Genomic DNA, 59,624 nt, shown 5'->3' with positions numbered 1-59,624 from the left:
TATTGTAAAAATTAATCTTCTATAAATTACAAGGCTGTGTTTCCCAAAAATAAGGGCCGTCACCCTTTAATGTAAGTTTACCAAGGTCCTTTGAAAAATAGAGACTCCAGTTATAAGGGCTACGGCCTAGAAAACTGCACCTCACACAATCTGATTTTTAGCCTAGTGGGGCCCAGGATGTCAGTTGGGGAAGATTTGGGTAGAATTATTAGCTCTACAAGATACTACTGAAAATACATCTTGAATGGGATTTTACATAATCACTTTGCTGCGATTAACAATCTTGGAACGCAACACTATTTTTCAGTTTTTTCTAGCTTTTGACTTCTTAAAAGGTGAACCTCTTATTTCAGTGCTTACCGTTTCAGACATAAGCCAACTACACACTTTCCATTAATAGGCATGGAGTCATAAAAATACAATGCTTTAATAATTTCACAGTGGCTTTTATTATAAAACTGCACAAAATAACGCATAATGGTACAAGACTACACAAAATAAGAGGTGCATTTGTAGCAGAGGACATACCTTAACTGCTAGCATATGGCTTAAAAAAACCACTGCAGTAACAAATTAAATTACATTGTTATCAGCCAGGTACAAAATGATAGGAGGAGAAAACATGGTCAAAATATTTTTTCTAGCACATAAGTTATTTTCGTTCTCCACAAGTCAGCAACTGCGACGAGTGAAGAGTTTCAAATTTTTAGAGAAACAAGTGTTAAAAAAAACTTGGCAACGTGCTTTCATCATTGCCAAATAGTACTAGGATAAAAGGAGAGAATTGTGTCTACAATATGTTCATCAGCCGAAACTTCAGAATTTGCATACTTCATAGCAGCATTATAATCACAGATTCCTCACTAACTTCAAAGTAAAAGGGAAATGTGTGAAGGCAGTTAATGACAAACCAATTTTTTATCAGAGGCCTTTGAAACCAGGGTATACCGGATACGGCCCGTGGTGTAATAAACAAAAACGCTGGTATGAAATACCTGTGAGATAAACACTTAACCAAAGACTGTTTAGGCTTTCTTTGCACTTGTATGGGCTTTTTAATTAGCATCTTTTTTTTTTTTTTTTTTTTTAATATTTCTCCAGTTTATACGCACATGCACAACAGAGGATCAAATGATATAAAAGGAGCAGTATTCTCTAAGCTTTCGACAGATTGAACAGAAATGTCACTATTTTGTAAACGCATAAGGAGATAATATCAAGCTAAAGTTCATAAAGGACATAACCAGTGCTGGCCAGGAAATTTATCTCCTGTATCTGCCCCTATCTCCTCTGTCCCCTCTGTCCCTATCGCGCATCCTGTCTCTGTCACGATCTCTATCACGATCACGGCCTCTGTCCCGTCGGTTGTCTCTGGGACGTTCCCTTTCTCGCTCTCTTTCACGCTCTCTGGGTCGGCTTCTTCTTCCACTCACCACAGCTTGCGTTCGTCGAAGAAAATCATCCACTCTCATATCATAGTCATGCTTTTATTTGGGGGGAAAAAAAAGGTTAGCATATCCAACATACACAGGCACAAACAGTATGCAATGCTCAAAGAACCTTAGGAAGCAGAGCTTCTGTAATGCAGTAGGGCTTTTTATCTGCAAACCAAAACGGTTTTTAGTTTTTCACGTGGTATGCAAACTTAGAACATACACTTACTGATCATCTAGGAAATTCAGTTCCTCTTCACCATAGCTCTATGCGCCCAGCCAACAGAGCATTGGCAGACAGAATTTTAAAACAGGATTGCAGGATGGTTTGTTGAAACCCAGACGCAATCACCATAAAGTTAAATGCAAAAGTGTGGGTACCTCTAGCCAAACTAAATATTACCGCAGTTACATTTTATTTCACAAAAAAAGAAAATAGTTTGTGGTATGGGCAACAATTGGGACACCTGTGTCAGACAGTATTTAGTTACACCCCCTTTGGCACAGACTCATTGTAAACATCTTTTGTATCCAGATATCAGTCTTAATTCTTTTTAATTCAGTCTGAAAATCTTCATATATTATTCATCAATTGGGAGTCCACATCTGATTTCTGCCTTAATTAAGCCTAAGGCAATCATATGCGAAAAATTCCTATATCCAAAGATAACTGTCCCAAGGCTTTTTCCTTCAGTTAAAAAAATATTTTATTTAAATTTGCATTAAAACTCGGATACATACTGACCCCACAAAGCCCATAGGATATAGGAATTTTTTGAAAATCTTCATAGTCATTGTCTTAATTCATGTAGCTATTTTAGGCATATTCCTCCTTGCAGATAAATTATAATTCCAAGATCTTGCTGGGCCAACTTGGATGCTCAATATCTACCCACAGCAGTCACATAACTATAGAAGGAAAAAAAACCCTGTGCCCCCCCAAAATTTACACCACTAACCCATAGATTTTAAATAATGTTTAAGCTAGGGGACAGTAGCTCAAGGTGGCTTTTGATGCATTGATTATAATTGTCTTGTTGTAGGAACCATCCCCATTTCTTATTCAACTTCTTGGCTGACTTTCACATTACTATTCAAAATTTGCTATACAATCCCAAAGTACAATATATCTACCCTCATTTTCTTTTTATCAAATGCTGCTCCTTTTTTCCCCCTAATCAAACCTTTGGTGTTCAAACACTTGCTTCTAAAAAGCCTCCAGGCGTGTCTAGATGCTATTTTTTCATACCTCAGATGTTGGCATTTGAGATGAGGTTGCAGGCAATTCTTTTTCCAGATGCAAGATCATGTTTGTGCAAGCAATGCTGCACTGTGGAACAGGCAGATCCTTTGCAGTCCTATGAGATTTGCCTGGCCAACCTAAGAGTTCTCTCTGCAAGTTTTCTTAGTCTTACAGATTGCTTTGACTTGCAGTTTCCCTTAATTGCCATTTAATGATGACATTACAGAAAATGGAAATTGCGAGCTGGAAGCACAATTTTCATAATAATAATAATTTTCTATAGCGGTAACCCGATTTGTTGGCATCATATTAGCCTTATTTTTGCTTATATTCAGCTGCTTAGTTGCTGCATGGTTGAGTGACAGCCCCCAAAGTTTTCGATGTCAGGATTTATAAAGCTCTCTGTTGTCAACAGGGGACAACTCCTAATGGTTATTTATGCCTAATAAGCTAATTAGGACCAGGGACATTGCAAAAACAGTGTTCTTCCTTGGAAATGTAAAAGAGTCTCTGAACAGGTGCCACAATTACTGCTTTCTTTGTTATTTCTATGTTGTGTTCATGAAATAAAATGTAACTGGGCATTAACATTTGCAAATATGTTTTTTTAACATGCAGATGTCTACAGCAGTTTATTGCTTTTCACTAACAAAATTATGTAAATATTTAATTTTGCAAATGGTTCCCAAATCATTGTATTCAACATTCCATGCCCACACGGTCAGAAAAGATGGTCAAATTGGACAAACTCTCCTTATCAACCTGCTATAAAAGTTTTGTTCCTAGCAATTATATGAAAAAAGTATACTTTTTATAATTTTGATTCTTCTTTATGTGTCTGGCAGGGCTTCTAACCCTGGCAGAGATGGGTGTTTATTATGCAATAGGCTTCTAAAAATCAAAAGCCTATCTACTTACGCTAACCGACTACCTGCCCGCTTTAAATGAAGCTACACAAATCTGTAAAATCCTTCAGAATCATTTCATTCCTTTAAAATAGTATAATTGTCAGTCTCTTAATTAGATGTGCCAACCTTTTGCCTTTTTGAGTAAAGTATAAAAATGACTAAAAAGGTATTTAAAAATCTCTCCAGCACTTAGTCTCTAGATCATTAAAAAAACATATTTATAGCGCTTGATTGAACTTACAACCCGTTTATCCCGATATCTTGCATCATGTTGAACAGGATGATGACCTGAGAACTGTGGATGTGCTTGAGGTGGCGGTGCATGATGCTGATAGTAAGGATGATGAGGAGCCTGCTCAATAGCTGGATACGGTTGCTTCAAAAAAAAATGAAAAAATAAATTCAGACAACGAATAGATCCAAAATAAACAGCATGGTTTTAAAAATATGTACACTGGTGAATATGATATGTGGGACACTCTCGCTCACACTGACACCAGATAATGTTAGCGCTTGCTAAATTAGCTTTGCTAGTCTTGCACAAACTACACAAGGAGTCATACAGCAATATTTATTTAAATTTTCTATTATACTTAGAGGCAATATACGCCTTGTTTAACATAACTGCAATGAACAAAGTTTGTGATGAGCACGCTTTTGCATATTATTCCTTCATCTAAAAAGAGCAAAAAGTATAATGGAAGCTACTCTGTTTGTAAATGGTCATGTTTTTCTTTTGCATTCTCCAATTATAACTACATTTAACCTCAAATCATTCATGTATATTGGAATTAAATTGTCAATGTGAAAAAATTGGGTTATTCATGGTATTGTGTGTGTATTTTATTCCTGCCAGGCTGTAGTCATTAATTCCTTTTCACATTAAAAGCATGATTTCCTTGCATTATAAGGATATTTTCCGTTCCAAGAAGTTTATTTTGTATACAAACTTTGTATAAATGCTCAATTCCTGTTGCCTGATAATGTCAGAGTTTCATCAATTTAACCTTTCTGTAATAAAACTAGAGGGCAAGACAAAAGTGAATTGCTGCAGAAGAATTACAACTGTAGACAAAAGCAACTGCTGATGGTAAAAAAATTGTGATGGGCAGAGTCAAAACAGAGATTTTAAAGGGCATGTTCACATTCTGAAAACTGACCAAATATGACCGGGCAATTAAAAAAAAACAACTTTCTGCAACTCGTACTTTGAAAAGATAATCAATGCTAACATTTGAAGTTGTCTCTGACCCATTTTATCCCCTCGCAGGTTATGTCAGTGAAGTCTGCCCACAACTGAGTGAAGAGGAGGCCCCATTTGGCCCAAGTTTGTTTTCAGGTCATTAATCCAACTAGCTGGCATGATTCAGACGATCAGACAATCAACATGCAAAAGAAACTAAAGAAGTGGCATGTACAGTAGTACATGCACTCCTATGCTCCTATGATTTATTCAAAACTCACAGTGTCTCCAACGTTTCGACCCTCTTTGGGGTCTTTATCCTTGATAAAGACCCCAAAGAGGGTCGAAACGTTGGAGACACTGAGTTTTGAATAAATCATTGAACTTTTTTGGAAAACGGAGTGCTGGTCCTTTCTACAATTTTTTATATACTTAAACTTGACCAAGCACCCGGCAAAAACTACATGTGAAGGAGTGCGGGTATCATCCACGATTTTGTTATATTTATATATATATATATATATATATATAAAAATGTAAATATACAAACCATTCCCTGCCATGGTGGAGGTGGGCCCATATTATGAAACTCCCTTACATAATCGTTGTAAGACTAAGAAAAGAAAAAAAAAGTGTAAATATTGTGATATTTACCGAACAGGCTTGCAATTAAAAGAGGCAAGAGGCCAGTATAGAAAAAAATAACAGGAGAAAGGTTGAGGTGGCACAGAGCCAAAGATGACAACAAAAGATGTTATCAAGGTAGTACTTTATCTTAACATACCCCATTTAAAAAAACATCTCTCCGAACACCAGTGAATCTTCTGCAAAAAAGGGAATAGTAAATAAGCAACTTGCTATACTTTAATTTCAAACAAATACAGACCACATCAGAATATTTTACCTGTCAACTTCTTGATAACGTGGATCCTTGACAAAACCTGTTTAAAATGTATTAGAAAAATATTACTACTAACAATAACAGAAATAAAACGTAAACTGTATCTTCATTTGCATTAAGACCCAGATCGCACCATTTACTACCTATTAAACAATGCACAGATCTGCCTTCAATAATGAATGCCCCTCACCCTTTGCATTTCTTTAATATATTTAAGGTGATCTTAAAGGAAAACTATACCCCCAAAATGAACACTTAAGCAACAGATAGTTTATATCAAATTGAATGACATATTAAAGAATCTTACCAAACTGGAATATATATTTGCATAAATATTGCCCTTTTACATATCTTGCCTTGAACCACCATTTCGTGACTATCTGTGCTGCCTCAGAGATCACCTGACCAGAAATACTACAACACTAACTGTAACAGGAAGAAGTGAGGAAGCAAAAGGCAGAACTCTGTCTGTTAATTGCTCATGTGACCTTACATGTGGTTTGTATGTGTGCACAGTGAATCTTACGATCTCTGGGGGCGGCCCTTATTTTTTAAAATGGCAATTTTCTATTTATGATTACCCAATGGCACATACTACTAAAAAAGTATATTATTATGATTCATTTACATGAAGCAGGGTTTTACACATGAGCTGTTTTACTCAGTATCTTTTAATAGAGACCTACATTGTGTTTTGGGGGCATAGTTTTCCTTTAAGACTGCAGATCAGACATTGCTGTATATAAAAAAATTACAATTTTGCATGGGCAGATTTCTTTACCAAGTATGTATTGTATTGTATATCTAAAAGTATCACTTGCCACATATTGTCGAAGGTAAGAACATACTTAAAACAAGTTATAGTCAGATGGACATAAGAGACTACCTATGCCACCCTCTAATGTTATGAAATGGATAGAATCCATCACCAAGAATACAATACTTTCTCTTGAGGCACAGCTAGCAATGTTGTAATGCCTCACTGACATTTAAGGGGAAGTGGCCAATGGGGAGATTTGTCACCCGTGATTATTTATGCACCACTGCGGGTGACAATCTCCCAAAAATGTGTCTCCATGGGAAAGAACTTAAATAGCTGAAGGCAAAACCAACATATTGGGAAGTCTCCCGACATTTCCTCCTGAGGCAACTTTGGTAAACAAAGAGATGCACTGGTTTTACCGCCAGCGATTTCCATTATTTCCAATGGAGACGCATTTTTGGGAGATTTGTCTTTCGCAGACGCGAATATTAAATTACGGACAACAAATCTCCCCACCGGCCACTTCCCTAGGGCTCATTAAGTGGCCAAAGAGATTCAAAGGAAATCTGCAAAACTGAGCCAAACTGTGTGGTTTCACAGTGAATACTAATCTGATTCAAGAGAGGTCTGACAGATGTAGGCGGTCTAGGCATGCACGAAGGGTAGACAATTCTGCCAAAGAAATAATTTCCACTGTAGCCAAAACAAAATATATTATGCAAACATTTGAAGAAACAAACTGGGCTCTCAATAAAAGGCAAACTGTGCAGTGGTGGTATGCCTAACTATTAAAGTACACCGTGTTTTATTTTTGCAGCCAAAATAACCCAACATTTATAAAATGGCATGTCATCTAAAAGTGGCTAATCTCTAAAAGCAACTGAAAAAGAAAGAAAGAAATTTCGCCAAGTGTTTTTGAACATGCACTGGAAACAAACACGTGCAATAGCAACATCATATTTTCTCACACTAGTACAGGTATGGGACCTCTTATCCCTTATACAGAAAACTGAATTATGGAAAAATGTTTTTAAAATATATTTTTTTCTGTAATACAACAAAACCTTGTACAACAGGAGTGCCCATACTTTACTAATGTGAGGTCTACTTTTGGTGATAATGTCCCATTATGATCTACATCCATAAAGGCATTGTTAGCATTGAATTCCATGCTTTAATACGTATTTGTTACTTAAATACAAATTAATGGGAACATTTATATTGCTATATTTAACAAACTACTGTATTTCTTATGTGACCTTAACATAATAAATAATAAAAACCATGAAATGGTAGGGTGATTTAAATACGTTGTTTGTTGACATTGTCTTGAGATCTACTGATCAGCAGCTAAAGGTCTAATGGTAGATGCCGATCTATCTTTTGGGTACCCCTGTTGTACAAGGTTTGATAGTAAGGTATGGTGCTCCAAATTACACAAAAAAACGGTGTCTGGAAAAACCCAGGTCCCAAGCATTGTGGATAAAAGATCCAATACTTGTATTTCATCAGTTAAGCTTAATAACGATTTGTGTTTAATATTGGAATAAATAGTAAGTGATATTTTCAAATCTCTTGCAATTGGTTATACTGAAAAATGATAATTTCATAAAAAAAAAAACCTGTTACAAGTACAGTAATGAAATACCCCTGCTCAATAATTTATGCTTGAATTCCTCTTTAAAAATAGATATTGACCTGGGCGCTGGTGGAACTCAGGAGGATAGTCAATCCTTGGTTTCTTTCTGTTATGAATATCATACTCTTCTGGTTGACGCCTACACAAATTAAATGTTACAAATTAAACAAAAAACTTGCAGATCATCATGTCCATACCTTTTAAGGGAAGTGTGAGGTGCACAACCTTACTCATATGTAAAAAAAACTATTTTGCTACTCTGTATTATTATGGAACAGCAAATATAAAATAAAAATAGCTAGTAGAAGTTCTATTCAAAGGCTGAACCAGTTGAATATGTCTTTTCATATATCAAAAAGTGAAGTTAAAAATGACACAAAAAACAAAACAAAAAACCATGGTAGTTATCAGCAATACTGGAGGCTATTCCCCTTGTCTGTGCACAATTCTTTAAACGGAAGTCTGTTTCAATTTATGGTAGTTGTACCATATATTAGAAATGTCAATTTTACAAAAGGGCTGATCAACGCCAGGCTTCAAAAAAAATAAATAAAAATAAAATAAAATCAAAAAACATCTATATATTTAAATGCAGATTAGTAATCTGTAGACTGCAACTAGATCTTACCAATCAACAACTTTGAGGCTAATAGCAAGTTATATTGCTTTAACTCAGGGGTACAATTTTAACATTATTAATAAATGATATTTAAGCATGTATATTAATATTAAGACGCACTAGCAATGCAAGTCATTTATAGCTCATTATGTATCCCTTTTAATGCCATGTGTCCTTGTGACTGCAAGTCTAGGTTTACTGGTATCAAATAGCAACCAGGAACCTGAGAATCTTCGGAAAATTCAAGCTCTAAAGGGCTAAAAATGGATTAAACACATATGTAAGCAAATCTTTTAAACCTTGAGTTAAAAGCAATTTTCTCATACACACTGGTAAGATGTATTTCTGGTTGCTTAGGATCTGTGTGGCTTTAGCATAACTAAGTTTAAAGCCTGGAGATGGACAGCGCTGCATTGAGGTAACAGATTCATACATGCTTCTGTGCGGACTGGCTTCATTTTGGTATATCAGTCCTAAACTTTGCATCTCGGCAAAATAAGTAGAAGCAATGCAGTCAACACAATTAAAGAAAACAAAAACCCATAGCATCTTTGAAGTACTGTACATAGGAGAAAGCAATGACAAGCAAACCTTATAACGATTGTGTCTATCTGCAGCTCTTGCAGAATTGCTATATAGCATTTTATTTGCACATACTCCACAAATTTAGTTAGTTAATTGGAATCTATATTTGTGAGGGTGATGTGCAATTACTTTTAAAGACACTCATGATCGTATCTCATTAAATGTATTTTAAGAAGATATCAATTAGCTGTGCATTTTATGACTGTTAAAAACATACAAGTGCCTTCAAAACAGATTTTTGAAAATATGTATGCTGCCTGCACCAGTTCAAGAGTTAGGCAGAGTGTATGAGTGAAAACAGACTCATTGCTGCCTGCTTTCTAACAGCTGACAAACTCATAAATGTGCTAGGGCATTGGAGTTACAGTCAGCAATCAAATCTTGCATGGTTGTGTCAACTATTCTGCTGAAGGGAAGTTCCTACCAGTTAACTCATTTAGTAAACCTGGTTTTGGAAATGCTAAGATGTCTGGGTTTCAAGGAGGCACTCATAGTTAATAAACATTCAAAAGATGCAGCGATTAAATGAATATTTATAAAACTACATTTAATTAGATAAAAACACGATGTTGGGGAAAAAAACAATTCATACAATCAGCCCATGACAGATCCTTTAAATTGAAAAAAAATCCACTTGAGGAAAATGTTGAGAGATGGCTGTACTCGTTTTACCATGGTACACAGAATAATTCACAGAAAAACAAAACCTTTCAAAAACCTTTTCAAAGTACCTTACCCGAATACTAGTCAAACTTCCCCAATTCATACTTATAGCTTAACACTCCCACACACTAGGTCTAATTTTTCCCCCACTGAGCAAGAAGCAAATCAGTTGCACATTTAGCAAAAAAAAGAAAAGCTGGTTTAAAAAGGAAACATACCGCTTTCTTGTAGTTTTGAGTGCATTAACGACCGGTATAAAATATAGCAACAGTTCATATAGTAGTCCACTAACGATTTTAAGCTGTTAGCCGCACATATACAAGGCGGACCTGAGAAGGTGTGGTGCTGTTAAAAGTATATTTTGCAGTCCATTGCAAAACTGGAGTAAAAAATCACTTGTAATACATAGTGTAAAGGAAACCTTTTAAGCTTACTTCTTTGCATTCAGTCCATTTAAAGGAATAAAAAAAAAATGAAATAAGGGGCTCATGGTTTCCTCCTACCTAGACGGTGGTGTCCTTTTTTGATGACAGAATTAAGGGCTCTGGAATTTGCTCTCTACCTACCACTGTTTTACCCAAGTTGCAAAGTATCAAACAACACAGTCTTTAGAAGAAACCTGTACAAATTATCTCAATGTAATTAGCCTACACGGGAAGGGGTGATTGGCGGAAGGGCTTTTAAACATCAGTTCTTTGAAAGCCTTCTCCAATTGTGTAACCCTCTTTTATCCTGGAATATGGTAAGGCGTATAGTTCATAAAGCTGGGAAAAAACAATATGACGATCCACTAATTTATTTATTTTTTTTATAGTCCACAGGTACTGCCAGCATCTCTGGAAGGGATGTACAGACACAGCAACAGCCCCACTGTTGCCAGATCTCCAAGCGCAACATGCTCCCCTTTGAACAGAACCTAAAGTGGTTTCAGGAGCTCAGCAAGATGTATTCACTGTGGTATTTTTATAGAGAACATTTCTGAAATATGCTTCTAAAAACATCATGGTGAAGCCATATGGAAATAGTCCCAACAAGGCTCCTCTTGAAAACAAAGCAACATTTCTAAGCTTTATCTCCTCAAGAGGAGTTGGCATCTTCTGCAACACCATTATAGATCCTTTATAAAAGTCCCATATCTGATAAAGGTTATCCAGGAATTTACCTGAAAGAAAAGGCTTTTAACAAAAAAATTAACATACTTTCCTTCTGAAAGATGGGTATATACCAAAACTTCATTCTGTCTACACATTCAGAATAGTTTTCTGCCTTGATTTGTTTTTCTTTATTACAGATACCTATTCTATGCTGTTCTAAATCTATGCCTCTCCACTGTACATGTTCCCTTTAGTAGGTAACCAATCGTGGAGCTCGATAAAAGAAAAAAAAAATAGTAGGGATGGGGGAAGGGGGGAGGAAAGGAGAGAAAAAATGGGACCAAAATGAAATCCTCAATAAAGCCACAATCTCCGCCATGCAGCTTGATATGAGGATTTTTGCTCTTCATTATGCCATGCCAAAAATGCGTGCTGTGGTGTCCATCATGTTACTCCAGCACAAGTGCCAATTATCAGTCCAAAGAACGTTTCTAACCTTCCCACTTCTCGTGTTGCCTCACGGCGAGATGGTCTTCCTCGCGATCTGGGTTGTGAATTCATTCGTCTCTTATGCCTCATTTTATGAATGACTTGATACAAGTCAATGGAATCATCCGCTGAGAATAGAAGGCAGAGCTGGGTTCCACAATCAGGTTCGATTTCCTAAAAACAGCAACCAATTTAAACCAAACAAATATACTATTTAAACAAAATAAAAAATTATATATATTATATTAAGCCAGCAAGGCAATGTACAACACAATACTTTGCACCTACCCCTTGCAGAAATACAAGAAGCCCTTAGTCAGACTTGAAAGCAGAGACAAGGTGATGCTTTTCACAAGTAGCTGATCGGTGAAACATTTTTCAAAGAATGGTTTAACTCCCCTTTATCTTGCTTTGGGTTTACTAGACATATACTTTGCTGACAAGGAGCTTTTGGGGGATCCTTCTACTATTGGTATGCAGAAGACTCTCCTGATGGAAAATGGCCATTCTGGAATGCACCCAAAGTGGATTTCAATGTCTGAGATTACTGCTCCTACTGTTCAAGAATGTATGTACAGTCATATGAAAAAGTTTGGGAACACCTCTTAATTCTTTGGAGTTTTGTTTATCATTGGCTGAGCTTTCAAAGAAGCAACTTCCTTTTAACATATAACATGCCTTATGGAAACAGTAGTATTTCAGAATTGGATTAACAGAAAATATGCAATATGCATCATAACAAAATTAGACATGTGCATAAATTTGGGCACCCCAAAAGAGAGATTACAGCAATACTTCGTTGAGCCTCCTTTTGCAAATGTAACAGCCTCTAGAAGACTCCTACAGCCTGGATTCTGGATGGCTGTATTTTTGACCATTCGTACTAACAAAATCTCTCCAGTTTTGTTAAACGTTAGGTCTGCCGAGCATGGACACCCTGCTTCAAATCATCCCATAGATTTTGGATGATATTTCCATTCCAGAATATTGTACTTCTACCTCTGCATAAAGCCTTTGTAGATTTTGAAGTGTGTTTACAGTCATTGTCTTGTTTTAATATCCAACCCCTGCATAACTTCAACTTTGTCACTGATGCTTGAACATTATCCTGAAGAATTTGTTAATATTGGGTTGAATTCATCGAATCCACAACTTTAACAAGGGCCCCAATCCCTGAACTAGCCACACATACCCACAGCATGATGGAACCTCCACATAATTTGAAAGTAGGTAGCATGCAGTATTCTTCCGCCATGCAAAACGCTTTTTGTTATGACCAAATGACAACTTTTGTCTTATCAGTCCAAAGCACTTTGTTCCAAAATGATTGTGGCTTGTCTAAATGAGCTTTTGCATACAAGTGACTGTGGCGCGATTGCAGAAAGGGCTTTTTTCTCAGCACCCTGCCATACAGATGTTATTTGTGCAAATTGTGCTGAATTGTAGAATGATGTACAGATACACAATCCACAGCAAGATCTTCTTGCAGGTCTTTGGAGGTGATCTTTGGATTGTCTGTAACCATTCTCACAATCCTCCGCATATATCGCTCCTGTATTTTACTTGGCCTGCCAGACCTAGCTTTTATAGCAACTGTGCCTGTGGCCTTCCATTTCCTGCTTACATTCCTTACAGTTGAAACTGACAGTTTAAACCTCCGATATAGCTTTTTGTAGCCTTCCGCTAAACCATTATACTGAACAATCTTTACTTTCAGATCTTTTGAGAGTTGCTTTGAGGATCCCATGCTGTCACACTTCAGAGAGTCAAACAGAAGCACAATTTGCAATTGACCACCTTAAATACCTTTTCTCATGAATGGACACACCAGCCTATGAAGTCCGAAGCTTAACGAGCGAATCTAACCAATTTGGTGTTGCCAGTAATCAGTATTGAGCAGTTACATGCATTCAAATTAGCAAAATTACAAGGGTACCCAATCTTTTGCACAGCCAGTTTTTCACATTTGATTTAATTTCATACAACTGAATAATGCATCTTTTTCAGAAAACACCGCAGTACTCAGATGTTCCTGGGAAATGAAAGACATACCACTGTTATCTTTTTTGTTGAAAGTGGAGTAAATTATAATGCAGGCTGAGAGGGGTTCCCAAACTTTTTCATATTACCATATAATATGGCACTCCGTTTTGTTTAACCAGCTACTTAGTTCGCTATTTTTATACATAGCCCCCTTTCCCCCATTCTCATGAGATCAAAATAATTGGATAGCAAGTCTAACCTGACCATCACGTCCAATCTTTACAGGTTTATGTTCATTCCAGGGGTTGGTTAGATGAACACATTTGGTGAATGATAGTTCTCTCCTGGAAAGATAAAAGCTTTTTAAGTTTCACAGAAAAAAAAAAATCTAACTAAGCTTATTTGTGTGAGAACAAACAAATGTATTGTCCTGTATTCTGATTAAAGGAACAGTTACATCAAAAAATTAGTGTTTTAAAGTAATAAAATTTCATGCAGTGTTGCCCTGCACTGGTAAAACTGCTGTGTTGACTTCAGAAACACTATAATATCAATTATATAAATAAACTGCTGTGTAGCAATGGGGGCAGTAATTCAAAGGAGAAATAAGCTCTGTAGAACATAACGGTGTTATCTGTTATACACTGTTTAACCTGTGCCTCATAGCCTTTTTTCAATTTGTGCCATTGCTACACAGCAGCTTGTTTATAAGAACTATAGTAGTGTTTCTGAAGCAGATCTGTTTTACCAGAGCAGGGCAAAAGTACATGTATGGGACCATCTCCCTTAGGCTCCATTATAATGAAATAATCCAAATTTTTTAAAAAGGATTGCCTTTTTCTCTGTAATTATAAAACATCTTGTACTTGGTCCAAACTAAGGTATAAGATATAATTAATCCTTATTCGAAGAAAATCCAGTCTTTTGGGTTTATTTTATGTTTACACTAGTAGAAGAAGGTATGAAGATTCACATTGCGAAAATATCCGTAATCCAGAAAACCCCAGGTTGCGAGCATTCTTAATAACAGGTCCCTAACCTGTACATGATATTTTCATTACTTTAAAACACTCATTTGTTGGTGTTACAGTTCCTTTAAAGGAGAAGGAAAGCTTGTAATGCATTTTATTACCAATAGTGCAAGCTGGAACACTATATTTATTCTGCAGAATGCTCTACCATACCTGAGTAAACAGGCATATAAGTTCTCTCAATGTGCTTAAAGGGGAACTCCTTACAAATATAACCTAAGCTTTTTGAAAAGTAAACAACTCCTTACAAATATAACCTAAGCTTTTTGAAAAGTAAACAATTTCAAGCAACTTTGCAATATACATCAATTAAAAAATATTCAGACTTTTCATGATTTTTTGTGGTTTGGGACAATTCCCTAAGCCTTGCCCCCTCCCTGCTCTCCTGCTGATCTGTCTAACTCCTTTGCTGAGCTGGTTGAATACTGTTACTTTGTATCAGCAGCAATCTGTCCTCAGCCTGCTTCCTCCAAATCCCACAACCTCCACACTTGATTTAAATAAGAAAGGGAACATCACAGTGCAATGCATTGTTGGTTATGTAATTCCTGCATGCTGTCTGTAAGATGTGGAGTTGTTAGAATTTAGTCCCTTCCCTGAAAGGATTTCAAATGATGCAGAAAGAGAACTGTTAACCAGCTGGATTTCAGCATAGAATATGGCATTTATTCATACTTTTTGAAGAAACGGGTAAATGTGATGGGTATATTAGGGGTTTCGGTGTTATTTGGGCCTCTTTTTGGTTTAGAAGTTGGAGTTCCCCTTTAAGATCACAGCAGCCATATCAGCTTTGTGTTACCTAAATTCCTTGCCCTGTCTAGCTGCCTGCTCCACTCAGATTACAGCAAAGGAAAGGAGGGGGAGCGAGGGAGAAGCGCCAGATTTGCTGGGTAGGCGCCCCTTGGCACCCGCCCGCATTACTCACCCAGGCGCAAGTGCACTGGCGTGCAGTGCATCCCCATAGATTGGCTGGGCGGCATGCCGCCCGAAATATGTGCCGCTCTAGGCCTGGGCCTATGTGGCCTCGCCACAAATAGGGGCCTGTAGGAGGAGCAAGGAGCTACACAGGCATGGCTGATAGAGACAGAGGGTTTGAGCTGTGAGGAGGAAATCAGATACCAATCGGATACCAAGCCCATGTGTAAAGAATAGGAAAATAGCCTCAAAGACTCTTGTTTTTCGTGGAAAAGACAACTCGACCCTCTGCCCCTTGATGTAAGTTTAACGTCATGCAGTGTGTTTTGTCACACATGCAAAATGGTCTCTTGCACAGACAACAAAACAACAGAATATAACTTTACAAATGTGCAAAAATGCTTCCTCTGGCATTTTAACGTGACTAGACTTGTTTGCAGAACAAAGATATTTTTGGATGTTTTGCCAAGCAAGCAACAAATCCCCTGTGTAAAATTGCCCTAAGAATATAACAAATAAAAGACTGGTTCTCCATGGCTGGCTCATATAGAAATAATTCAAATGATCATTAACAGTTATTTGCAGAAACCCAAAAAATAGGCTGCTACTCAAAAGGATTCGAAAATCAAAGATCACCATACATTTGCGAACAGAAACTCAACCTTTCACATGTCAAATTCAGAGGGGCAAGGATCAACAATATATTTATAGTGTCATAAAAGGGTACATTATAAAGTTCCAAACATTAGAAAATAGAAAAATAGGTTTAACACAAATACAGAGTATAAAAAAAAAACTTATACAAAGTATCACTACAAAAAAATTAATGATGCTAGAAGTTACCCATCTTCATGGATTTTAAAGATATGCTGCTCCAGAGAAATGTCTCTCTTCATTCTTAAAGGGTTATAGACATTTTGCAAGACCCTTTAGCAGAAAAACAAAGAATGCTGTATACCTGCAAATCCAATCTATTTTAAAGACTCCCCCAAGCATCTTTGCATTCATTCCGGCAGGCAGCACCCAATGAATAGGTGACCCGCCATGATGTGACTCAGAGGACAGCCTAGCGAATCCTGAAAAAACATGCAACAATGTTATAAGTATTCCTCAGACTATCCAAACAAAAATGTATACTTTTAGGAAATTTATAACATGCTACATTTTAAAGGGTCAGGATTGGGAAAAAGCAGAAAACAATGTAAAATGACACCATATTCAACCGTACTTGCCACACCGTATTCAAGTGGCAAGTTTCCAAAAAGGTATTGGATTGTCTAGTAGAGTCTAGCCTAGTTTTTTCCCCAAACACTAGTGCTGCCCCCACCCCAGAGAGGCTCAACGCAATAGAAATTCTTAGACAATGCTTCATATAAAGGAGAACTAAAGCTTAACCCAAGAAGTAGGCTAAAAATGTTATATATTATGTTTTGGGATTCCATACCAGCCCAAGGCAACTACTGCCCTTTAGCAGGGAAGATTTGTGCCTGAGCTTAGGGGCCAACTCAAAATATACAGTACACATACAATATAAAAGTCACAATATAAGGTTGATTAGTAATTAATCCAAATTACTTCATGGAAGTACTGCAACCAGTGCATCGAGTATCAGAATTTAACAATCAGCCTTGTGGCATCACCTTATATTACAGGCCAACCTTATTTTCTGCTTGATAAATTGGATTAGAGGGCCCTATAAATTAGAGTTTACAAACTAAAGGTTAGGGAGGGTACAATTGAGACATTAGGATTTTAGAAACAATTTTGAGATTTTTTTATACAGCAAAGATATATTAATTAAGATACATTAAGCTTCTTTAAACAGGTGGGTCTTTAAGCAGCGTTTTGAAAGTTTGGAAAGAAGGAGAAAGTCTGACAGCTCGAGGTACAGATTTCCAGAGAAAAGCAGAAGCTCGAGAGAAGTCCTGTAGACAAGAATGGGCAGAAGTGATGAGAGGAGAAGTGAGGCAAAGATCAGAAACAGAGCGAAGGTTGTGTAAAGGAGTGTATTTGGAGATCAGAGATGAAATATAGGGGGGGGGGGGCTTCATTAGTAAGGGCCTTGAATGTGAGTGTTAGTAATTTGAATTTGATTCTAGAGGAGATTGAGAGCCAGTGAAGGGACATGCATATGGGAGCAGAAGATGTTGAGCAGTGAGACAGATGAATGAGTCTAGCAGCAGCATTTAGAACAGATTGGAGTTGTGAAAGATATGGTCGTGTTCGGGCAATGTTGTGCAGTTGAATACGACAAGATTTTGCAAGTGTTTGGATGTGTGGTGAAAAAGACAGATGAAAGTTTAGGATAACTCCTAGGCAGCATACGTGTGTGGTGGAATGAAAGGTGGTGTTGTTTACTGTGAGTGATATCTGAAGGACAGGGGAAGATCTTGGAGGAAATATAATGTTTTTGAAAGTTTCAGTTTCAGGTGGTGCTGTGACATCCAGGAAACTGCAGAGAGAATGTCTAACTTGGGAAATGACAGAATTAGAAAGATCAGGAGTAGACAAGTAGAGTTGGGTGTAATCAGCATAAAGGTGATACTGAAGTCCAAACGGGCCTAGAACAGAGCCATGAGGAACTCAGACAGAGAGAGGGAACGTAGTAGAAGTAGAGTTAGAGCTGGCAACTTTAAAGTAACGGTCAAACAGATAAGATGTAAACCATGAAAGAGCAGTGTCACAAATGCCAGCTGAGTATAGAATGTCTAGGAGGAGTGTGTGGTCAACTGTGTCAAAGGCAAAGTATGGAATAGTGACCTTTAGACTTTGCCAGTAGAAGATCATTGTTTTTTTTTGTGAGTGCAGTTTCAGTTGAGTGTTGGGCAGAAGCCAGATTGCAGGGGGTTCGAGAAGGGAGTTGTGAGTGAGATGCTGGATCAGACGATTGTAAACAAGCCTTTCTAGTAATTGGGATTTGAATGGAAGAAGGGAAACCGGATGAGAGCTGGGTTCAAGGGAAGGTTTTTGAGGATAGGAGTGATTAGTGCTTTTTTGTATAAGGATGGAGAAAAGTTGAATAGGGGGGTAAGTGCAGGAGAGAGTGTATTAGAGATTGGATATAGGAGGCAAGAGGGTATGTGGGGTCAAGGGAGCAGGTTGTGGGTTTTGAGCAGGCTAGAAGTTTGCTAACTTCATCTAGTGTTGCAGGGGTGTAGGAGTGCAAAGTGGATGTGAGTGGACTGCACATTAGTCTGAGATTGTTGTCAGACGGTATGCTCAGCCTAACGAGATCGTTTTTTCTATTAAAGAAATGAGCAAGATCTTGGGCAGTTGCATTAATGGGTGGAGGGGGGCATAGGAGTGAGTTAAATGTTGCAAACAGTCGCGCGGTTTAGAGGACAGAGTGGATATCAAAGAAGAGAGGTACTGTTCTTTAGCTGAAGAGCTTGATTGTAGCAGGAAAGCATGAATTTGAAGTGGATGAAGTCAGGATCAGTTTGTGACTTTCTCCACCATCGTTCAGCTGATCTACTACATATTCTGAGGTACCGAGTTGCATTAGTATGCCAGGGTTGGGGTTTAGCTGGTCGGCTGTGACAAGTGGTTTAAGGAGCAAGGCAGTCAAGAGAATCGTTGTAGAGAGAAGCGGTCATATTGGGACAGGAAAGATTGTTAATATGAGAAATGGGTTGTGTTGATACTGTTGAGAATTGTTGTGGATCAAAGGCGTTTTGTACATGTGGGTAAAGAGAGATGGTTGTGATAGTGCAGGTGAAAGTTATCTGAAGGAATGACCCTCGAGGTGGGTAGGTGAGTCGGTCCACTGAGAGAGCGCAAATTAAGTTGTTAGAGAGCGGAGTTTAGAGGTGGCAGGAGAAGCAGAGTTGTCAATGGTAATGCTGAAGTCATCTAAAATGAGAGCAGGTCTCTCACTGGAGAGAAAGTATGGAAGATAAGCAGCAAAGTGATCGAAGAAAGTAGAGTTCATAAAAAAGAAAGTATTGTTTGAAGTAGGAAGTCGCATTCACAGGACTTCGCAGAAAAAAAACAATAATTATTAACAACGCCCTTGGAGGCGCAACTAACGTTTCGGCTAATTGCACAGCGTTTTCCTAAGTGCAAGAACAAACACAGTCACCATCTTAAATACACAGAATGGCGGGTTCGCACCTGTGGTCCTGGGACCTCCTTTGTTATACGGTGGGGCCTCTGACCAAAAGGTTGTTCCAACAGATGCCCCCGTTTGGTTCTGAGGATATTAATACTCAAAGGATTTTTCGGATTACCCACATTCTGCTTGATCAAGCTTAGCGATTATGACATGTGCATATATGATTTAAATTGATATTTGTGCTCTAATGTTAAGATAATAATATATATGGCTTGTCTATGCCCTATTGATTCTAAGCAGCCTTTTGTTCACCATTTCTTAATATCCTCCTCTTGGTGGTTTGTATGTTCTGCCATAGCTCTCAGACCTAAGTGTCTTAGTGCTTCGTTCCTCTAAATTCACATTCAACTGGTTGTATCGTACCGCACCTCTGATCATAGTTCTGGCTTTTTTATATTTATCTTCATATTTTTATTTTTGTCATTCTTTCATTTTTATTTACATTTTATTTTTCATTTTTATTTGTCTACATTGTTTTACACGCCCAGGCCCATAATATCTATTGCTTGACCCTTTCTTACTGGGCTCAGCAATCCTGTACCAGTACCCTTATTTAGGGTAAACTCTGACTTTAACACCCTGGTCCAGTTTGTTCTTACTATTGATACAGCGCTATATGTGCCTTGATGCATGCTTACTTATACCGCCAATATCTGACCGACATGGCGAACCCGCCATCGGGTATCCAATCTGTACATGCCAGCGGATCTATTTCCAACATATTTTTAGGTACGCGACACTCACAGTTTGTTCTCTTTATCTATACCCTGTTTCTGCTCTCTGCCTACACTCAACCTCTGCCTTCCACTTATTCACGCAGCTTTCCCTATAGACTTCACTATTTCATTGGTATACATTGTTTCATTATTTCCCTGACTTTTTTTGTTACATATGGCTACAGTGGCTACATTAAAATGGTTTCCTGTATAGCATGACATGCTCAATCACTATATCTACACGGTTTAGTGTGTGTAACATTATGATCTTCATCGCAGCTCGTATATATACTGTGATTACGACACACCCACCCTGCACGTCACGTTTTGTTCCCGCCATTGTGTGCATTCAAGATGGTGACTGTTTGTTCTTGCACTTTGAGAAAGGCTGTGGAATCAGCCGAAACGTTAGTTGCGCCTCTGAGGGAGTTGTTAATAAATAGTTTTTTCTGCTAAGTCCTGTGAGTGCGACTTCACAAACGCGCGCGCGCGCACACGCACACACACACGCACACACACACGAAAGCCTGTGTCCCATAGACTCCATTATAATAAAATAATCAAAATTTTTCAAAATGATTTCCCTTTTCTCTGTAATAATAAAACATTAGCTTGTACTTGATCCAAACACACACAAACGAATGAAACATAGAACATTTTAAACTTTTAGAACTTTACCTTGAAATTTTCCACTCTCTCGAACTGAAAACACCAGAATAACACTCCTTGCAGATCGGAAAGCTGCATTTAACTTCTTTTCGTTAACTGGTAAAGTTGACCAAACACCCTATATTTGGGGAAACCAAAAACTGATTAGCTAATTTACACACATTATAAGACAGCAAACATATCTTGCTAAAGAAAAAATAGTATAGCAATATTAGTTTAGTTTTTTACTGAAAAAAAAAGTTTGATTTATCAATTATGTTCTGGAGAATTATGAAGGTTTTTGGATTTTGCCAAAGCGTTTCATACAGTGCTGCATAAACAACTGCTTTTAAAACTAAAGCCTGTTGGGCTTAATAAGGTTTGCACATGGATAGCAATATTAATTCCACCGGCACACAGGTCTTTAGTTGCAAGCAGGGATAACCCTTGCTAAATTTTCACCCCGAAACGTTGCATCACGCAAATAAAAATTTAGCAAGGGTTATCCCTGCTTGCAACTAAAGACCTGTGTGCCGGTGGAATTATTCGTGCTGGAAGTTTGTGGGTTTCCGAAGCCCTCTCGGCCGAGCACCGGGCAATACACGTTTTGAAGAGCCAGGGTGTGCAAGCTGGTAACTATATTTGTGTCTATTGCACATGGATAGGCAACTGGCTAAAGAATTGTGTACAGAAGTTGGTATGGTACATTCTCAAATTGGTGTAGGGTTCCTAGTGGGGTGTTGCAGGGTTCTGTATGGGCAGAGACACACGGTCAGATTCGGGGAGATTAGTCGCCCGGCGACAAATCTCTTCTTCGGGGAGACTAATCTCTAACTGCCTTCTCGCTGCTAGAATGTGAATTACCAGCGGGATGGCACTCAGATCGCTTTGTTTTCTGAAGTTGCCCAAATTTGCCGTACGAGGAAACTTCGGAAAACGAAGCGCTTCGAGTGCCATTCCGCTGGCGTTTTATATTGTAGCCGGTGGGAAGGCAGTTTGGGGAGATTAGCCGCCAAAAAGAAGAGGAGATTTGTCACCGGGCGACTAATCTCCCCGAATCTGACGACGTGTCTCTGCACTAATGGGTCCAATTTGTTCAATAATGGTGTTGGCATTGTAAGACACACACAAAGCACACTTAAGAAACTTGGGTATTTGTCTAGTGTGATTGTGATAGTAAACTAAGATCATAAGATCCATTGAGGTTTGTGTCTGTAGCAAATAGTAAAAATCTCTCTAAACATGCCAGTACATATGTTGGAACTATAAACAGGATAAAAAATAAAACATTCTATGTGTATATTCACTGCAGTGATTGCTACATCAGGGAGAACCCCAAATCATAGCTCACCACCTATTTGTAAATCTAAGCCTTCATGGAATAATTTTATTAATTTAGCAAAAACTTTATATGAGCATAATGAGCTGTGCACCAACGCAACAGCTTCTGGAAAGTGTACCTCCCTTCTGCTTAAATAAATAAGAAATTTTTTTCACCTATTGAAAAAACTTCTTTGGTTAATCTGTATCTAAACAATCTTACCAGCCAACATCTGATTCTTCAAAATAAAAAACTAAAGGGAAAGGTAATCCCCTATTGGAAAGTATAACGGCATCAAATAATTATCCCATGAGCACTCAATTAGCATTTTCTCTAGGTAGTTCACTAGCTAAGACTGAACACAAAAAGCTTTTTGAAAGTTGATGCCAACATCCATGGCCATGAGAGTTCCAGTGGTTGTCACAAGCAGTGCTTTCCCATCCAAATTAATGTGATGCATTAAATAAACGTTCCAAGTAAATAATATGCATGGATTTTAAATTACCTTTGCCTTGGCCAAAGAAACATTCTCGTGGTTGTTACTCTTGATAAGAAAGAATCTGGCTTCTTGCAGTATATATCTAATTTTGTTGGTGCGTTCTGAAAAATAAAAAGGCAAACATTTTTTGTGGATACAAATCCTGCATTAATTAAAATGTATCCTTGTTAACAGATAGAAGTGTCTGCATAGAGTAAATGTGCTTGATAAAGACAAACCTTCTTAAAATGGTGATCCTGTGGGAAATAAATCACTTCCACATAGAATTAAAGGAACAGTAACATCATAATTAAAAAAAAAAAATTCGTTAGAATACAATGAAAAAAAACCACCAAGACAAATTAAAATTGAAAATTGCAAAGCCTTTATTAAAAAATAACTCTTCCGCTCCTCTTCAGAAAAGGTGACCATCCATAGTGCAGCGCTGGATTTCTCCTCCCTGGCTAGCTCCCATAGTCTACTGACAGCAGGAAAATGTTGGACGGTGTTGGAAAGCGGCCCAGCTGGATGAAGAGCTGAAGTGCCTGGTGTGCGGCTCCTTCTACAGGGAGCCCATTATCCTCCCCTGCTCCCACAGCCTGTGTCTATCTTGTGTGCCCGGAACATCATTGTGAAGACCCCGGACTCCCCGCAGAGCCGGTGCGCCTCGGGGGAGATCTTGCGGGGACTCAGCCTCCTACTTACCTGGCCCTGCGGCAGCAGGTGATGCTTATCCAGAGTGCCCCGGGGCGGGTGGCAGGGCTCACAGACATCGCTGATTGTCTCTTCATCCCCTCTGGGCGCATCTAACCGCGCAGGAGGAGTGAGTCCTATGGGTGACTGTTGCTTCCCACTGGGCCCCATGATCTTCAGTGGTAGGTCTGAAAGATCGCTGCTACTGTGTCGCAGCTACTGTATAAGCTTTTCCCATTATTATTTCAGGACATACCTGGGGCCTCTGAACATTTGATATGGGGGGGAAAACAGTTCTCTGCAGAGATTCGTTTTTTTTTTTTTTTATTTTGGGGAAACAGCTCTACGGCCAGAGATAAATGTGGAAGCCAAAGCCAGCAGTAATGGCTGAAATCATGTGTCAGTAGGGGGTTAAATGTCTTGTATGAGCTCAATAACCTGTCTGCCATCCTAATACCTATTATTGGGATGGAAGAGACCTGGTATAAGACACACATGTTCTTTGCCCAGTATCGCCCACTGATACCTACCACCGAGGATCATGGTATAAAAGCTAATTGTAGCGGGCCTGGTGGGAAGCAGCAGTCACCCACGGGACTCACTCCTCCTGCGCGGATAGACGCGCCCAGAGGGGATGAAGTGACAATCAGCGATGTCTGTGAGCCCTGCAGCCTGCGCTGCCACCCGCCCCGGGGCACTCTCGCTAAGCATCGCCTGCTGCCGCAGGGCCAGGTGAGTAGGAGGCTGAGTCCCTGCAAGATCGCCCCCGAGGCGCCGGCTCTGCAGGGAGTCCGGGGTCTGCACAAGGATGTTCTGGGCACAGGCTGTGAGAGCAGGGGAGGATAATGGGCTCCCTGTAGAAGGAGCCGCACACCGGGCACTTCAGCTCTTCATCCAGCCAGGCCGCTTTCTAGCACCCTCGGACATTTTCCTGCTGTCAGTAGACTATGGGAGCTAGCCAGGGAGGAGAAATCCAGCGCCGCACTATGGATGGTTGCCCTGTCGCCTTTTCTGAAGAGGAGCGGAAGTGGAGTTTCGGTAAGTTATTTCTTAATAAAGGCTTTGCAATTTTAAATTTTAATTGTTTTTTTTTTTGTTGTATTCGAACAAATTTTTTTGATGTTACTGTTCCTTTAACTAAAGTTTAAAATGGCCAGGGCGGAAAAGCTCTTAAGGTGGCCATACACGGGCCGATAAAAGCTGCCGACAGACCGTGTCGGCAGCTTATTGGCCCGTGTATGGGGCCCCGCGACGGGCTTCACCGATCGAGATCTGGCCGAAAGTCGGCCAGATCTCGATCGGATGGGACAGAAAATCCCGTCGGATCGCGGCCGCATCTATTCGTTGATGCGGTCCCGCGATCCGACCGCCCGTTTGGGCATCGTTAGGATCCGATCGTTGGGCCCTAGGACCCACGATCGGATCAGCCCGATATTGCCCACCTCAAGGTGGGCATATCGGAGGGAGATCCGCTCGTTTGGCGACATCGCCAAACGAGCGGATCTCTCCATGTATGGCCACCTTTACTTACTAACTCCTAGTAATTAGTAATTATATAATTATATTATAATAATCCCCTAGTAATTATAACCACTTACCTGATACCCTGGGCTGGTGCAACTGTTAGTAAAAAAAACTGCACAGACCCAGTGTGCATCTGAGCGAGTTTCTTCAAACGGGGGGTGCATGCTGGTAGAGTGAAAAGACTAAGCAAAAAACTCTGCACATATCGGCCAAGAAACAGAAAGGAAGAAGTGAAAGAAAGAGGACTGCTCAGTGATGTCTGCTCATAAGTATCCTAAACTGGTCTGCTAACAGGAGCACCATCCCAGAGTAGCAGGTAAGTGATTACAATGAATGGGGGGTGACTAACATTTGACACTCCCCAATGATTTAACTTTTCCTTCTTCTTTAAGCAGTTTTGTCTCATTTGCATATTTCTTATTTTACCCTACAAAAAAAACAGCCATGGTTGTTCTGATGAGGTAATATTATCCATAGAACTTAAAGGACAACTAAACCCCCCACAGTCAAAAGTCGCCACTGGACCCCCTCCCTGCCTCCCCCCTGCTTAGTGTTACGCCAGAATTGTGTCCACGTAGGATTACTGACAAGCAGTCAGAACAGTAGAGCCCACGAGCACCATCATCGGCAAGGGAAGGAAGATTACTTTAGCGCCAGAAGATGGCGCTCATGAGCTCCTCTGTGCTGACACTGCATGTGTGGTCAGTATTTCTACAGGGGACACAATTCTGTGGTAACACTTAGTGGGGGGAGGCAGGGAGGGGAGGCCAGTGGAGACTTCTGACCGTGGGGATTCAATTCTCCTTTAAGGCCAATGGCACGAGGCTTATCAATGGTGAATGCCTGTCACCGCTCATTCCTCCTGCCACCGACTTAAATGACTTGTCCAGGCTGATTCTTAGCCTAAAAAACACAAATTTGGGTCAAAATCTGCCTGTACACATAAACAAGGCTGTCAGTCATGAGGAAAAGACCGATGTTTACCAAAAAAAACAGCTATATACTTGTGACAGGTGATGCAGGGTTTCCATTAGATTAATAAGAGAGTAAACCAGTGGTCAAATTATCATAAAAATAAAGAATGCTTGTTTTGATTACCCATGAAAACTAACACAAAAAAAGAAAACTCTTCAACATGGGACTACAGCTTCCATAGTAAGATATGCCATATAACAACCTAATTTCTGAAATCGTGTGCTTAGCAAAAAGCCTCTTCAATTATCAGTGTACAATTTTAGAGGCAATACCCATTATCCCTTTTGACAAACACAACAGCAAAAATTAAATGTTACCAAGATTAACAAACTACTGTAAGAGTTATTTTTAAAGTATTTTTGGGTAATTATTTTTTGTTTTATTTTGTTTACAGTTTTTTGGTTTACATGGTTTGTTTTCTCCACTGTGAAGGGAAAAAAAGTTGAGAATTGTGCAAGATTACCTTAGACTTAACTCGATAACTTGAGAATTTTGAGTGGAGAAAAAAAAATGATTTCAATGAAAACACATTAACCAATTGGTTTTAATGATCTTGTCCGGTTTCAATTTGCAAAGTTGTTGGCAGAAAAATTGCCTTTGCACAATGAAAATATTTAATCAAAAGGTGAATTTTAAAAATACTTTGTTTTTAAGGAGGGTTTTAAAACCACAATTTACTATTCAAACCCACCTGACGCAACACGTTTGAATCTATAATTTTGTAAACATGTGTACATCTGAACAGACAAACATTCATTCTAATAATTTAGCAACACCTTGCAGTGAATAATCAAAATGAAAACAAAGTTTATGCGTTGGAAAGAGTTAAATAATTAGGAGATGTGCAAGGAAGTGGGGAACCTTTTTAATAGCGGTCTTATTTGTAATTATTTACTACAAAATATAAAAATCTACTTTGTTTAAATAAAAGCTAGTGACTTTTAAAATACTTATTTGTGCAAATTCTGTAACTGATCAATGTATTTTCCCCACTTTCTTTGCATTTCCATGTAGTGCCTTAGCAATGAAAACTGGGACAGCCAGTGTACAAGGAATCAAACATATTGAATGAAAATGTATTCTATTCCTGTCCTAAAATACATGGTTGCTGAATCAGTTTTCAAAGCGTAAGAGCTTTTTCAAGTCTACTATGGCTTTATTCAGTATATGCTAACCACAAAATATGGTAACTGACACATTAGCTATTCTGCAGTATTTATTCTACCACACAGTCCCTACTTATTCAATTTCTTTGATGGGATTGTGGACCAAATCACAGAAGAAAAGGGAAAATTAAAGGATACCTTTTCGAACATCACGAACAGAAGAGGGCAATTTTTCGTGCTTCTTTTCTGAACCTGTGTTTGGCCAAAGTACACGTATTCAGATTGTGATTTCAAATTGTGCTTTCAGACATAAAATACATTTTCAAAACTGCTTTGTCCCGTTTTCTTTGAAAAACCATTTTTAAAAGAAATTTATAAAAAATACATTAACATTTTTCACAATAGTTTTTTTATACTGCTTTCCATACGCATTTATTTTGTGTAGGAGGAGAAATTAGCCAGGTTTCGGATGTAAACCTGTGCCATTAGGGTTAATAGTCAATGTTTCAACACAATTCTGCAATAATATTTTTATATAAGAAATGTATTAACTGTTACAGACACCAGAATCAAATATAATACAGACAAATTGTAATTTCATTCTAAAAACTATAACCAGCCTATAAAGGGTGAAAAAAAATTTATCAGGCAAACAAAAATTCTTTCATAAGTGTTGTTGCAAATTTTGGTCTGAAGCTCTCAATCTTGTTTCATCTGAACTACATGGAAATGTAATTTCCACCAAAATCATAATTATCCTCAGTCACCTTCACTTCAAAAGCTGAGTTATTCATGCCACAATTGAGCATTACTATTTTATCTACTTTTGTGGAAGAAATAATGACAGCATCTTAAAAAAGAAATAATACCTGCATAAGAGTCTGATGCAGAACTTCCACTTCTATCAAACACAATTGGAGATATACCTCTAGCCCTTTTCCTTTCCTTCTTTTTTTGATCTAGAAAATATGTGAGAAGATAATGTAAGATTGGCAGCGGGTATAAAATCCTCCAGCCACCGATACTTGGTTTTAGGAAGCCCGCTCCATTAGGGAAATTGATGTTACTGCATGAGCTATGCTTATTACCAAAAAAGTTATGGTCCCTTAAGTACTAGTTTTTTTGTTTACTAAACAAATGCTAAAAAATAAGGGCTGAACTGACTGGTAACAGCTCAAGGGGGGGAGAAGCAGAGGAAAATTCATTCTACTTCATAGTAAAACTAGTTATATATGTATTATGTTAAGCAATGTATATTCTCCAATATATGTGGTATTGTAATACTCAGCCAACATTAAAGATATATTTCTGCAGCACTCCCTAAAATCTATTTGTGAACTGGCCAGTAAAAAAAGATGTAGAAATAAGAGACATACCCCAAAGCTACTTGTAGCAGCTAAAGTTTTATAAAGGATGAGTAACAAATGTGAACATTTTAGTTATAGAATGCACCTACAAATAAATAATTTCCTGTCAACAAATGTCCTGTTTTATATAAGAAATATTTTCAGTCTGTAGTCAGCCATGTCGTACACAAAGATCCACTTCTTGCTGGGCAAAATCCGGTTGATCGGGTTTTTTGGCAGCGAGTGGATTATAATAGAGGGCTACATGGGCTTGCTGAGAGAAAACTGCATCAACATGGTCCTTGCCTGACCTGATTTTCAATCCTGTCTGAAAGCTATATGAATAATTTTCAGCTGTATAGTCTGTTAGGGAGGCAGCCCGGAAGTTCCGATGCACAGGTAGATAAGCAGTCAGTTTGAAAGGAGTATATCGGCATTTCAAATCTGCCTGTGCATGCCCAGTTTAATAAAATTGTATTCTACACAGTTCTTTTGGGCAGGATCATCTTTAGCTCTATTATTTGTAAATGTTTTTGTATGGAATCTATGTTCAATGTACAACCGTTGCAGTAGTAATAATAATTCACAGCTGATTTGTTAGCTGCTGTGTAAACATTAGCCTTTTCTGCCTTATTCATCTTTAATGGACAACCACATGACTACACAACAGCTTACCCTATCAGCGAAGGATAACCATATTTAAACATGAACCCTTTTGCCCTATTCAGCTTGAATTTATTTTTAATCAGTGAAGAGTAACATATTATATTTACATAGATACATTTTTGGTGTTACTGTTCTTTTAAAAAACCCAATACAGTTTGTTAGATTTACAATTATTGCTACGGACTGGAGCAATTCAAAAAAAAATGCCTCAAGTGAAATTAAAAAAAAAAAACCATCTCCTAAAGACTCCTAGAACTAGATATTAAATGTTTTAGTGTCATCCCTTCAGCCATAATACATTTTCTACATCAGCTGGAATAACATGTAAACCAAAAGTGATTCAGTAACACTCCAAACAGTTATTAGGACAATGACACACTTTATTTGATGCTTGTAGTGTAGCGGCTACAAACTGCCAAAAAAAGAAAAAATAGACAATACTGAGAATTAACTGCTACAATTGTGTAATTGCTTAAAAATGCTTTAGCATGCACTTGTGTGGCTACACGATTTCAGTGTTTTAGCAGAGACAACTGTCAGTATGATCTATGGCAGAATATTTTTGGTGCCTTGTAGCTGCAACAAATTTTACCACGTACCATTGCCCTTTGAGCTAAACTACACTGATGATTTTATTACCCTTTGATCTAAAAACTACACTGGAGATTTTGTAGGATGGGGTTGGATCGATAGAACACATCCTAGAAGGCTGATGTAATTGCATGTGTCAAAATATAATGGGACAGATATAAAAATCTGATGTGTAAACTACATGGGAGATTTGAAATGACACGACTGTTGGAAGGGATTACTGCATGTTGTGTTTGCGTCCAAAAATCTGATCAAAATTGCCTGCCCATAGTGGCCAAAGTTGGTCCCCTGCAAATAACTATCTGGCCAGCTAGAGATAACAATAGACAATACAGTTTCTCTGTATGTGAAAAAAACTTGAAACTACCTCATCTGACATCACTCCTAGCAAGAATGTTTATCTGCAAGGGACCAATTTTGTTTCCTGATAAGGGACCAATTTTGTTTCCTGATATCTGTTAGGTGTGTATGTCAATGAAGACACTATAGTACAACAGCTCACACTTAACCAGGTGACATACCTGACAGTTACATTTAATATAGTATCTCAATATAAGCTTTTGAGTTGAACAAGAGGGCTAACCAGAGTATTGTCACAATAGATGCCTGCATCATTTTTAATAAGCACTGCGCTGAGCACACATCACATTTCTAATAAATATCTATATAGTGTTAATAGCTTTATTATAGTGATACTGTTCTTCTCAAAATATTAATCTACATTAAAAGTTATATAGGTCAGGATGATTTTTTTTTTTTGCAGATAGGTCTGCTTTTGTAAGTAATTGTTACTTGAAGTTCCTAAACCGGACTGTTTTGCCAACCTGGCTGTCTCTTCTCAGTCTGTCAGAGTTTCGCATGCTAACCAACTACTGTTGCACAAATATGGCAGCCCCCTTATAGAGGAACATGGTGGTAAGAAAGGTAATGTAAAAGCATCAGGCAAATACTTTAATAGCAAAATTATAAATAGCATTCAAAGATAATGTTATAATAGATATAAAAAAAAGGTTATTTTCTGGTGTCAGTATCTCTTAATAAATACTGCCTTGTGGCAAATATTTAGGAGCCACTCTGAGACTGCTATAGAGCTGATCCAGAGACAGAAATGTGTCACAAACAACAAAAACTTAAATTAAATAATGCAAAGATACAGAAAACATAAAATGCATAGAGGCTGACAGATTTCCACAACCAAATGTAGAGACTGCTACTATTTATTCCTAGAAGTACAATGCTATTTTTTCACCTATTTTCTATGAATACCTGCCACCTTCACTTAAAGGAAAACTATATCCCCCAAACAATGTAGGTCTCTATAAAAAGATATTGCATAAAACAGCTCATATGTAAAATCCTGCTTCATGTAAATAAATCATTTTCATAATAATATACTTTCTAGTAGTATGTGCCATTGGGTAATCATAAATAGAAAATTGCCATTTTAAAAAATAAGGGCCGCCCCCTGGGATCGTAGGATTCACTGTACTCACAGACATACCAACAAACCATACATGTTAGGTCACATGAGCCAATTAACAGACTGAGTTGTGTCTTTTGCTTCCACACTTCTTCCTGTTACAGTTAGAGTTGAAGTATTTCTGGTCAGGTGATCTCTGAGGCAGCACACAGACCATCACAAAATGGTGGCTCAAGGCAAGAGATGTAAAAGGGCAATATTTAATTAAATATATATTCCAGTTTGGTAAGATTCTTTAATATGCCACTTAATATGATATGAACTATTGCTTAAGTTTTCATTTTGGGGGTATAGTTTTCCTTTAACTTGCTCAACATCACTGAACAATAAAAACTGGGTGCAGCCATGTAAAAAAAAGTCTTTAAAAATATATTAGTATCAAAAAAAGCAGCAACACAGCAACAACAATTTAATTCTTACGTTTCCCAGTCTTTTGAAGGTTTTTAGCATACCACTACAATAAGATCACATCCTCAATATTTATATACATAATACAATAAACACAATAGAGTAGTGTACCTGTAAGAAATCTGATAACAAATGTTTGCTTAAAACAAAAGATATTACAAGTAATATTTATATAGGATCCTATGCGAAATATTAAAACTTTCTATTAGTGGTGTAGATATATCATAAATCAATCTGATCTTTTCTATGTTAACTGAAAGAAAAAACTTCCTCGAACAAGCAGCTTTGCTTCGCATAGTACCATAAAACGGTGGTTATTATATGCTATTTGACATGTAAATAGACTTATTACAGATTATTAAAATCATTGTGTTAAATATTGTGGGAAATAAATTAAAAAATACCTGAAATGTCAGATCCTGAACCAGATCTAACAGAATCCCCATCAGTGAAAGAGGCAGAATCTGATTCAGAGTCGCTTGCCTCGCTACGAGTATCATAATCATTTCCATCTCTCTGGTCTCGAGCATGTTCATCACGATCATACTCTTCCTCCCCTTCTTCAGCTTCCTCACCCTCATCATCTTCTTCCTCCTCCTCCATCCCTTCTTCATCATTCTCACTGTTATTGCCTTGTTCTTCATCTGATGATTCACTGCTGCCAGTTTCCCTATCAGACCCATAATCATCAGAATTGCCTTCATTTGAAGAATGGCTGGATCTGCTCTGGCGTCTGCTTGTATCAGGTCTTATTTTCTAAGAAAGCAAACAAAAGCAAAATCACATCCACAAAATGTACATTACGGTTTGTTGTGTTGCCCATTACCCTGAACATTTGCCTCCATTTGGCATGGAAGTGAAAATTAACATGAAACTAACTATTTTAATTCTCAATATAATAATATACAATGTGTCAAACTTGCAATCATTCTTATGATAATCTGACCATGGTAGACTTCAAACCTTTCAGAGAGGATATTTAAAGGGCACCTGTTGGGTAAAAATGTTATCCCCAACCAAAGGTGCAGGCTAATAAGAGCTTAAGCAACCTTTTAATATGTAACAGAATGGCCAATTCTAAGCAACTTTTCCATTGGTTTTCATTATTTATTTTTTTATAGTTTTATAATTTTGCCTTTCCAGCTTTCAAATGGGCATTGTTTGTCCCATCTAAACAGCATCAAAAAGGCTACAAATGTAGTGTTATTGCTAATTTGTATTTCTCATCTTTCTAGTAAGGTCCTCTCCTATTCATATTCCAGGCTCTTATTCAAATCAATGCATGGTTACTAGGGTAATATGGACCCTAGCAACCAGATTTTTTATAATGCAAATTGAAGAGCTGCTTAATAAAAAGCTAAACTAAAAACCTTAAAAAAGGAAAACCAATTGCATATTGTTTTATAACATAACTCTCTACATCATACAAAAAGTTAACTCAAACATGAACAACCACTTTAAGATGTGAAAAAGCTCAATATAGGAAGGGCTTCAAAGCAAACTGGTAACCAGTAAACTGGGAGGATGTTTACTTCAACCTTTGTTTAGTGCAAGAATTAGAACTATAATTCTTAAAGGGGAGCCCCAGCTTCCAAACCAAAATTTGTTAGAGGGTGCCCATAGCCTTAAAGTGATAATGTCATGTCATTTTTTTTCCCAAAACACATCAGTTATAGTGCTGCTCCAGCAGACTTCTGCACTGAAATCCATTTCTCAAAAGATCAAAGATCTCTATAAAGATTTTTTATATTTAATTTTGAAATCTGACATTGGGGCTAGACATATTGTCAGTTTCCCAGCTGCCCCCAGTCGTGTGACTTGTGCTGTGATAAACTTCAGTCACTCTATACTGCTGTATTGCAAGTTGGAGTGATATCACCCCCTCCCTGCCTAACAACAGAACAATGGGAAGGTAACCGGATAGCAGCTCCCTAACACAAGATAACAGCTGCCTGGTAGATCTAAGAACAGGACTCCATAGTAAAATCCAAGTCCTACTGTGACACATTCAGTTACATTGAGTAGGAGAAACAGCCTGCCAGAAGGCAGTTCTATCCTAAAGAGCTGGCTCCTTCTGAAAGCACGTGACCAGGCAAAATGACCCGAGTTGGCTGCCTACATTACAACTAAAAAAATACACTGGGTCAGGAATTACATTTTATATAGTAGAGTGAATTTGTTGCAATGTAAATGTAATTTAGAAATAAAAACATAAAAATAATGACAAAATCCCTTTAAGGTTAAGTTGTCAATTCTATATATAAACTCATGATCAGGATTAAATACCCTTTATCTAAATATCCCCTTTCCATATTGTCCCCTAACAATACACAATTTTGACTACATATATTCAGGGGAAATGTGTGTCTGTATATACAGTTAGGTCTTATATTTGTATTCCTTTACTTTGTCAAGTGCTGCAGGAAAGGATGGGGCTATATAAATAATATGTATGTGGCAAATACGAAAAGACAAGGCGTTTTATAGCTGCACGTAACTGCTCCGATAGGGCAAGGTCACACAGACCTTCCCCTAAGTGCAGGTACCCAAAAGCCCAAAACCACTAAGAGCAGCTCTGTATGCCTTTGCCCTTACACATTTTTATGTCATTTGATTCAAAAGCAGATGGCAATTCAGTGTTTTCAATAAAAAAGAAATTTTGAGCTGTCATCTGTTTTATTGTGCAAGCAACAAAATGTTTTTTTTTTCTACCATTACCACATTAAAGATTGGATGCTTAGCTTTGTCATCTGCACAACAGCCTCAGGCGACAAAACGCAGAGTAAAGCATTGTTGTAGCTGTGGTTCCTGGAGTACTGGCTCTGTCAGCTACCCTAGCATAGGGGAGGCCGATATTCCTATAGGTTTTAATAGTATGCTTTACCACACAGTTAAGCATGCTGCAGTGTAAAAGCCAGAGGATAGTACTGGGGAGGCGGGGACATATATACCCATATTTGGGTCTGAGATACCAGAATAATTCTTTTCATTGGCAGGTGTCAAGTTTTTTGTTTTTAAGAAAACAAGTGCAGTCTAAATTAGCACAGAGTACACTTTTCCCACCAATATTTTTACATTAAGCATATTTTTTTGTGTATTAAACTGGTATTGAGAAAATATGTCTTACCTCAGAAGCTATATCAGGTGTACTTGATTTAGGTCGCCTATCAGATCTGTCAGACTCTCTCTTTCTAAGACTGATTTTATCTTGTGGCACTTTATAATTGTCTCTTACAGTGCCGCTAGAAGATCGGATCCTTCTATCCCCATCAGACTTTCTGTTCCGGTCTTGCCTGTGAAAGTCATCACACTTGTATTCTGTAACTGGTTTCCCTTTGGTGCTGATAACCTTCTTGTTAGCCCCAGATGCTACTCTTTGAGGAGGTTGTCTGCTCATATGTGAAGATGGCTTTTGTCTCTTATTTTCAGTCATATCAATTCTGCCACTTTTTCTTTTGGAACCTTCATGTAAAAAAGGAATGCAAATTAGTTTAACAAATTTCATAGAAATTATTTTCCATTTGTGTCTGGAAAATAACATGCAGAATTGGTTACTTGGAAAATACGCATCAGTGTTTGGAGCTTGTTCATATATAGATAAGGCAGGTGTGTGCAGGTGTGTGTGTGCAGGTGCGTGTGGTCAAAATTGCGTAACTGGCCCTGTGTCCCCCAGAGACGACAGAGAAATGAACATTATTCATTATATTGAAATTAGAAACCCAGATTTTGATTGACAGCATATTTATTAGAGCCAATTTAAATAATAGATTCCAGCACAAACAAAATCTATAAAACAACGGACAGTTACAAATCTTGCATGTGGAGATTGTTACAGAGTGAGCTCTAATACATATTCTAGGCAAAAGGAGCACCCCCAAAGTCTGAACTGGATCTGTCACTCACTGCGCGATGAGAAACTGAAAGATGTTTAATTATATTTAGAACGTCTCTTATTTCAGTAAAATGCTTTTATTAGAGAATAAGTAAACCTTGTTTATGTAACGCTAAAATGACTCTAAATACCCAGCCCTCCAGATCAACATACCATAGTCCCTGAATTCAGTTTGATGTGGTTTCTGAACAGCAAGTTGAACTCTCTAGCTCATTTCAGCTACTTCCTGCTCTAGGGTGAAGCCCTGTCCCCTTTTTTCTCTCTGAGCTCTCCTTAGCTCTTCAACAATTAACTTAGTCGGAGAGGAGCCTACTGCACTTGCAAGTGACATCAGACAAGCAGGAGCCAGTGTGCACAGCAAATTTCTTTCAAAACCTATTCCTGGCTGGCTGACTCCTGGCTCGTTCCTGTTTATTCCAATGCTCAGCAAACATGGGGAGGACCTCTTTCTGCTATTGATCTGCAATGTATCAGCCCCTTCTTAGAACATTTTGATTTACCGAATAAAGTTTTTCCCCCCCTGTTCATGTTATGTGTTTGTCCACTGTGTTAAACATATTACAACTAGCAAAATAGCTGCTGTGTGTAATTCATTCTGCCCCCATTGTTACTGACCTAGCCAAAATGATTTCCAGGCAGCTCTGACTAATTTGGAATGTGCGTGGATTTGAACTTCAAGAAGCCTTTCTAGAAACTTAATTAGATCTTGATTAGGGCACTTAAAGGGCACTTGTGACGTCACATGCGTGTTATGCACATGAGTGACACAACATGGCTGCTCGCACCGGGAGCTCCCTCCCGGTGCAGCTAGTTTAGCGCAGGCAGGGGGCTTTAAAAAAAAAAAAAAAAAACTACTGTTATCCCCAACCGGAATGCTCAAGGATTTTAAAAGGCTTATAAAGAACAATTAAAAATGTACAGTCAGATCCCAAATAGAAGACATATAGTACCTTTTTTTTCATTTACATCTTGTTCACTTTCAGGGTTGTATAATTCATCATCTTGATCTGGTGCTTCAGTTAAAATATCATCCAAAACATTCACTTCACCTTCTGAAACGAATAAGTTTTAATAGGAGTATATTATACAAGGTTAAACCATGGAACAGCATTATAAATCTCATAAAACTAAATTTCATGAACACTTGTTAAAACAAAAGCATTTAAAAAATTGCTTGGCAATAAAGAAATCAGGAGTTTATGCTGGCAGAGTGGCAAGTTACTAGAAAATAGACACTGCAATGTTAAACAGCTTCAATAGGTATGGATCTTTAAAGAACAGATGAGGTCTAGGTATAAACATAGCAGCAGAGGTGCATAAATGAAAGCTCTAATTCAGCCCAACCTGTAAACTTCCCATGTTTACAGATTGGGCAGAATTAAAATGATTACATGCAATAAAAGGTGCCCCTTTAGGCCAATCACACACAACATTCATGCACCGGCAACACAACAATTCAGCTAGCTTCTGACCCGTGTGTAGTAACAGGCTTGTAAGTGAGTCAGTTGTTGCTGCACACACAGGGTTAATTCCAAGCAGAAAAGGCTAAATAAATCAGGCTGAAATCCATCTCATGTGCCAGTGACAGGTGGATTGCATCCAAGCCATACTGCTCACAATGGGCAGAAGCTGGCTGAAATAATGTATTCAGTCAGCAGAAAAATGTCATCTGTCACTGGGACCTTAGGGAGGCAACAGGTATTAATTCCTTTGGAAGACTTTCTAATAAGATAATGTTCATAAATGTTTTTAAAAAAACTTCATTCAATTAACAATTTTTCAATTTGTGTTACCAAGTGGTTCGCCATTCACTAGCATTCCATATGTTAATAGTATAAATATTAAACAATGAGTTACTTCTACTTGGCAGTGGTGTCAAGTTTGAGCCAAAATAAGAAGAAAAGTGAATCACAAAATGACCAAAAATACAGCTTGGATATAACACTACTCTCAATTCATAAATACTGTACCGTCAATCAGATATAAAAACAATAACACATATAAAAACAATAATCTGGCACTGATGAGTATAAAGCATTGGGAATCTCTCAATTTTAGTGATCAATCACTGCTTTACAACACTGATGTACAATTTCTCTAGTAAACCAATTACCAAAGCACCAAAATATTCACAAATTCTGTCATACCCAGGAGAATATTGAGTTCAACAAATTGGTGGAAAATTAAACTAGTTAATTCTGGTTAATTAAACTGGTTATTCCTTAAAGGAGTGATTCACATTTAAATTAACTACCGTAATTTTTTTTTATAGTTTTTTTTAATTGCTTGCCGTCTTTCCAGCTTTCAAATTGGGGGTCACTAAAAACAAATGCTCTATAAGGCTACAAATGTATAGTTATTGCAACTTTTTATATTCAGGCTCTCTCATATTTATATTTCAGTCCTTTCAAATCAGTGCATGGTGGATAGGGTAATTTGGACTCTAGCGACCAGAAATTGTAAAATTGGGAGAGCTGCTGAATAAAAAGCTAAATAACTCAAATAACATAAAATAGAAAAATAAAAACCAACTGCAAATTGTCCCAGAATATCACTCTCTACATCATACTAAAAATTAACTCAAAAGGTAAACGGCCCCTTTAAGAAAGCCAGGTCATGACACATTGGGATGAACCCACATTCAAACAGTCCCAAAGTATAAATTGCTGATCTGGCACCTGTCATTTTAACTGATCGACAGCAAATGCAAATACAACAGCACAGACTTGATGATGATTTTATTTGATGAAGTCTATATTTTGGGTCCCATAAGATGAATTTTGTAAACTAGATAATTTACTGAATAACTTAACTGCTATGCTACATTTATTGGAGCTTCACAGCAAAAATTATCACTGATGCTCTTGGATTTTACTTAAAGGGGTTGTTCACCTTTGAATCAACTTTTTGTATGGTGCAGAGCGTGATATTCTGAGACCATTTACAACTTTATTTGTGGTTTTTGAGTTATTTGGCTTTCTATTCAGTAGCTCTCCAGTTTGCAGTTCCAACAATTAGGCTGTTAGGGTCCAAATCACGCTAGCAACCATGCAGATTTGAATAGGAGACTGGAATATGAATAATACAGGAACCGAATAGAAAGGAGTAACAAAATGTAACAATAATAAATTAGTTGCCTTACAGAGCATTTGCTTTATGATGAGGTAACCCACATTTGAAAACAATTTATTTGAAAATAATTAAAAAACTATAAAGATAAAAAAAATTGAAGGTCAATAGAAAAGTTGCTCAGAATTAGTTATTCTGTAACATACTAATAGTTTTAAAGGTTAAAGAATGTTTGTCTGCGGGAAATCATTCTCCCTATTGGTTACAATACATTGCAAATTACCTCTGACTTGAAAAGCATTAAAGTCTCCTGCTCGAAACCACTGGGCGAATTTACAATTTTTTTTGCCAAATGCAAGAGACCCAGAGCAGGCAACTTCAATAGTTTAAAATGGGTGCTTAAAAATTACATCTGCACTTTATAAACCATGGTTAATGGGTGAAAAATGTTCTGGCGACGTTGGATTACAAACAGGGCCCTAAATGAATGAAACCAAGTCGTCACACAAGTGTACGCCAATGACGCTGCACCAAAATGGCCTATGATTCGTGCCTTCGGGCCTGTTATTGTTTGGTTATTATTCGACGCTGTCTGCGTTGGTTGGCACGGATCAGACAATGAGCTGCATTGAATGTGTGAACAGGACTGCGCCAAGCCAGATATACAAGCATGCGGCCACGTTAACCCACTGAGATTTTCCAGAATATAACATGACCTTGTGCAAAATGCAGGGCTTGGATTAAAACACACTATTCCAACATTAAAGAATGTTTATGTTAAAAAACTAGGTAGTGCGTCAATACCTTTATTCTGTTCCCCTCTCTCCGCCTCCATGCTTCTGTCGGTACTATTCCGCAACGATCTGTCGTTTCTCCTCTTCCCTCGAATGCGGCGCCTAAAACTAAAACCAACGCTGTTGGATGTCACGCTGTCCCCCCCGCCCCGCCGGGCGCCCCGCTCTCCTGCCGTGGCGAAGCAAATCCCGTGGGGACAGCCACCCAACCCAGGACCGGGGGGAGTTAAAGATGGAAATTTTACCAAAGAAAGGCTGGGTAGGAAAACTGCGGCTCAGAAAGTTCTTAAATGCCCTTCCTTCACGTCCCCTATGCCTAAAAATAAATGATACTTAAATTGAAACTGTGTTCAAATCTTCTATCAGCTCTTCCTGCTTGCTTGTGTTCCGCAAGATGGCTGCCCAAGTTTTCTGCGACAAAAACACATCCTCCCATCATGCACTGCGAACGTCTTTCCACTCTGATTGCGTCATATTAAGCTCCGCCTGTAGATGTTCCAGGGCATTGTGTTTTTAACCACGAGACTGTAGAACCAAATGTGTGGATTTAGTTCAAAGTGTGGTTAAAGTTACATGTTTTTGTTTGTAGTAAGACTTAAATTTAATCCTGTTGTTTAAATCACGGGGCCGTTTTAAACAATGGCTAAGGCTCAATGGTATTAAATGTGTGATCATTCTTTGGTACTGCTCTAAAGTAATTGTTCAGTATAAAAATAACAACTGGGTAAATGGATAGGCTGTGCAAGATAAAAAATGTAATGTATAAAGGCTGGAGTGAGTGGGTGTGTAACATAAGGCCAGAACACTACTTCCTGCTTTTCAGCTCTCTTGGTTTACACTGACTGGTTACCAGAGTTATAGAGCTGAAAAGCAGGAAGTAGTGTTCTGGCTATTATGTTTGACCTCCAGTCACTCCAGCCTTTATACATTACATCTTTGGCTAACTAACTATATTAGAAACATTTTTTATTTTGCACAGCCTATTTACCTAGTTTTTATTTTCACACTGAACTGTTACTTTAAAGTAATTGTTCAGTATAAATATAAAAACTGGGTAAATTGCTAGGCTGTGCAAAATAAAAAATGTTTCTAATATAGTTAGTTAGGCAAAAATGTATAAAGGCTGGAGTGACTGGTTGTCTAACATAACCCGAGCAGAACACTACTTCCTGCATTTCAGTTCTCTTTGTTGCCACATTTTCTGGAAAAAAATACTGGCCTTCCTATATATTTATCTTTTTTCCCTATTGATAACATTGGGATCAACCATCATTTTTACCAGTCAGGCCGGTAAAATACCGGCCAGGTGGCAGCCCTATGACCAAGCAGTAACCTATCAGTGACTTGAGGGGGAAGGGGGAAACATGGGTTATAACTGTTGCTTTTGAATCTGAGCTGCATGCTGACGATCAATTGCAAACTCACTGATCAGTTGTGTCCCATGTGGCCCCCCTTCAAGTCGCTGAATAACTCAGAGTTAGAAAGCTGAAAAGCAGGAAGTAGTGTTCTGTTCTGTTAGACATCAGTTACTCCAGCCTTTATAGATAACATTTTTAGCTAACTAACTATATTAGAAACATTTTTTATTTTGCATAGCCTATCTATTTATCCAGTTTTTATTTTCACACTGGACTGTTCCTTTAAGGTCATTTTGTAGTTCGAATATGATCTGTTATAGCTTTCTTAAAATTGATTAATGGGCTATAGAGTTCATCATTGTAGGGGCACAAACCTTTCCATGGGATAATGGTTTTGCAGGGAAAAATTGGGCCTTCCTAGCCTTATCGCTTATCTAATGTTATAATTTGTGGTACCATCACAAATTAACCATTATAGATGGCTATAGTGATTCTCCACATTATCTTATGCAGGCTGAAAGGGCACCTAGTTACCAATTACAGACTTTACACGTGCATGGTCAGTCACCCAATTGGGCTGGTATTTTTCTGGCCCGGCTGGTACAATTAAGCTTGAAACCAATGTTAATAGGGAAAAATGATAAAAATATAGGAAGAACTGAATTTTTCTGAATAAGTAGTGCTTTTTCTTGTAACCTCTGCTTTGGAAACAATGGTTTAACTGCTTGAAATATTAAGTGAACATTTATTGGTGCAACATGCTTCAAGCCATACATAACTCTGACAAGTCAACCCCTACATGGCTCTTTGACAAAGGCTCATTCATTTCTTTCATGCTCCTTTAGCTTCCTCATCTGCTGCTTCACCATGCAACCATAGAAAGGGGATCAGCAGGTTACACTTTTGAAAAGGACAGATATATTTGTCCACTCTCCTGGACTTTGTAGGAGTCATCCAGTTTTGGCTCCCTCTTTGAAACAGCAGGCAAGTCTCCCACTTCCTATAATTCATTCTAACCCCAGAACACTAGGAGGGTATTGATTCCTAAAGCCAATAGATTATAAATTGTCTGCATTTGTATTTTTATGCATGTGCCCCTTTAGTGAAGACCCCTTGTATGGGGTTGAAATGTATTGGGTTTCCTTTAAATGCTTATGATGACTTTTTTTTTTTTTTTTGCAATGCTGGTGTGCCCTGTTCTAATTTTTTGTCAAACCTCATAAATTATCATATATTTTCCAAACATGTGGGTTATTTGTGGTAGTTTTCCAGTGGTTTCCCTTCATAATAGGCAGTACTGGCATCTGTGTCTTAGTAATGGTGTAACACGTGGATACAAACTAGTATGTGAATAGGGTTACAACCTTTTCTGGAAAAAAATACCAGCCTTCCTAAATATTTATCTTTTTTATCTTTTTTATTTTAAAAATATTTATCATAATTTTTACCGCCCATGTGGCAACCCTATATGTGAAAGCTGATGTCTTACTACAAAGCAGACATTTACTTTCATTTACTTGTGTTTTAACCTGCATTTTTCTTATTTTCTTATCACTTACCAACTTGCACCGAAGGATGCTTAATAAAAGCATGACTCTATTCATAAAACACAGCAGCAATAATATCTGCAATACATAAAATATATTTGCATCATCACATTTGCTGTATAACCGCTTCTCGGGTGGTGCCAGATTCACATACCCTTGATAGTGGCATAGCTGAAAAGGAAAATAGTTTAATCACATACTGCCATAGCATTAACCAATTCCAGTCCACAAAAGGGACCCAGATATCTTTCTGAGATTACGCACTTGGAAGGGAAAGGGGGGTTGGGATTTTGGGACAAGTGTCCCTTAGATATATATATATATATATATATGTCAAATGGTGGTATTTGAAAGAGTCCTCCTCCATGGCGGGTGTACAACACCCCAGGAATGCAAATTCCACTACTTAAGTCCAACACGGGTTGCGGACCCTGTTGCAGGCCAAGACCTGAGATTTGTCAAATGTCCCTACTCCAGCGCGTTTGCCTCGCACCTGAGTGGCTCCAAACCCCCATGGGGCAACAAATCAAAAGGGGCTCCAGTCTGTGAAGTCCTTCAACAACCCAGACTCCTCTGGATAAACTTTGGTTTTGGGGTGCTAGTTACTTCACTTTCCCCCCAAACTGAAAGAACTCACCCTCCTGGGTATTTGAAACAGCAAGCGTAGAAGAAATTGTTTTTCACATCAGTGCCATTCACACCATGTAAGTGAAACGTATTTTGGAAGAAGATATCGGCACAAGAGGCATTAGCATTGCAGGGAGCACCCTGCTCGTTTATTGTGCGTAAATACAACGTTTCGGGACACGCCCCTTTGTCAAGCAGGGTGCTCCCTGCAACGCTAATGCCTCGTGTGCTGATATCTTCTTCCCAGACCTATTGTGAGGTTGCTGATCCTCTAATATTGTGCACTGTGCTGATCTCGCTAAGGTTGTGCGATTGTTCTAAATTGCTTTTGTGAGCGAAACGTATCTTTACATTTTCATATACAATGTAAATTGGGTGGGGTTTTTGCAATGTGCTCCCATCTGGGATTGTGACATCCTGACTGAAATAGCAAGGAACGGGATTCTTCTTTTCACAGCTCTGCACTGCGTGGGGCACAAAATTGCGGCCCCCACCATTAGTTTTCCAATAACTGCACAAATCTCCATGCTGCCACACTTCTGACTTGATCAGGGTAAAGCTGGCCATAGATGTTGAGATTTTTAAAAGATCCCATCGTCATCGTGAGACCACGATTATCTCAGAATGATCGTACGATCACGAATACGAATTGTCCATCAACTAAAAAGACCAATTTGCCAGGAAAACAAAGGGTAGCTGCCTGCTTGGCCCTACAAACATAGATATTTTGCACTGGGACTGATTAAGATTTTTTAACCTGGCCAATCAATTTTCTGACAGATGTCGGCCGAAAAATCATAAGATGTACGATCTCTCGGAACTTAAGAGAGATCGTTCTCAATGGTTTTCTCTTTGATGACAATCTCCTCCACTATCCACTCATCCAACTTTTCCTCCACCTTTTCATACACCCAACGGGGTGCATAGGGCAAATAGTACCCCAACTGGCGGTACACGCGGAAGTTAATGACCCGTTGTACACGGGAGACCCTGTAAAATATCGCAAAATAACACCCAAAAATGTTTCTCTTGTGAGGTTCCTTTCCTCAGCTGCCATCAGTGCGATCAGCGCCAACACTGACTGGGCCAACGTTGATCTTCTCATCAACGTAAGAGCTAATTCAGCAACCTTGCTGACATTGTTGGCACCGACCCGTAACATCGTAGAACGCGGGATAAGTTTCCTTCCCACATCTGCCACATATCGGAGGGAATACTCTCGTCCATGTGTATCTTACAGCACTCCAGGCGCGATGTGCTCTGGAGCCGAGCGGTAACTACGTGGTCACTATCAGACATACTTGAATAGTTCACAACTGGTGTCTGCAAAGTAGCTGTATTGCCCGCTGTATGTGTCTCCTCCTATGTCCAGCTACACGCATACTGGCTCTCAAAATCTGATTTCCCAGCCTCTGATTGGCTGGGACTGCACCTTCCATTATCAGGGAGGATTGGCCAAACAGGGTGGTGCTGCTGACGTTTCTAACCTTGTCACTCAGCAAAGTCTGCGCGCATTCCTTTGGCGCCAAAATGCGGTGCTCTGATTGGCCCTGTTCACTGGCCTGTAATCGTGGCTGCCAACTTTCCGGTTGGCCTCTCAGTTTAGGCAACAAGAAATTGAATGCGGTCGGAGCGCAAGTAGCAAGATGTGCTAGGCCCAAGTGCCTTTTTCCTCTCTGGTCCGGCACTGTCACACTTTTCTCTCACAGCATATGTTCAATAAAGTAATCCCGGGCGAGCCCACAAATGTAGCCCACGCTTGAGTGTGCTTTAGCTGTGTATTATTGTTATGGGTGATCAGGGCCACCTTCAGAAATCACGGGGCCCTGTACGGCAACATTTTCTGGGCCCCCTGGTCCTCGCCCACTCATATATCGACCACCTCACAGTATAAAGGCCACACAGACATCAGAGCTAAAATATTAAACCCCCCTAAGCTATTAAAAGCCATTGGTCGTCAGCCCCCCCCCCCACATGTTATAAAAAGCCATTAGTGATCAGTGGCCCCCCTGCAAGTGCAAAAAGTGATGGCCTAGGCCCCTCCCACAAGTTATAAAAAGCCATTTGTGGGCTTCTTTAAGTTAAAAAGCCATGCTTTACTTACTTGATTAGCTGCCCCCCCCCCTGCTTTCAGTGCCAGCTTCAGATAATGGGGCTCCATTATCAACACTGGGCAAATTTGCCCATGGGCAGTTACCTATAGCAACCAGTCAGTGATTAGATTTTTGAAGCCAGCTGAAAGTAGAACAATGAATGCAGCAATTTGATTGGTTGCCATGGGTTACTGCCCATGGGCAAATTTGCACAGTGTTAATAAATAACTCCCAATTGGACAGCAGCTCCGTGCACACATTTTTTCTCCTGTTCTGATTCTCTGTATCCTCATTGGTTCTTTAAGGATAAGTCCTGGTAAAGCTGCATTGGGATTGGCTAGGCTGAAGGGGAAGTTCCTACTCCACCTATCCAATCCCTGTACAGCTTTACCGGGACTTATCCTTAAAGAACCAATGAGGGTAGAGAGAAGCTGGGGTTTAAGAACACCTATTGGTAGACAATATTTTACATGCTAGGCCAATGTAATGCCTCCTGGGTATCAACTCTACCCCTATGTATAAGCCCTATACTTATTTAATTCATAGCCCTCATCCCCCTTGCTGTTGGTATGCTTTATTATTCATGCCTACTCCCCAATCACAGACCTCTTTGCATTTGTCACATTCCTCTTCTAAACAATAGTGAAGGGCTGAATTGCCGTCAAACAGATGAGTTTTGAGTTGTAGTTCAATAAAAGCTGTAGGGGAGGGAGGTATACGTTGAGGATCAGGGCAAATCTATGGCCTACCATAAAGCTAGCTAGGTATTCATGTTCTCTTATTGAAAGAATGCTTATGCATCAGGACCGGAACTAGGGGTAGGCCAAGTAGGTGCCTGCCTAGGGTGTACAGACACCGATTGGGTGCAATATGAGGGATTGGATGCTGCTGGCTCAGGTATATGGGGCAATATAGTCAGGGCCACCTTCAGAAATCATGGGGCCCTGTACGCAACATTTTCTGGGACCCATGGTCTCAGCCCACCTTCTCTACCACCCCACAGTAAAAAGGCCACACAGACATCAGAGCTGAAACATTAAACCCCCTAAACTATAAAAAGCCATTGGTGGCCACTACCCCCCCACATGTTATAAAAAGTCATTGGTGATCAGGTTACCCCCTGCAAGTATAAAATGCTATTGGCGGCCAGGACCCCCCACAAGTTATTAAAATTCACTGGTGACCGGGACCCCCTTCAAGTTACCAAAAAAAAAAAATTGGTGGCCAGCCACCCCCACAAGTTACAAAAAGTTATTGGTGGCCTCCTTTAAGTTAAAAAAAACTTGGTGACCAGGCCCCCCAAAATTTTTAAAAAATTGCTTGCCTGGGTTTTGTGTCTAAGGGGGCCGGCCATGCTTCACTTACTTGATTAGCCGGCAGCACATGGAAAGCAGAGGGGCCCAGCTAATCAAGTAAGTGAACCATGGCTGGGCCCCCCCACATAGGCTCGGGCCTAGTGCGGCAAAATTTTTGGGGCAGCACGCCGCCCAGCCGCATCTTTGAAGCACTGGGGACTTAACGCTTCTGCCTCAGCGAGCGCCACAGCCGGCGCTAGGACCCTGCGGACACAGGGCAGCGGGGTCGGAAGCAGCAGGGGTATGGATCGTGCAGCCTTGGGGCGCCGATTCATTAAATCCGGCCCTGGTCCCCCTTTGACACAAAACCCTTCGGGCCCCGGGACAACTATTCCCCCTGTACCCCCTTGATGGCGGCCCTGTGGGTGATCATGCTACAACTGCTTGTCTTGTGCCGAAACCTAAATGTACCTGGGCAACTCCCTGTACCTGGTCTAATTCAGTGCAGCAAAATAACTTGTTTATTTACAGAGACCAGTTGCAATGAAGTAATTCACAGTCACTTAGATGTCCACAGAGTAATAGTAACAGGATCCTTTCTTTTCAAGTAAAACAGCACAGTTTCAGGTTATCACACTCCTGGGGAAAATCCTCCCAGAGAGTAAAGCTTCCTGTCCAGGAATATAAGCTTGGGATCTTGGGTCTTGGCACCCTCACTGGTCCTCAGCTAACCCACTGAGTCCCTGAGCTAGTAGTGTACTTACCACGGGGTCCTAACCCCACTACTTCTCCTTGTTGGAGTAGAAACTGCTCACTACATACCCTCAGCCTCTCTATTGCTCCAAGAGCAACTATAACAAGAACTTACTATCACTATATAACACTATATATCTTTTTCACTGGCAAACCTGGACCTGTCACACCTCACAATGAGGTAAGGTCATAGGAAAGACCTTGAGCACATGGGGCTAAACCCCTGTATAGGTTTAACTGCTGCCACCTAGTGGACAAACCCTTTAACTACTATGGAATCAGGAAAAGGGACATATCTACCTAAGTATACCCTTAGGTTCCCCGATTACATAGGGGGGGCTGCCTGAGTAAACATACCCAAAACTCAGGGTCCCTACAAGTATATATGCTGTGCCTTTTGTGCTTTCATTTGTATTTCGCCTGATGAAGGGGCCCTGGTGCTCTGAAAGCTTGCAATGTATTTTTATTGTTAGCCAAAATAGGTTATCACTTATTTGTTTTTTTATTTGTTATTGGTGAAATATCTGAAACCAACTGAACTGAAAAAAAGTTTTGGAAGGTTAACAATCCCTTTTAATTAGGCAGTTAGAATAGAATATTATATTTGGAATTGGAGGCTGAAAGATCGAGAAAACATTTGTGTATATTATTGTCTGAGATTCTTTTTGGCATTACATATTTTTGTTTTTCTTTAATGATGTTTATAGTCTTCCTCTCCTAATGACTGGTTAGCCAAACATACTGTTAAAGCAGAATGTTTTTCACTGTAATTATCTTTCTCTCTCTATGTTATCTTTTAGCTTCAGCTAGTTCTATTTAGGTATTTGGTTGCTAGGAGGTTTCCATTAAATTACACTGTTATGTTTGAGCAGCACTAGGTGTAGGCCAAGGTAATTTTGCTTGACATTTACTTACTGAATAGAGCAGCTGTTCTCCTCTAGAAACCATCAAAAAGAAAAGAAGTGCAACAACCGGATACCTCCCAACTGTCCCGTTTTTATAAGGGCAGTCCCTCTTTTGACAATAATAACTAACTGAAAAAATACAGAAATATGTTCAAACTTTCATAACCTGCAAAAATCTTTTAAATGAACATGGTAATTAGGGGGTGTGGCCACAAAAATGGACGTGGCCAAAAAAGTCACCACTTTACGAGCAGCAACTTTTTTTGTCCAAAATGTTGGGATGTATGCAACCGTACAAAGAGAATAGATCCGGCTCTGAGATTTTTTTAAAAACTTATTAAATACGACAAAAATGCAGGAAAGAATTCCAGCTGCAAAAGACTTTAAAGCTGACTTGACCCTGCTCACCGTAGACATTGGTTGGTCCGGGTGCACAGAGCCCCGGACCCCACTCTTGAATATAAACAGCGGGTTCTTCAAGTCTGCTACATCAATGATTAAACAATGGAAGCTTATGCTGCGAATCTTACCCTGCAGGGATGGTGACCCGGGTGCAGCCAGCCCCGAGTCCGTCACTAGGAAGGAACGTCAAGATCAGGTAGAAGAGATGCAGATTTGTAGGCCACGCACTCCTGGGACACCAACACGAACCGCTCGTCTCCAAATGTTTAAAAGGTAAATTCTTTATTTTTAAGACATACAATCAATCAAACAGCAATAGCGTCTGAGGTCTCAGACGCTATTGCTGTTTGATTGATTGTATGTCTTAAAAATAAAGAATTTACCTTTTAAACATTTGGAGACGAGCGGTTCGTGTTGGTGTCCCAGGAGTGCGTGGCCTACAAATCTGCATCTCTTCTACATGTATGCAACCGTACCAGTATAAGGTAAATATAAATAATAATAATAATAAAAAAAAATGTCAGCTGTAATGGCAATCTTTATAGGAATATAAGTCTCTGCATGCACATGCACAGCCGGGGTCACTGTAACAAATGTTTTTAAATGCTAATACAAATGATCACTGTCAAGCAAACCAACATAATTTCAGCAATCCCCATTTTAATTTATAACATAGTATGAAAGTGACAAAAGTGCACACCATACAGTTTTTGAACTTATAATATGTATTAAAGCAAACAATGTTTGCCTCCTCTTATTTGCAGCCTGTATAGGAACTAATTTTGGACAATGAAAGTTGGTTCTGTGAAAACCTATATTTAATCCTCACAACCAAGTGCAGCTTAAGTTAAAGGAGACCTGTCACTCTAAGAAATAATTCCAATCCTATTCTACCATGTTAGCTGGGCAAAATAAACTAACTTTATTTAATAACATTATATAAATTATTTAAATATTGTTTCCTTTCTTCTTATGGAATAGACAATCATAGCATGCCACAATTTTGTGTAAAATATTATCAATGCAAGCTTTGCATCATCCAAAAATCTAATGAATGCACCACAAAGGAAGACCTCATGCAAATGCCCATACACAGGCTACACAATTATAGACAGTATATAGTATATAGTAATAAGGAGGATGGGGGTATGTGAGGGGGTCAGTGACATATAATTGACAAAAATTGGGTTTAATGTTTAATTTGAAATTAACTTTATACAATATAGGTTGGATTGGACTACATAACATTGGATTGGACTACATAAACTTTTTATATAAACAATTAAATTTGCTTAAGAATCTATTTTATTTTAACAATGTAGATTTAGTTTTGTGGGTTACTCAATACCTATACATTTTTTTTTACATTTGCTAATATATAGGTTTATTACATATTGCACATATTTATACTATATACATTATTTGTTGCTTTGGTATTATAATATAATATACATATGATGCACATTATGTACTAATTCACCAAAATTCATATGTATTCTGGACTCATTCTTTTGAAAATGTATTAACCAGAAGTGAGTCTGGAATGCCAACAGTCAATTTCTACTTGACTCAAGATTATGTTAGGTAATAATTGCTAAATACTGTATGTAACACAGTGAAACAGTCATGAACATTTGTAACACAGTGAAACATGAACAGGACAGCTTCTAGATTTAGCAGATCTTTTAGTTGAATATATTTAGATTTTTTTTTGTGGAAATATGTACTTTTACCATATCTATTACCTGTTTGTACATGGAATGTTGCTGAATTAGTTACTGACCAGGTGTTTAAGTGCCCTTTAAGATACTGTTAGATGTACTGGAGTATTTTGAGCAAGTTAAGCAGTCAAATTTATTTATCAACATTGGACAAATTTGGACAAATTTGCCCATGAGCTGTAACCTATAGCAAACAATTAGTGATTGTCTTTTTTTCAGCCAACTTCAGGTAGAACAATGAATGCAAGAATTTGATTGTTTGTCATGGGTTACTGCCCATGGGCAAATTTCCCAGTGTTGATAAATTACCCCCATTATCCATTATTTTCTATGTTCATTATATTTCTCCCAAACTACAATATGGAGTCTATTTTGTTTTCAGACTTATAGGAGAACTAAAGCTTAACTAAAGAAGTAGGGCAGAATGTTGTTGTCACTTCCGGCACCCAATACCAGAACAAGTGCCAAGCACCCTGGTCTCGGCTTCACCAGTAGTGTGAGCACCGTTGGGCTTCGGGAGGAGCCCTCAGCTTACTTGGGTGCCACCTGGACTTAACGAGGGGTGCAAGGCGAGATGTTCTGGCTGGCAAAGGGGCACGGCTGTTAGCAGAGTCTTTTTGGGCCAAAGGTCACGGTACAAAGGATTAGGCAGAATCGTAGTCAGGCAGGCTGGGTCGAGGCAGGCAGATAGCAAGGATCGTCAAACAGGCAAAAGGGTCAAAACCGGGTGATCAATCAAAGGGTTAACAGAAGAGTAGTCGTAAGCAGGCAAAGGTCAGGATCCAGAAGTCAGAATAGTCAAAATAGCCAGGCAGGGGTCACAACAGGAATCAAACAGGTTCAGAAGAAAGCATACAAATAGCACAAGGCTCAGGAGCACCCGGAATACAATCCTATCACGGGCAATGACAAACAGTAAGAATACCCCTTTAATACTTTAAATTTCGCACCACTGCGCGCTGACGTCATCATGCCAGTGTGCGCTGCGCGCGGGCGTCCCCACCGGTGGTAGACTGCCAGAGCAAGGTATTTTTATTACAGTTGTGCATTATGTTTTAGGGTTCTGTACCAGCCCAAGGTAACCACAGATCTTTAGCAGTGAAGCCTCCAAAGTTGCCCCTGTCTTCTTGTCTGCTAAATCACTGCACATGGTCTTTGCAAGCCCTGTAGCATCAACTGATATGTATGTATGTATGTATAACTTTATTTGTAAAGCACTGTTAAGGAGCTGTACAGCACACAAAAGTACAATATATATATATATATATATACACAGTCCATGGATAGTTAGCAGCGCACACTGGAATTTTTAAAAAATTTATTTATTTATTTAAATTTTTAAAAAAGAGCATAATACATGCATCCATGTATGTATATATATATATATATATATATATGTGTAAAAGTGTGCACGGGGAAGACAAATCACATAATAAATAAATACAGAATCATACCAGGACAAAGAGCTTAAGTGCTATGTGGTAAGAGACATAGTGGGAAGGAGGTCCCATAGAGCTTACAGTCTAAGTGGGTGGGAAGCTAACATACATCCACAAATTGGAGATCAAAAAGTGCACAAGGTAAGTCATAGTCAGTAGGCACAGGACTAGGCTAATGTTCCAGTGCTCCAAAAGGCTCTTAGTTTTTTCTTGAAGATATTGAGAGAGGATTCCTTACGGAGGAATTGAGGGATGGAATTCAGAGGTAAGGAGCAGCAAGAAAGAAGGGTTTGAGATGAGAGGTGGCAGTGGATGTGGATGGTGTGAAGAGAAGGTGGCTCTGAGAAGAGCGGAGAAGGTGACCAGGAACGTATAACGAGACAAGAGAAGAAATGTAGTGAGGAGCGAAGGGCTTTGAATTTTAGAAAAAGGGTTTTATATGCTATCCTTTGCTTAACAGGCAGCCATGCTAAGGATTTTAGTTGGGGTTGATCAGGTTCCCTTTTAGGAGAGAGCAGAAGGATCCTGCTAGCAGAGTTTAAGACTGATTGGAGGGGAGAGAGATGGAAGTCAGGAAGGAGGTTAGGAGGAGATTGCAATAGTCTAAACGGGATAAGATAAGTTCATGGATTAATGTTTTGGCTGTTGTTTTTGTTAACTGGGTTAATGGTCATGCCATCAATAGTAGCAGTGAAAGGAAGAGAAGGGCTTGGTTTGGGTGGAAAGACCATGAGTTCAGTCTTGGCCAAGTTGAGCTTGAGGTGGCGTTGGTTCATCCAGGAAGAGAAAGCTACGAAGCAGTCTGCTATCTGGGTTTGAACATCAGCGGTTAGTGAGGGAGTGTCTAAATATATCTGAATGTCATCAGCATACAGGTGATATTTAAGGCCAAATGAAGATATAAGGACTCTTAAAGAGAGAGTGTACAAGGAGAACAACCAGAGGACCAAGTACAGAACCGTGAGGCACCCCCACATTAAGATGAACAGGATGAGAGGATTTGTTTGCAAAAGTAACTTAGAAGGAGTGTTCAGAAACGTAGAAAGAGAACCAGAATGCAGCTTGATCATGGATACCAATAGAATGGAGAACTTGCATTAGAACATAATGGTTAACAGTATCAAAAGCAGAAGATAAGTCCAGGAGAATGAGGATAGAGTAATGCCCTTTAGCCTTAGCAGTCTGGAAATTATTTGCAACTCTACATAAGGCAGTCTTAGTTGAGTGTGCAGGTCAAAAGCCAGACTGCATAGGGTCAAGCAGATTATTGGTGCAGAGAAAGTTAGTAATACGGGAGAAGACAAGACATTCCAGAAGTTTAGAGGTTAGCGGTAAGAGAGAGAGACAGGACGGTAGTTAGGCAAACAGGATGGGTCCAGTGTAGCCTTTTTCAGGATTGGCTTGACACAGACCTAGGAAATGAGGGGAAAGTAGCAGATATTAGTTAGGAATAGGGATGTAGCGAACGGCGGAAAAAATGTTCGCGAACATATTCGCGAACTTGCGTCCAAAAATGCGAACGGTTCGCGAACGTCGCGAACCCCATAGACTTCAATGGGAAGGCGAATTTTAAAAGCTAGAAAAGACATTTCTGGCTAGAAACATGATTTTAAAGTTGTTTAAAGGGTGCAACGACCTGGACAGTGGCATGCCAGAGGGGGATCAATGTATCTGAAAAAATGTATCTGAAAAATACATTGTTGACACAGCGCTGCGTTTTGTGCTGTAAAGGGCAGAAATCACACTACGTCACTCAGGTGATGTTTCTGGACACGGAATGTGAAAAAGCTCACACAGCTAGGTGGCACTTGGTTAAAGACTGGGCAAACAATGCCTGCAAGGGCAACGTATACAGTAGTGGATACGGAATATATTATTGCTGCTGTAAAAACATCACTCAGGTGATGTTTACGGACACGGAATTATTATTGTTATTTAGACAGAATGTGAAAAAGCTCACACATCTAGGTGGCACTTGCATACCTCCCAACTGTCCCTCTTTTGACCACTCAACCCCCTGTCCCTCTTTTGTACTGGAAAGTCCCTCTTTTCTCTGCACTGAACAGCCAGAAAAAAAACAGTTTCTAACTTAATTAGCTTTTGGCAGAGAGCTCAGAAAAGCTAACAGGTGCAAATAAGATACTTTGTAACAATTTTGACTCTGGTTGGTGCTGGTGGTGGTGAACTACTAGGAGGAGCAGCACACCAGTCCCTCTTTTCTCTGCACTGAACAGCCAGAAAAAAAACAGTTTCTAACTTAATTAGCTTTTGGCAGAGAGCTCAGAACAGCTAACAGACGCAAATAAGATACTTTGTAACAATTTTGACTCTGGTTGGTGCTGGTAGTGGTGAACTACTAGGAGGAGCAGCACACCAGTCCCTCTTTTCTCTGCACTGAACAGCCAGAAAAAAACCAGTTTCTAACTTAATTAGCTTTTGGCAGAGAGCTCAGAACAGCTAACAGGTGCAAATAAGATACTTTGTAACAATTTTGACTCTGGTTGGTGCTGGTAGTGGTGTACTACTAGGAGGAGCAGCACACCAGTCCCACTCCCCAACACAGCTAGACTAATAGCACTGGGCTCTTATAGTAGCAAAGTAAAAAAACAAAAAAGAAAATAAAAGCAGTCCTTACAAGGACTATTGGGTTACAGGCAGCAGTCAGCAGATGAGATCAGAAGCAGTGCCCACAGCAGCTACATACAGAGCACTGCAGTAGAAGGTAGATTACTAGTCAGCAAAGCTAACTAACCTAAACTCACTGTCCCTCAAATCCCTGCAGAGTTCTGTCCCTACAATACAGAGCAGTATCAAGTAGATTACTAGCCAGCAAAGTTACTATCAACTGTCCCTCAAATCACTAAACAGCTCTCTCCCTACACTAGCTCTTCCAAGCACACACAGGCAGAATGAAAAAACGCTGCAGGGCTTCAGTTTATATATGGAAGGGGAGTGGTCCAGGGGGTGTGGGGTGGTCCAGGAGGGAGAGCTTCCTGATTGGCTGCCATGTATCTGCTGGTCTAGGGTGAGAGGTCAAAAATAAGCGCCAGCTAAGGCGAACCCAAATTGGCGAACGTCGCGCGACGTTCGCGAACAATCGGCGGACGCGAACAGCCGATGTTCGCGCGAATTAGTTCGCGGGCGAACAGTCCGCGACATCCCTAGTGAGGAATTAAATATATGAGTAAGTACTGGAGTAAGGACAGGAGCACACTGTTTTAGTAGAGGTGATGGGATTGGATCAAGCGAGCAAGTTGTTGATGGAGAGGATAGGAGAAGTTTAGAGACTTCAGGCTCAGATATACGATCAAAAGAGTTGAAAATGGAAATAGTATTTCTAGCCATATCCATATTTAGGGCTTAGTCCTCTTTAGTAGTCATTCTTGACTTTGGGAGGTGCAAAGTGCAAGAGCCTATGTGTCCACCCCTCTTGAATGGAGTGCTGCAGAACTCTTGTTCATGACAGTCTGCAGGTCTCTGTGTTCTAAAAAAGAATCTAAAAACCTGCTCCAAGTTGTACAATGCCCCACACAGTGGGCAAAGTGTAAAAAAATGCTTTATTTTTTTGCACTTTGCACAGTGCATAGGACTGTAAATTAACCCTTTCTGTAATCAGCAAAAACCCAAGGAGGAAAATAAAATCAACGTTGCTAAGGTAACAAAGCAATCCAATTAGGTTAGCGGAGACTGAAAGTAGGGAAAATTGTGAGGGTGTTAAGGGGTAGCCCAAAAAGTGCTTCAGAATTATAAATGATAAAAATAATTTAATAAACTAAAAGATAAAAGCACAGAAAAAAAGATATGCCAATATTACAAAAAGGGTATAGGACTGCAATCAGAAAATGATATACAGGTAAAGCTCGGTGTAGATTGTAAGATTTAGTCACTTGTCAAATGAACGAATCTCAAACTGCTGGGACAAAGCATGATGACTCATTTCGCCTAGGTTTATAGTAATGGCCTACAGATTTATTAGGTTACCAGGATTATCCATCTCTTCCCAGTCCTTTATGTCATCTCAGTAGAATTGTTGGCCAGATAGGCTTTAACCAGATCCCACAGTTAAACATTCTACATTTAGAAACACTATAGAAAGATGGACATATAGAGAGAGAGAGAGAGAGAGAGAGAGAGAGAGAGAGAGAGAGAGAGAGAGATAATTAAGCAATTGAATTCTTAATGAATCAGATGAAAATTGAGCGTAGGACTGGCCAGATATGGGATCACTTTGACGTAGTTAAAATGTATTGATAATGGGTTGAGTGCAGAGGACCTCTTGTATTTGTCTAAGTATTTTGTGGTCACAGCCTCATTGTACCCCCGCCTAATGTTTTTAAGAATTAGTGGTGAGCACAACTTTCCCTTGTTTGTTATAGTTATACAGGAGCAGTGACCAGATCCTTGTTGTAGCTCCCACCCTTCCCAGCTATAGTCAGGTGATCCCACTGGTTTCTAATAAAAGGGCAGCTAAGTTTGGGAGTTTTACTTTGAAAGCAGCTAGTAAGTTGCAGGTAAAACTTAGTCCCTTTATAAAATGTATAATTAAGCAATTGAATTCTTAATGAATCAGATGAAAATTGAGCGTAGGACTGGCCAGATATGGGATGACTTTGATGTAGTTGGCCAGCTTAAATATATTGCAATATATGGACAAGCAATCCCAGTTTTGTTTAAAGGGTAAGGCATTTTTCAGTAGCAGTATGCACAAAATGTCTCTGTCTTAAATATATTGATAATGGGTTGAGTGCAGAGGACCTCTTGTATTTGTCTAAGTATTTTGTGGTCACAGCCTTATTGCACCCCCGCCTAATGTTTTTAAGAATTAGTGGTGAGAACTTTCCCTTTACAGTGGTAATGTGGTGGCAATAAAGATAAATATATCGTAGTCTGTAGAAAATGGGTATCCAACTCACCTGCCAAACTTGGCATAAGTTCACTTATGAGTCTCAATTGGTCAGCCACCTCTTCACCCTAGTTTACACCTTCCCAGTTTCCTGGTACGAAGAGACGGGTAAGTAAAGGGGCAATTATACGAATTGGTTGCACACATCCTGCCAATCAGAGTCATAGATTAAACTACACATTCAACCATCACTTTCCAGCAGTGGTATTTCCACCACCCCTTCACCCTCAGGCGCACCCTCCCATTTCCATAGAAGGAGATAATATAACTGGGTGGTATCAAAAGTTGACCCACTGTTCAATTAATAGAACTGCATTTTAGTATTCTAAGTAGGCTCCCATCAAAGTTTGCATTAAATTCTGCCCCAGAAATAGGCTCCGTTGATCGCCCACCCCTTCACCCACAGAGCTTCCCACCCGTTTCCGCTGTGAAGCAGTGGCCTATAGAAATATATAATGGTTCGGTCCCCCTGCCTAACTAATCTAAAATGCGCCTGACGCGTTTCTCTCAATCTAGGGGTGGCGCTTCCTTATTTATCTTTTTATTTATTTAATGTTAAAGGGATACTGTCATGGGAAAAAAAACATTTTTTCAAAATGAATCAGTTAATAGTGCTGCTCCAGCAGAATTCTGCACTGAAATCCATTTCTCAAAAGAGCAAACAGATTTTTTTATATTCAATTTTGAAATCTGACATGGGGCTAGACATTTTGTCAATTTCCCAGCTGCCCCAAGTCATGTGACTTGTGCTCTGTTAAACTTCAATCACTCTTTACTGCTGTACTGCAAGTTGGTGTGATATCACCCCCCTCACTTCCCCCCCCCAGCAGCCAAACAAAAGAACAATGGGAAGGTAACCAGATAACAGCTCCCTAAGACAAGATAACAGCTGCCTGGTAGATCTAAGAACAAACCATGTAAAAACCCATGTCCCACTGAGACTCCTTCAGTTACATTGAAAAGGAAAAACAGCAGCCTGCCAGAAAGCATTTCTCTCCTAAAGTGCAGGCACAAGTCACATGACCAGGGGCAGCTGGGAAATTGACAAAATGTCTAGCCCCATGTCAGATTTCAAAATTGAATATAAAAAAATCTGTTTGCTCTTTTGAGAAATGGATTTCAGTGCAGAATTCAGCTGGAGTAGCACTATTAACTGATGCGTTTTGAAAAGAACATGTTTTCCGATGACAGGATCCCTTTAAGGACTCAGAGCCAGAGCCCTTATAAGTGTTCTTCATGCTGAGAAAAACACTGGTATTCCCATGTTTGATAGATTGTTCAAATCTAACTAGTAAACAGTTGGGGGCATATTCATTAATATTCGAGACAAACATCACCAGTGAAGTTGCCCATAGCAACCAATCAGATCTTTGCTTTTTCCTCTTAACGTGTAGGCTACTGTTTAAATCGAATTGCTAATTGGTTGCTATGATAAATTACCAGTAATGTTTGTCTCTTAATAAATATTCCTCTTAAAATGTGAGATATCACAGCAACCAGTGTGACAGATTACAAAAACACATTTAGGACTAATTCTATGTGAGTAATCCTAATCTCCTATGTGTTCTGTTTGCTGTATTTCTGTGTTTGAAAGATGTATTGATCAAATCTAACTGCATAATATAGCTTACTGTTTGCCAAATAGGTGTTAATTCACTGAAGTTTATGGGAAAACAGAAATAATGCGGCAACCAGTGTGTCAGCAGTACCCAGTACCACGACAAGTCAGTTTGAGTGCTGATGGATCTTTTTCAGCCTATGTTGCAATGTTACTTACCCAAAAAAAAAAATAGAAGACACCGGACACCACAGATCTACGCTGCAAAAGTATGCTCCTCACTTTGGAGGGGATTCAGCATGGATGACAAAACATCCTGTTTGCCAGTTCTCTAACGGTCCTCTTGTGCAGCTCCAAAGGCAGGCCAAGCTGGTCGGGCGCCCTAAGCAATCCGGCTGTCCAACTCTCCCCCTGCCTCGTGAGTGTGCCACGCATGCCTGCAATGACTCGGTAACTCTGAAAATAACTGCCAAGCAGTGAGGGCATAAGATCTGGAATGGGGTAAGCAGCAGAAGAGGTACGTGCCTGGTGCCCCCTGCCACTGTGCCCTAGGCACGTGCCTCTTCTGCCTACCTCTAGTTCTGACCCTGTGCAGCCCTATATAGCTGCAGTTACAGGCACAGCTTCTGCCTAAGTTCAGCTACAGGGAGAGGAGTGGAGACTGTCTGGAAATGCTCGGGCCATCCGTTACTCAGCTCTGCTTCATGTACCTGCACTCAGGTGAAACTGTTTCTGTCAATAAGTTATACAGAGCTACGAAAAAGAGCAGGTCTGCAAATTGCAGGTTGAAAGAAACAGAGCCAATGATCTGTGTGAACAGGCCCAAGTCTAATGTATGAATAGAACTGAAATGGGCAAAATGCAAATTGCATCTAAACTGGTTTGCATTTTTAGTGTAAAATTATATTGTATACGTATTCATGTTCTGTCAATTCAAATGCATTTAAAGGGCAACTAAAGTCTAAAATAGAATAATGTTAGAAATGCTGTATTATGTATACTAAATATAAACATGAACTTGCTGCACCAGCAGCCTAATAAGACAAATGATTTATGCTTTCAAAGTTGGCGCAGGGGGCTGTCATCTTGTAACTTTGTTAGACATTTCTGCAATATCAAGACTCGCACATGCTCAGTGTGGTCTGGGCTTCAGTTGGGAGGTTAAGCTTAGGGATCGTCATAAATTATCAAACAGCACAAGTCAAATAATATCTGCCATAGAAGCCAATACAGCAAGACTGATTAATAATCATAATATAGAGACTGCACTGCGTCTCTGGATACAAATCTCTACAGGGAATCCAACAATGCTGCTCGAGTTCTGGGAAGTAAGGTGGGGGGGCTCCCCCTGCCATTTTAAAGTATGATCGTTTACCTGCACAGCAGTTGGGGACCATCTGACAATTCCTATCCACAGCAGTAAAAGAAGGGGGAATTGCACTGCATACAGTCAGGTTTATGATAAAAACTGTAGACATCTTTTAATTAAAGTATATTGGAGATAGATTTCTTTTTCATTAAAGAAAGTAAAAATGGGATTTTATATTTTTGCCTTTACATGCCCTTTAAGTGCATACAGTGGCATAACAGATTTAGAAAAGCATTTTCTAAACTTTGAAAAGAATTAAGGGACTTGTTTGTCAATTGAGAAAATAGATATATACCTTATAGTTTGGACTGATACACAGTGTATGCTATAAAACATCTTACTGAAGAATGTGAGGTTTTCAGATGAAAAAAAGCATCATCTTTA

General features: G+C 39.2%; 1 protein-coding gene across 8 annotated transcripts; it reads right to left on the bottom strand.

The window, feature by feature from the left end:
• Window positions 1–430: 430 nt before the first annotated feature.
• On the bottom strand, window positions 431–39,730 carry ythdc1.L (YTH domain containing 1 L homeolog). 8 transcript variants are annotated; one of them, XM_041581949.1, is made up of 17 exons: window positions 39,281–39,729; window positions 36,358–36,459; window positions 34,643–34,977; window positions 31,920–32,271; window positions 27,894–27,983; window positions 27,223–27,276; window positions 22,754–22,848; window positions 20,958–21,066; window positions 16,408–16,525; window positions 13,763–13,847; window positions 11,528–11,694; window positions 8,130–8,209; window positions 5,672–5,708; window positions 5,552–5,588; window positions 5,318–5,380; window positions 3,826–3,960; window positions 1,068–1,484 (listed from the first exon to the last, which is right to left on the bottom strand). In XM_041581949.1, exons 1-17 carry the CDS (start codon window positions 39,309–39,311, stop codon window positions 1,263–1,265), a joined length of 2,112 nt encoding a protein of 703 aa, XP_041437883.1. In that variant the 5' UTR covers window positions 39,312–39,729; the 3' UTR covers window positions 1,068–1,262.
• Window positions 39,731–59,624: the final 19,894 nt, after the last annotated feature.

This window comes from Xenopus laevis, chromosome 1L, assembly GCF_017654675.1.
Source record: "Xenopus laevis strain J_2021 chromosome 1L, Xenopus_laevis_v10.1, whole genome shotgun sequence".
Classification (NCBI taxonomy): Eukaryota; Metazoa; Chordata; class Amphibia; order Anura; family Pipidae; genus Xenopus; species Xenopus laevis.
Note: the sequence above shows the minus strand (reverse complement) of the source record. Positions and strands in the feature narration are given on the sequence as shown.

What these genes read in the sequence shown, in the direction of transcription:
- ythdc1.L (XM_041581949.1), bottom strand. Translation starts at nt 39,311, where the DNA reads ATGGAGGCGGAGAGAGGGGAACAGAATAAAG. An exon ending in GAGAGGGGAACAGAATAAAG is followed by an intron (nt 36,460 to 39,280) that starts GTATTGACGCAC and finishes TATTCGTTTCAG; the next exon opens with AAGGTGAAGTGAATGTTTTG. An exon ending in CACCTGATATAGCTTCTGAG is followed by an intron (nt 32,272 to 34,642) that starts GTAAGACATATT and finishes TTGCTTTCTTAG; the next exon opens with AAAATAAGACCTGATACAAG.